At 36.5% G+C, this 71,250-nt stretch overlaps 6 protein-coding genes and 1 long non-coding RNA gene across 11 annotated transcripts in view; 5 read left to right on the forward strand and 2 right to left on the reverse strand.

Moving 5' to 3' along the window:
* The first annotated feature begins 10,661 nt into the window (after window positions 1-10,661).
* Window positions 10,662-13,328, forward strand: LOC109162659. The gene is made up of 3 exons (XM_019311344.1): window positions 10,662-10,698; window positions 10,867-12,260; window positions 12,355-13,328. Exons 1-3 carry the CDS (start codon window positions 10,662-10,664, stop codon window positions 13,309-13,311), a joined length of 2,388 nt encoding a protein of 795 aa, XP_019166889.1. The 3' UTR covers window positions 13,312-13,328.
* A 1,456-nt stretch (window positions 13,329-14,784) lies between these two features.
* LOC109162862 lies at window positions 14,785-15,669 on the reverse strand. Its single transcript, XM_019311574.1, has 3 exons — window positions 15,531-15,669; window positions 15,185-15,428; window positions 14,785-15,028 (listed from the first exon to the last, which is right to left on the reverse strand). The coding sequence occupies exons 2-3, from the start codon at window positions 15,323-15,325 to the stop codon at window positions 14,795-14,797; spliced, it is 375 nt and encodes a 124-aa protein (XP_019167119.1). The 5' UTR covers window positions 15,326-15,428; window positions 15,531-15,669; the 3' UTR covers window positions 14,785-14,794.
* A 39-nt stretch (window positions 15,670-15,708) lies between these two features.
* Window positions 15,709-22,113, reverse strand: LOC109162861 (tetratricopeptide repeat protein 33). The gene is made up of 5 exons (XM_019311573.1): window positions 21,693-22,113; window positions 20,417-20,555; window positions 18,437-18,468; window positions 16,614-16,700; window positions 15,709-16,165 (listed from the first exon to the last, which is right to left on the reverse strand). Exons 1-5 carry the CDS (start codon window positions 21,933-21,935, stop codon window positions 16,031-16,033), a joined length of 636 nt encoding a protein of 211 aa, XP_019167118.1. The 5' UTR covers window positions 21,936-22,113; the 3' UTR covers window positions 15,709-16,030.
* On the forward strand, window positions 17,279-17,637 carry LOC109162863. Its single transcript, XR_002051165.1, has 2 exons — window positions 17,279-17,360; window positions 17,451-17,637. It is a non-coding gene; the product is annotated as an uncharacterized LOC109162863 (long non-coding RNA).
* Window positions 22,114-42,113: 20,000 nt separating the features above from the next.
* LOC109162660 (TMV resistance protein N-like) lies at window positions 42,114-55,689 on the forward strand. Its single transcript, XM_019311345.1, has 4 exons — window positions 42,114-42,675; window positions 50,510-51,593; window positions 53,211-53,549; window positions 54,106-55,689. The coding sequence occupies exons 1-4, from the start codon at window positions 42,173-42,175 to the stop codon at window positions 55,687-55,689; spliced, it is 3,510 nt and encodes a 1,169-aa protein (XP_019166890.1). The 5' UTR covers window positions 42,114-42,172.
* A 2,442-nt stretch (window positions 55,690-58,131) lies between these two features.
* LOC109162848 (tRNA A64-2'-O-ribosylphosphate transferase) lies at window positions 58,132-62,261 on the forward strand. Of its 3 annotated transcripts, none has more exons than XM_019311549.1 (7): window positions 58,132-58,571; window positions 58,657-58,814; window positions 59,773-60,481; window positions 61,152-61,249; window positions 61,380-61,488; window positions 61,650-61,709; window positions 61,814-62,261. In XM_019311549.1, exons 1-7 carry the CDS (start codon window positions 58,265-58,267, stop codon window positions 62,008-62,010), a joined length of 1,638 nt encoding a protein of 545 aa, XP_019167094.1. In that variant the 5' UTR covers window positions 58,132-58,264; the 3' UTR covers window positions 62,011-62,261. The 3 variants fall into 3 exon arrangements, with proteins under 3 accessions (XP_019167094.1, XP_019167095.1, XP_019167096.1); XM_019311550.1 differs by having other exon boundaries at window positions 58,506-58,572; window positions 58,633-58,814; XM_019311551.1 differs by having other exon boundaries at window positions 58,533-58,572; window positions 58,615-58,814.
* A 3,073-nt stretch (window positions 62,262-65,334) lies between these two features.
* LOC109162849 (novel plant SNARE 11-like) overlaps window positions 65,335-71,250 on the forward strand; it is a 5,983-nt gene continuing 67 nt past the window's right edge. Inside the window, exons 1-11 of one of the 3 annotated variants that reach the window (XM_019311553.1) lie at window positions 65,335-65,423; window positions 65,558-65,690; window positions 65,877-65,969; window positions 67,717-67,810; window positions 67,910-67,947; window positions 68,609-68,697; window positions 69,154-69,233; window positions 69,323-69,379; window positions 69,621-69,713; window positions 69,792-69,866; window positions 71,073-71,250. The exon at window positions 71,073-71,250 is cut by the window's right edge and continues 67 nt beyond it. In XM_019311553.1, coding sequence (XP_019167098.1) covers window positions 65,617-65,690; window positions 65,877-65,969; window positions 67,717-67,810; window positions 67,910-67,947; window positions 68,609-68,697; window positions 69,154-69,233; window positions 69,323-69,379; window positions 69,621-69,713; window positions 69,792-69,866; window positions 71,073-71,162 — 783 coding nt within the window. In that variant the 5' untranslated portion in view covers window positions 65,335-65,423; window positions 65,558-65,616 and the 3' untranslated portion in view covers window positions 71,163-71,250. Of the gene's footprint in view, window positions 65,424-65,457; window positions 65,691-65,876; window positions 65,970-67,716; window positions 67,811-67,909; window positions 67,948-68,608; window positions 68,698-69,153; window positions 69,234-69,322; window positions 69,380-69,620; window positions 69,714-69,791; window positions 69,867-71,072 lie in introns of those variants that run through there. The other 2 variants (XM_019311554.1, XM_019311552.1) reach the window with 2 other exon arrangements.

The raw sequence follows: 71,250 nt of genomic DNA on the forward strand, positions 1-71,250 counted from the left end.
GGCCTTTAGCTCGACCTAACCTACTTTGTTTTGTTTGCAGAAATGGCCGGTTTCGGAGACGAGGACGTCCCTCTGCGCCCAGTGGCCAAGATCTCTCTTGGCAAGAAGAAGGGCCAAGCTAAGCCGGCCGGGGAGGAAGAGATCCCGGTTGCCCGACCCATCGGGGCGTCGACCGTCACTACGACCGAAGGCTTCGTGGTGGACGCCTCGGAGGTCCTGGTCGCCCGAGTGTCGGTCGGGAAAGGGAAAGAGAAGGCGGCGGAGAAGACCGCCGCAGAGACCGGGGCCTTGAAACGGCGCCGGGAACAGCACAGCCCGACACCCTCGGGCGGGGGCAACAAAGGCGGATCCTCGATCCTTGCTCGGATCGGGAATGCCGGGTCGGCCAAGGAGGACCTCTCCAAACTGACCCCGAGCCAGGTAGCCGAGAAAATCGGCCATGACTTGGCTGAGGTAAGCACCCTTCCATCTCCTAAATTTTCTTCTAAGTAACTCCGCCCGGCTAACATTTGATCGTGTTGTGTACTGCAGATCTCCCGAGCGGCCCAGTTCCTTCAACAGCGGGCCCTTCAGGCCAACGAAGCTGAGGCCTTGAAGAAAGTCGCCAACCGGCGACTACAGGAGATCCGAGAGCTGGAGGCTCAGCTGAAGAAGGTCAAGGCTAAACGGGACCTCTCCGAGCAAGTCGCCCAGCAGGCGATCGGGGAGGCAGCCGAGCTCAAGGCTCGTCAGAACGACCTGGATAAGCTCGCCCAGCACCTATTTCAAGATACCAAGTCGGGCGCTCGCTTTCTTCAGTCCGTTCGGGGCACTGAGGTCGGGGAGAAGCTGATATGGACGTTTGGCCGGTGGGCTTACAAAACCGGTCAGCGGAAAATGCGTGATCAGACCAAGAAGATCATGGAGCAAGCCCTTGAAGGGGATGATCTGCAGTTGGTCTTGACCACCCTCCCCGACGAAGTAGCCGACCCGGGGCCAGCACCTTTTGATCCAAAGGATCGGGCCGCGGCGAGTGGGGCTGAAGCCGGCCCGAGCGGGGAGGAAGCGCCGAGGAAGGGCGATGCCGAGGCGAAGAAGTAGAGTAGTTTTTAATTCTGCTTCTTTTGTAAGTGACATCAATCGGGAGCCCGGTCCCGAATTTGTACCGGGCACTCCTTTAAATCAATGAAATTCATCTTTTGTTAAACTTGCGTCGCTCGTCCCTCTTTCTGTATCTTTATTTTTGTTCATGCACAAGCCGACCCTTAATGCTCGACCTCATGGCCTTTTGGCCCGGTCCTGCATTACTCGACCCGCTCGACGCTCGAGATTTCGACGTCCAACTGGCCAACCTGATCGGGTTTACCCGATTTCCAAGCCTTGTCAGAAATCTTGAGATTATCCAAGCCTCTACGTCCGGGATATCTCCGAACAACGGACTTAAGTCAACGTCATATTGGCCAACCCGATCAGGTTTACCCGATCTTCAGGCCTTGACGAAATTTTGAAAATAGGTAAGCCCCCGATAGCCGAGTTTTCCCGAGCGATGGGCCTACAGACACTCCCTTATCCCAGCCCCCACACTATTGTGCTCTCATGGCACGAGTGAGTGCAATAGTGGACAAGAGGTGATCAGATCGGGGAATTATGCTGTGTGCTCCTGGCTTCCCCGATCAGTGGCGTGACTCGCATGTCCGCCGATGTGGAGCGCATTTGACCGGTCGAGAAATTCGCCCGATCGATATAACTAGGTAAGGAAAATAACCGACCGGGCCGCCGCATGCAAGCGGTCGAGCAATCACCGACCGTATATACATTAAAACCTTCCCGCTCGCAGGCGGTTAAACAAATATTTACAATCATTGAAATTTAATTACAAACGACGATCGGGACCTACACGCAGGTCAAGCCCCCACTTCGTCCAAAGGTTACAAAAAATAGGCTTAATGCCTAAACATAGCGAGGTGCTCGGAATTCCAAGTCCCCTCGATTACCCGACCGGTTGTTGTCTCCAGTCGGTATGTACCCGGCCGTATGATCGCGCTGATGATGTACGGCCCTTCCCAGTTTTGAGCTAGCTTTCCGCCCTCTAAAGGTTGACTGGCCTCCCTTCGTCGTAGAACATAGTCTCCAACCTGAAAATAACGAGGGTTGACCCGAACGTCTTTTGAACTCTTAACACGCTTCTGGTATTCGGCCATACGCCGAGCGGCTAGCTCTCTTTTTTCTTCGACCGCATCGAGGTCTACGGCCATCGCATGCTCATTCTCCTCCGCATTGTAAGTTCTCTCTCGATCGGTCGGGATCCAAGCCTCGATCAGGAGTCGAGCTTCGGCTCCATAAACCAGGGCGAAAGGGGTCTCCAAAGTAGCTTCTCTCGGGGTCGTCCGATAAGTCCACAGCACATATGGCAACTCATCGGCCCAACTACGACCAGCCGAATGTAGCTTCTTTTTCAGACCTTCCAAGATCGTCCGGTTAGCATTCTCCACTTGTCCGTTTCCCTGCGGGTAAGCCACCGACGATCGGATGTGAGTCGTCCCGATCGTGGCCAAAAAGTTCTGGAAGTACTGACTTACGAACTGGCGGCCATTGTCACCTGATGAGATGTACGGGCACGCCAAAGCGGGAAACCACATTTCGCCAAAGAAAACGAGCACATTGCTGAGAGGTGATCGTGGCTAGGGGCTCGGCTTCTATCCACTTGGAGAAATAATCAATGGCGACAATCACGAACCTTCTCCGACCAGAGAGCTGAGGGAAGGGGCCCAAGATATCCACCCCCCACCTAGCGAAAGGAATTGCGGTCGTGACTGGTTGATAGAAGGTTGCTGGTCGTCCAGGCATCCGGGTGTACAGTTGGCACGTCTCACATTCCCGAGCTAACTTTTCACAGTCTAGCTGGAGGGACGGCCAATAGTACCCGATCAGCATGATACGACGGGCAAGCGATTGGCCTCCTTGATGCGAAGAGCAAATTCCCGAGTGAAGTTCCTTCATGACTAAATCGGCCTCAAATGCGGTCAAGCAACGCATGAGAGGGCCTCCATACGATCGCCTGTAGAGACGGCCATGCAAGACTTGGAACCTCGGGGCTCTCAACTTGGCCTTTCGAGCACGCTGAGGGTCGTCTGGAAGTCGACCGTGCTCGAGGAACTCCTTCAGATCGGTGATCCAATTGTCTTCTGCCGGTTGGATTGGATTGACCGGTAGACGATGGATGCTGTGCCTCGGGATCACCAAAATCCGGGCTATCTTCGACATGTGTTCCGGGGCGTCTTGGGCCAATTTAGATAAGATATCTGCGTCGGCATTATCCAATCGGGGTATATGTCGGACGGTATACCCCCGGAACTGAGCAAGCTTCTCCATGGCAAGGTCTCAGTACAGTTGCAAACGCTCTCCATTGACTTCATAATCCCCGAGAACTTGCCCGACCACGAGCGCGGAATCCGTTTGCGCCCGGATGTATTCAGCCCCCAAGTCCCGAGCGCACTGTAAGCCATTAACAAAGGCTTCGTATTCGGCTTCATTATTGGTCGGGTGGAACTGATACATGAGAGCAAAATAAACCTTGAATCCTTCCGGGCTCGTGACCACCACTCCTCCTCCTGCTCCTTTCTTGCTACTCGACCCGTCAGTAGCCAACGACCACCACTCAGCCTCGGGATCCGCTACCTCGGGGGGTCGGGTATCCCGGGCGGTGCACTCGACCAAGAAATCAGCAAGGGCCTGACCTTTGATAGCTGGTCTTGGTCGGTATTCGATCGCGTATTGTGTCAGCATTAACGCCCACTTGACTAGGCGGCCGGATGATGAAGCGGTTCGGAGGACTGGCCCGATCGGCTGATCGGTCAACACGCGAATTGCTCGACCTTGGAAGTAGGGAGCCAACTTCTTCGCGGCAATGTATAAGGCGTAGACGACCTTCTCTAGCCGGGAGTACCGGAGCTCGGGACCATGTAGCGCGTGGCTTACATAGTACACCGGTCGCTGGACTCCTTCCGGATCGGTTCGGCACAACACTGCGCTTACTGCGCGATCGGACACGGCGAGGTACACGTCTAGCTCTTCTCCGAGCTCAGGCTTTGAGAGCACGATCGGTGACATAAGATATTCCTTCAGCTCATTAAAAGCCGCTCGGCACTCTTCGTCCCAGACGAATCCCTTAACCTTCCGCAATACCTTGAAGAAAGGTAAAGCGCGCTCGGCTAGCTTAGAGAGGAACCGGCTGAGGGCTGCCAACCGCCCGGTCAATTGCTGGACTTCCCGAACGGTGGAAGGTGGTTGCATATCCAGAATGGCTTTTACTTTGGCCGGGTTGGGCTCAATTCCTCTCTTGGTCATCATATAGCCGAGGAACTTGTCGGTCTGAACCGCGAATGTGCACTTGGTCGGGTTCAGGCGCAACTGGTACTTCCTCATGATCTGGAAGCACTCCCGGAGATCCCGAGTGTGGTCGGATCGGTCCCGACTCTTGACCAGCATATCATCGATGTAGGCTTCCATCGTTCGGCCCAATAGATCGGCAAAGAGCATGTTGACCATCCTCTGGTAGGTCGCTCCTGCGTTCCGGAGGCCGAACGGCATCACTCGGTAACAATACAGCCCGTCCGGGGTCACGAAGGCTGTCTTGCTCTCGTCTTCATGGTGCATCATGATCTGATGGTACCCCTTGAAGGCATCCATGAAGCTCATTAATTCGGCCCCGGCCGTCTCGTCGACCATCTGGTGAATGCTCGGTAGAGGATACGGGACGAGCGGATAGGCCTTGTTGAGGTCCGTAAAATCGATGCACATCCTCCATGCTGGGGGCTTAGGAACAAGAACAATATTTGCCACCCACTCGGGATAGACCACCGGACGGATGTGCTCGATCGCCGCCATCTTTTTGACTTCTTCTCTAACAAATTCGCGGCGATCGGAGGAAAGGTGTCGTGTTTTCTGCACGACCGGCTTGGCTGTGGGATCGACGGCCAATTTGTGACAGATGACCGATCGATCGATCCCGGGCATGTCTTGAGGCCCCCACGCAAAGATATCAGCATACTCCCGGAGTATGGCCAAAACTTCCGCTCGAAGCTCGGGGGTGAGGGCTCGGCCAATCTTGATTTTCCTATCCGGGCGGTCCTCGGACAGGGGAACCTCTTCTATTTCTTCGGAAGGCTCAGGTTGTTCCTTCCGACCCTTAGCCTCTTCCTTGGCTATGGTGTTCACCCGGGAAGATGGACCGGAGTCGCGTCTATTAACCGCTCGGGTGTAACATTTTCGGGCGGATTGGACGTCGCCACGGACCACACCGACCCCATTGGGGGTGGGGAATTTCATGCACAAGTGGGGCATAGAAATTATCCCACCGATCTTCATAATGGCGGGTCGGCCCAAGATAATGTTGTGGACGCAATGAAGGTTGACCACAACAAATTCCAGCTCCGTTTTGATCGACTTTGGAGGTGTGCCGATCTCGACCGGGAGCGTTATTTTTCCCTCGGGGTAAATAAGAGTCCCGGTAAATCCTGACAGTGGTACACCGACCGGAGTCAGCTCCTTCCTGTCGAGGCCAAGCTTTTCAAAGACGTCCAAGTATAGGACGTTCACACTGCTGCCCGTATCGACCATAACCCTCTGGACGTCTGTCCCCTTAACGTCAATCGTGACCACGAGCGCCTCCATGCCGTGGTCACTGCTGCTAGGTTGGTCTTCAAGGGTGAAGGTTATGGGCTCCATCTTCTGCCTCTTCCCGGTCTCCCGGGAATCCACTATTGCGACCGGGCAATTTGTCCTCGGTCGGGAAGCATCTTCCAGCCCGCCGAAAATGACGTGTATGGTTGGCTTTCCGGATGGGCGGCTGCCAGACGGAGCGTCAGGGTCCCGTCGGTCATCATGACGATCGTCCCTTCGATCATCTCTTCGGTCCTGACCTGACCGATCAGAGCGGTGATGAGAGCGTCTGTAATCCCTCCGATCGGTGTTCCTCTTGTTGTCCTCTCTCTTCCCCACACACTTGTCCAACTTGCCCAAGTTGAGCAAATCTTCCAACAATTGGCGCAAGTGCGTACATTCCTCGGTGTCATGCCCGGCGCATCGATGGTAAGCACAGTGCTTACTCTTGTCAGGGCCATCTCGATCGGGATGGGGGAGTTTGATGAGATTGCAAGACTGGGCGTACTGCATGGCCTCCGCTGCGGATCGATTCAAGGCCGTAAACTCGCCAGGCCTGGTGCGGGATCGGGGATTGTCATCTCCCGACCGATGTTCCGCCCGGCCGGCCGGTTTACGGGACGAAGAGCCGACCTCCTGCAAGCGCTTTACGGCGTTCGCCTCGCCGGCGTTGGCATAGTCTGTGACCCTTCGAAGGGCCACCTCATAACTGGTCGGGGGGTGTAGGATGAAGTCTTGATACAAATGTCCCGCCCGGAGAGATATGTGAAGCATATGGGTGGCGGTCGCATCGTCCATAGGCTCGACCTCCCCGACCGCTGCCTTCCACTTGACGAGGAAATCGGTCAAGCTTTCCCCTTCTAGCTGCTTGGCCTTCTCAAGGTACATATAGGACTTTCTCACCACTTTGGAAGTAATGAACTTCCTCACAAACTTGATCGCCAACGTGTCAAATCTGTCGATCGAGCCCGGTTGTAAGGTCCGAAACCATTCTGCTGCTCGACCGGTGAGCGTAGAGTAGAATGCCCTACACATTACGGCGTCTGAAACGCCCTTCATCATCATGTTGCTATAAAAATCATTCACATGGGCTTCAGGGTCTGCCCGTCCGTCATAACTCTTCTCTCCAGAGACCTTCAAGTCGAGCGGGTAAGGCTGGGCCATTACCGCTACTGTGAAAGGCGTCTGGTGCAGAGTCGATTGGTTGACCGGGGGTGTCGCAGGGTACGCATTCCTGAGCTGCACAACTTCCGCCTGGAGGTTATAGAGCAATCCTCGGGTTTCGTTGAGCTCGGCGGTTTGGACGGCTTGGGCTGTTTCCCGAGCGCGTCGCCGTCGGTGAGATCTCGACCCGCTATACCCAGATGAAGCCTCCTGGCTAGCCTCCTGCATCTGTACGTCTTCTTGCCCGCGGTTCGGGTCTTGGGGTCCCAAACGCTGGCGCATCTCCGGTCGAAGATGATCAAAAGCCGCCGCTCGGGCAATTTCTTCAGGGTCCTCCGCTTGGACGGCCTGAGCTGGTGCCTCCATCGCATCAGCACCCCCGACCCCAACCGCGAATGAGCCGAGCGTCGAGCCCGGGACGCGGTCTGACGCTGCGGCTCTACCTGTGCGGTCGGTTGTACTGGAGGGGCGGCGGCTGGAGCTGTATAAGCAGGCGTATATGGTGGGAAGCCAACCGGGGAAGTGTAGTACATCGGTTGGCCTGGCCAATACCCGTACGGCGGAGGTGGGACCGGGTATGGATACTGACCGGGATACATCATCGGTTGAGGGTATTGCTGACCGGGCGTCTGAAATCCCGGTTGTATGTAGTTCACCGGCTGTTGGGCGGCCGGGTATGCGTTTGATGGATGCGGTGGTGAGAGGTTGAGGTTGAGATCGACCGTCTGACCTTGTTGTTGGGTAGCGTGATGGTCAGATGAGCTCGCCGCATCTGCTTGGTCGTCGGCGAAATTGTTGTATGCCCACGGATACATTGTTGTAAAGAGGCCGAGTGCTCGTCAAGACGTAGCTTTGTTGCACAGGTCCCCACAGACGGCGCCAAAATGATACTACTAATTATACGCAAGCAATATAAAATACCCGAGACCGTTTAAAGCAAATAAAAGACTTTATTGATCACGGTAAAGGCCCTAAGTACAATCTACTTGGTTGCCCTGAGTACCGACTGAGTGCGGTCGGGATTCTCTAACAACAACCTATCGATCGTCCAAAAGTCCTCTACACTGTAGCTACTGTGGGTATTTATAGCCGCTATGCCGGGGACAGGATTCCAGCCGTTCGGCATGTCTTCCACGTAGCCACCACGTGTCATCCTCCCGGGTGCCCTGCCTGTCGTCGTGAAGAGCCGCCACGTGTCCTTTGTCAGCTCTCCCGCCGAAGGGCTACCGCTCGGTGGTCGACACCATCACTCGGGCAATTCCCGGTTCCTTCCCGACCGGGTTCTTCGTAAAAGCCCGACCTGTTACCTGCAAAGACAGAAAGACAAAGACAAAGGCAATCCGGTCGTGGTGGAGTTTATGTCGGTCGGGATATTCCCTACCAATAATAATTAAAGGGAGAATGGAAAAGTAATAATTAATTTGACTTACTCGATCTCAATTGCTATTTTGCGCGTGTTTCCATCTCTAGGTCTGACTCATACACCTGATATTGGCTAGGATAGGATGACTACCCAGATTAGAGCATTCATAGTAGTAGATTTTTTTTGCGGTTTTTTGAGAAATTTTTGTAAGTGTGACTAGGAAAGAGAATATGGAAAATGAGAGAAAAAAGAAAAAAAAAAACTAAATTTAAAAAAAAAAAATTAAAAAATAAAGAAACAATGCGTCAGGCGCGCTGACAGCGCGCCTGACGCACCACCGGCATTACACGCACCCGTGTGGCCACCTACTGTGCGCGTTGAGGTGATAATTTAAAAAAATATAAAAATACTGTTCCAATATTCATCATTTGCAGAGGAATCCAAATCATTTTCTCTCCTCTCTACATCCTTATTTACTGTTCTAAAAACTCAGTATGATGCGCTGGGGTGATGCTCTTAGGAGACATGAGCTTATACCTGAATTGATCTTTTCAATAATTAATAATTAATTTGGCTTCACATACATGCGTAAGGGGAATGGAATATTGCACCGGTTGAATTATGATGAGAGCTAATTAAGGAAACGATATGATGCACCACATGACTTGTTCAAGATCTCTCACACACACAGCTATTATGGCATATCCATTTTTAGTCCTCATTGAACAAAATTGTTGAAATGTGTTAAATACAAAGATATTTCAATCTTTCTTTTTTTTATTTTATTATTATTATTATTATTTTTTTTTTTTATATACAAAATAGGTTGAACCGCTATATTTTTATGTTTATTTTTTAAAAAATTTTCATAATTGAAGACCGAAATGTCTGTATTAACAATATTTAAACTGTTTTGTTGATAAATGACCAAAAATGGTTATGCCATAATAATACTAGGACCAAAGTGGATGTTCTAATATAAAAAAAAAAAAAAAAAACTTTGGATTGTCACCTATAAATCTAAGACCAAAAATGAAATTAACTCTTAAATTTTATATACACCACCGCATTTTTTATTTTTCCAAACCCCCTATTTTATAGTTGTTGATCGTTCTCATATCAACAAACAAGATAAATTTGCAGTTTTTTACTCGAGCAGTTGTTTGCATTTGATCCAATACACACACATATAGGTATCATAAAAATGTGCCCTCAAAAGCTAAAATTCTACACTCGAAGACATAAATATGTTCAATTGAAGCAATTTATAATAGTAAAAAAGAAAATTATTTAACTTAACTGTTATTGAAGCAATTTCTCATTCAACTGTTTAAATACAATTAATTTGCATAATTAGGTATAGTTGTTACAAAACAAAAATGTTTGAACTAACACAAAAGTTTAGATTTTAATTTCTCACTAAATTTTAAATGTTTACCACAATGCATATGAAGTTTAATTTTTTTTCTTTCCTGCTAAAAATCCAATAAAAATGTGTATAATAAAACAAATTAGATAAAGCTAATAACATAGAGGCGAAATTGAATTATGTTTGAAGGTCAAAGGGTGAAGTGTCAAATAGCACCCTGAACCAACAACGAAATGTCATCCCGCACCCTAATCTTATATAAGTGATTATTTGATTCATAAACCAAAAAAAATTGTTCGCCTAGCCTTTTTAACAGGTAACCTTCAAGTTAAAGGTTATAAGTTGGTGATGTGGCAATGACTTGGCTGCGACGTGTCATGTTTTGTAGATGTGGCATCCATTAACTATTTACTGTAATAACAACTTCGAAATCAACTCTAATTTCTGCGTATTTCAAATCAAATCCCTATCAAAGTTTGAAGAAACCTAAATCCCAAATCCCTATCGCGACTTGAAGAATTTCATTCCCAAATCCATAATCTCAAACCCATCCCTAATCTCTAGCTTAAGCCCTAAGCCCTAATCTGTAATTGTAGTTCGAAACCCTAAATCCCTAAACCGAAAAGACTGGAAAGAAGACTGGAAAGAAGGCTCAAACCTCAAACCGAGTAAGGTATGTAGAATAATATCTGAGTATCCTTGCGAATATATGCTTTTAATATGTAATTTTGTATCGATTGTGATGTAGTGGGGTCATGCTATATTGTCTATAAATTGAATATATGTTTAGCTTTTCGTAGTGGGGATTGAATATGTTTAAATCCTATATATGTTTAAATTGAATATACTGTCTTTAAATGTAGTGGGGACCTACTGCTTTAGCTTTTGTTTAATTTTGTATTGATTGTGATGCAGTGGGGTCCTGGGTTTAAGTTGTTTTTGTCTGTATATACTGTGGTCCTGCTCCAGTTAGGCTGTTTTTTTGGTCTTGCTGCTCTACTTTGTTAAGTGTAGAAATGTGCTTTATATATACTATATGATGTTGCTGCTCTAGTTTGCTGCTCTGTATAAACTGCATGATGTTGCTTTAATGTTAAAATGTGCATTGTATTTTTTTGTGTCAGGATGACTAATAGGGTGGATTTAATAATTCATCATGGTGGTAATTTTGTCAAATCCCCTGCGTTAAAATATTTGAATGGTGAAACAGAGGTACTGGATGTGGACCCTGACTTAATATGTTATCCCCACTTAATGAAATATATATCAGCCCAAAGATATGGGAAAATAGTTTCACTTACCTATAAGTTGACCTCTGAACCCTTTACAGCTTTAAAACTCTTACATAATGATGCTAGTAGTCTACATTTAGCTAAGATTGCTCGTGAAAATCAAAAGTGTGAGATATATGTTGAGCATGGGGTAGATGAGCCTGAGGTGGTTGGTTTATGTTTGCCTGGGCCTAAGGATGATGGGAATGAAGCTGGATTAGTGGGTGAGGAAGAGGTGGCAGAAGCTGATATATTGGGTGAGAGATTAGGGGTAGAAGATGAAGTATTGGGTGAGGAAGGGGGGACAGAAACTTCAGAAGATGAGCATGGTGGCAGTGAGGGTGAGGAAGAAGGGAGTGAAGTAGATGCTGATTATAGTGGCAGTGAGCATATAAGTAGTGACAGTGAAGGTGAGGAGACTACAAATAGGACTAAGAGGAAAAGGAAAATAGGAGTACAAGCTGAACCTATACCACAATCTGTGCCCACATCTGAAAATCCTTTAGTAGATGAGGCAGATTCTGTGTACTATGATTCACAAAATCCACCAACTGTTGAAGAAGACTTGGAGAATGAGGATGGGAATGAGGTTCAATCAAGGTACAATGATAAGTACCCTAAATATAACTCTAAATCTGATCCACCCTTTCTTGAATTAGGCATGTATTTTGATGATAATGTGCAGTTCAAACTTGCCATGATAAGTTATGCTATACACACCAAGAGGGATTTATTTTGGAAGAAGAATGGTTTAAAGTATGTTAGAGTGGAATGTCTTGGAAAGGGGTGTGGATTTCATGTGAGTGCAGGGTGGGAGGAAAGAACAAAGTGTTTTCAATTGAAAGCTATTCATTTAGATCATAAATGCAACAGTCAATTCACCTTAGGCATTGTTAGTAAAAAATGGTTAGAATGGAAATATGAAGACAAGGTTAGGCAGAATCCAACTATTGGGTATTCTGAGTTGAGCAAAGATATAAAGTCTGAGTTGAACCTCAATGTCACTGTTAGTATGTGCAGAAGGGCAATTACTGGGATTCTGAAGAAGCTTGACATAGGGTATGAGAGCCAGTTCAAAAGGATTAGGGATTATGCACAAGAATGCTTGAATTCTAACCCAGGCTCTACTGTGAAGATTCACACAACTAGCACTGTTCCTAATTCACCCTTGGTATTTCAGAGGATATATGTGTGTTTTAATGCAATGAAGAAGGGTTTTCTAGGGGGTTGTAGGAAGTTTATTGGTCTAGATGGCTGCTTTCTGAAAGGTAAATTGAAAGGTGAGATCCTCTCAGCTGTGGGCAGAGATGGGAACAATCAAATGTACCCAATTGCCTGGGCTGTGGTAGAGATTGAGAATAACTCGTCATGGAGCTGGTTTTTGAATCTTTTGAAGACTGACTTGGAGATTGAGGACAGCACTCAATGGACTTTAATGAGTGATCAACAGAAGGTAAATCTGTTTCTACATTCAATATGTTTCTGTTTCTGTTTTCTATAATCTGTTTGTGTTTCTGTTTACTATAATCTGTTTCTTGTTTCTACAGGGGTTATCTACTGTAATTCAGGAACTATTCCCTGGTGTTGAGCACAGAAATTGTGCTAGGCATGTCCATGCCAATTGGAGTAAGACTCACAGAGGGATGGTTCTAAAGGGACTGTTTTGGCAGATTGCAAAGACCCCTAATCAAGCACTACTTACAGATAAGGTAAAAGCTTTACAGAAGGTAGATGCTGCAGCTCTTCATGATCTCAATAAGTATCCTATGAAATTTTGGTGCAAAGCTTTTTTCAAAGAGGAAGTGCGATGTGACATGACAGACAATAATTTGAGTGAAGCATTCAATAAGACATTGTTGGATGCAAGGAGTAAGAATATCATTCCAATGCTAGAGGACATAAGAGTTGCAATGATGAAGAGGGTTGCAAAGAAGAAAGCACTTGGTGAAAGATGGAATGGGAATTATGGCACTATTATTATGAAGAAGTTGAATGAAAACATTATTGGGAGTAAAGATTGGGAGGTGGTTTTCAATGGAGTTGATGGATATGAGGTGAAAAAGGGAAGGTTTCAATTCAAGGTCAATTTAGATTTGAGGACTTGTTCTTGTAGAATGTGGCAATTAACTGGTTTGCCATGTCCTCATTCCATTTGTGCAATATTTCACAAGGGGGATCAGCCAGATCAGTACATACATATATGTTACAGTAAAGAGATGTACATGAAGACCTATGAGCATGTACTACAGCCCATAAATGGAGAACAATTTTGGCCAAGGGCTGAAGGTGGTGAGTTACATGCTCCAGTTCCAAGGAAGATGACCGGCAGACCCAAGAAAAAAAGAAAGCTTGAACATGATGAAAAGAACAAGGATAAAAACAAAATAAGTGAAGAGGTTAGAAAGTTGTCAAGGAAGGGAAGGGTAATGACCTGTCAGCTATGCAAGGGGAAGGGGCACAACAAAAGATATTGTCCTACCCAACAAGGACAAGCTGGTGATTGACTGTTTTGGCAGTGACTTTTGGCAACATAAACCTGAATGACTGTTATGACTGTTTTGGCTTATGTATTCTATGTAAATCTGACTTATTCACTTGTGTAATGTACAATGTAGTATGACTTATGTACATATGGCTTATTGCCTTAATGCTTAATGATTTTTGGCACTTGTTTGGCAGTAACTTTTGGCAACATAATGCTTATTCACTTGTTTATGGCTTACTGATGTTTTGTATTGGTTTACTGTATTAGCCAGAAAACTGAATTTTGTATTGGTTTACTGTATTTTTTTTTAAACATCAATCTCATCTGCATCAACCTGCAAGAAATGGCTTCATCTCTAAAGTTGTAGATCCACCAAACAAATATCTGCACAGCAGGTCAGCTCAATAGAGCCTCATCCCTGCTGCCAGTACCACAACAAGCTGTAGACCCTCAGAGATTGTCCAGCAAACAATCCATCATTGGGTATTCATTCATTTCTCAATTGGGCAGAACAAGTCTCAGCTAAATCGACTTCATGGACTAGTTCCCCCGAACTTATTTCATACTGGCAATAGGAACTCCTTTTATCACCCTCAGCATACTGGCCATATGCATCATGGGGTGATATAAGGTGTCTCTTAGCTTTAACCACCCTCAAGGTGCTTGCAGAGGACTAAGCAGACTGGGGTGATATAAGGTGTCTCTTAGCTTTAACCACCCTCAAGGTGCTTGCAGAGGACTAAGCAGACAATTTGAATTAGTCTGCAATAATCAATTATTGCAGACAGACTAGACTAAGTAGACTGCCAGGCAGATTGTGTATTGCTTAGAAGCTTACAGATTGTGTATTGCTTAGAAGCTTAAAACTAGCAAGAAGCTACTAAATGGATATATAACACCTTCACTGAGGCTCGAACTCATAACTTTCCAAATGGAAGTCCAACTCGAGTACCATTAGACTACATAATCTTGATGGTATTTCATATCCACTTAGTAGCTTAAAATCATCACATTATTCTGCAAAATTGGGCAGAACTGGTCTCAGCAACAGCTTCCTAGACCAGTACTCCCATGATTGCTTTTAGAGCTTAAGACAGCTTCATCAGCTTGGTTACATGTATTGGTTTACTGTATTGGTTCCCCAATTTAGGTGGTTTGAGTTGCTTTAAGATTACAATTGGTTTACATGTTATGCACTACTGATTGTGGTCTGGAAATCAACAAGTTTGCCCAAGAATAGAATGGACTGGAATTCAGCAATTATGGCAACTATTCAAAATTGCAGAAATTTAAAATGGATTGGAAAATATGACAACAATTCAATGCAAGCTGGACTGGAATTCTGCAATTATGGCAGAAATAAAAAATTGCTTCATTGAACAATTATGGCAACAATGACAGTGCAGACTGGAATTCAATGCAAGCTGGAAATTGAAAGTGCAAACTGGATATTAAATTGCAAACTATCAATTTTTCATTACAATGCCAAACCATTACAATTTCTAACTACAAAGTTTTGCTAGAAGCACCACAATTACAATTAGGAGAACAACACACTTGATCCTCAACACTTCCTTTTCTTTTTTCATACCACAATACTCATTTACAATTAATTCTTTAACAACTTCGATTTCATTCCTCAAAGATACCACCATCTTCTTTAGATCTTCATGCTCACCTTCAATCCTCCTTGCACTATGATCATTCCAAAGGAAGAAGCCACAACCATTGCCATCCTATACATACAACTCAATTAACAAAATTACCCATAAAAAAAGTAAAAAATTACCACAATAAAAAAACCAATTAAAATGCCCCAAAAACGAACCCTAGCTTTAACTTTAATACAATTGAAAAATCAAAATTCATACAAAATTTCAATAAATACATACCTTCCATCTTTGACACCCAAAGAATTTCTTTCCCGATTCTCTACTTGTGCACATTGGAGCTTTCAATCCACAATTACAATAAACACTAGGCTCATACTCCATGTTTACTTTAACCCGTGATGAAGTTGAGGAAGATGACATCTTGGAGAGTGTGGCTTCGACGGAGGGAATGGAAACTGAAACTGAAATTGGGTCGTCGCCGACGGAGGAAACGGAAAACCCAGGCAGTCGTCTTCGTCTTCGTCTACAATACGTTTTTGAGATATGCAGAAAATGAATATTTTTTAAATAACCCAAATTCGTAAGAAACTGTTACATTTTAACGTCAAATAAGAGAATTTCGTACCTTTTATTTCCACGTCAGATTTTAACCGGAGCCACGTCATCTAAGCAACAGGGAAACCTGTTAAAAAGGCTAGGCGAACAATTTTTTTTGGTTTATGAATCAAATAATCACTTATATAAGATTAGGGTGCGGGATGACATTTCGTTGTTGGTTCAGGGTGCTATTTGACACTTCACCCAAGGTCAAAAAGATAAGATTCTGTACTTTTCAAATCTGAATTCTATAGCATAATCTCGGATAACATACAACACAAATGCTTGATAACTGATACGTTCACCTAAGATTACAGGTATACTCTTTGTGATTGCCGGCCAGCTACTACATCTCATATCAAACTCGCCGGAGTTCCGGCCAAACCACAGAACAGATTGCCTTAATTCCTTCAGGTCTGACACTAGTAGTTTACACAGATCTTTGAAGCGAAATGACGACTCCATAAGAACTTCACACTAGTTGTTGACTGGAACAAAGCATGCATATATACACAAATTCCCGACTCCTCAGGAGCTTTCAGTCTTATCACCAACTGCAAAGCGGTGCTGGTCCATGCTGCGGCCTGATGAATGAACAAGTTTTCGCCTCTTCACAAGAGCTAATGCAGTCTTGCGATCACTGTGTGCCTCAACTGAATCTGGCTGCAAATTGAGAATGTAGTAAAAATGAGTGGCGGTGAACAAACTAAAGACTCTGTTTGGTAAATGGCTGTTAACTGATAACTATTAGAGGGTATGACTAGTTGATAACATTAGCTGATTGTAGAAAAGTGTTTGGTAAATTAGTTGTTAGCAGATAGCTGTTTGGTATAATTTCTTTTTTCAAAAAGCAAATTAAAAAAGTTGCTTTGAGTAGCATTTTGGAGTTACAAAAAGCTGATTAACCAAACACTAATATTGATTTTTTAACTAAGTGAAACAACTAATAGTGGTCAAATAAGCCAAAATTGGCTGATAAGCTAAATATTTTACCAAACAAGGCCAAAACCTGGAGAAATAAACCACAAGGTCTATTGTTGTTTGCTATGCCTCAATACGCTTCATATCCAGGAGAAAATTCTGCTAAGAGAATAGAAAATTAAGACTATACCTGAATAGCAAGCGCTTTATCAAAGCTTTCAATTGCATTATCAGGCTCTCCGAAATTTAGTTGTGATCTAGCAAGTGTGATCCATGCCTAGATGGAAAAATTAAATCAATGTTGTAAGAAACAATCAACCTGGCTTTCTGTTTTTGTTTTCTTAAGTTGAAGTTTATCTCTTCCAGAATTTATTTAAACTCCCTTGGGTTTTATTTAAGTTGGTATCATCAAGTGTAGAAATGGCAATGCATGAAAATAGTGTGTTCAACATGTTACATCAGCATTTAAATTTGAGTGTGTCTACGACACAGAGCTAGCTGTCCTAAGGTAACCAGTGGATTACATGCAAACTAATTAGAACACCATTGCAATAAGGCAAAACGGTTTTAGTCCATTAGTTATACCTAAATTGTAGACTCAGTCCATGAATTATTATCCAATACAAATTTTCCCCATTAATTATGTTGAAAGTGGCAGTTTCAATCCATTACTTGTAAAATTTGTTAATATTAACAATTTATTTTGAATTTCCAAATTATTGAAGTACGTATTGGTCATTTTGTAAAAAAAATTCAAATTCCCTCCATGAGTCTTCATTTATATGCTATTATTACCGCAAAACCCTTGTTAAATATAAAATACTTGTATATCTTGAGAAAAAATCTGACAGCAAAAATGACAAGCAGGAGATTACTTAAGATTTTTGCAGCTTGGCTCTCCATTTTATTTTGCTAACTGCAATTATATTAGAGAAAAGTTCTTCTAATTTCCTTTTATTTTTATCATAAAATGTAATCATTATTATTATTTCCTTACTAATAAGCTTGTACGTTATTGATGGATCAGAATTCTGAGATAGATTAAAGATGAAGATTCTAAAGGAAAAGACATTGAGTATTTACTACTACATTTTGGAGGTAAATATTTTAAAAAAATATTTTTCACTTACATTTTGAATTTTTAAAAATAGTTATTTTAATATGTTAACTAAATTGCATATATTAACTATTGAGGCATGAACTCGATGAGATATTAAAAAAAAAAACAAAAAAAAAGTAATTTACATACAACAAAAGAAAAATTTGTAATAAACTAATATATTAAACTTACAATTTAGTGTATCTTCAATACTAAGTAATCTCATGTTTGTCATTTTCACTTCTCAAATTCCTCCTCAATCAAGACAAACAAATATTTAGCAAGTGTTTTGCTGTAAGAGTAGCATATATATGAAGATTCATGGAAGGAATTTGAGAAAATTTTACAAAATGATCAATATGACATTAAATAATTTGAAAATTGAAAATAAATTGTTAACGTTAACAAAATGACACTGTCACTTCCAACATTATTAAAGGGGAAAATTGTATAGGATAATAATTCATGGACGGAGTCTACAATTTAGGTATAGCTAACGGACCAAAACCGCCATTTTACCTTGTAATAAACTAATAATGGTAAACTATCAGGAGATAAGTTAGACAATAATATGTTTACCCATGTCAATACTAAATGTCAAGGTGAATGACGTGAATCATGATTTCCAGAAAATATTTTGATACATCACATAGAAGGTTTAAAGCATCTGGTTAGGAAACCTTTTAACAAAAGAAGCATAACAGAATCGACCAATTGCAATTGCAGTTATGGTAGTAACTTTAAAACTCAAGTGGAATGTCATGACCAGCACAAAAGAATAAATATTTTCATAGACAAATGACTGGTGAAACATACAAAGTGGAAAGTGCAGTACGCCAGTACTTATATTATTTGTAGTGCTGTTATGTATTAAAAAAAATATTCTTGAAGACTATATTTTGTAACTTTGTTACCTCAGCCCATTTTGGTTCCAGTTCAGTAGCTCCTGCTCATAACATATATATTAGTTGGAAAAAGAGATTATACATATTTAACAAGAATGGGAAAAATATTTTCATTTCCCCTTACACGTTGTGCATATACACATACGTATTATGCGACATGGTAATGCCACTTTAGTATTTTACACAAAATGAAAGTTGAATGAGTGGCATAAGAATGCAGGGCTATGCCACGTTTGGAACAGAGTACAAGTAAATTATTATGTGTCTCATCTGCACACTGTTTCTTACCAATCTACCATCCATCTGGTCTATTACCATCTCTAATTTTTAATTTCTAACATCATAACCATGGTTACCGCCAACACCAATCTTTCTGCCTGGTCACGCTAACAAGCACTGCAATCAGGATATTCCTCCTTCAATCATCCCAAATTCAAATAAAAAATGGCTTCAACACCAATTTGATTCAATTCATTCAAATTTATTTTCTGTATTGGTGTTGGTTTGTCAATACTACCACTGGGAGATTTTGGAACAAGAAAAGACAATCACAGTGAGAATCTTTTTTTGGGGAAAAGGGGAATGCCTAGGGCTTCTGACCAAAACTTGGGGCTATGATACCACCATGTCAAATAGGAAAGGTTTGTGTGTATTTTTTTTTTTGTCAAGACATGTACAGAAAGTCCTACACACACACAAAACACAAGTTGGGCTGGGTCAACTACTTCTAGGGTTTACAATCAACAAGAATGGAACCATTTTCAACTCTACATTATCTTGATTGTTATTTGCTGTAATGAAAATATTATCCACACAACCAAAAACAGCCTTCCATTGGAAAAAATGACAGATGAAAACTTAGGGTGTGTTTGGTTCGCACAAGGGAATAGGAATCCGAATGGGAATCAAATACTTGGTAATGATAATGAGTTTTGGTGAAAGTATTTTGCATGTTTGGTAGTAGGGTAGAATTGGAATGATTACCAAGTTTGATGTTTGGTTATGTAAGACCCTATAATGGGAATAGAGGTTTTAAAAATATAAAAATAAAAAATTAAGACAATTGATCATAATATAATGACATCCAAAGCACCAATATGAACAAAAAAAAATTCAAAACAAAAATCTAAAAGCACTAATCCAAACTTTAAAATCAGATTACCAATAAGATGGAACGATACGCGTTTTTAATTAGGGAATGAGGTTTTTAATTAAAGAGGTAATCAAATCTCATAGTTGTGTTTTAAAAAGTTGTCAACTAAATACTAACGATGATTTTGATTCTCATTCCCGGTGTGTAAACCCATGAACCAAACAGACCCTTCACCCTTAGTAGTTTATGCCACACTACTGACCAAACTGCACCACAATGTCAACCACCCAACCAAGCTCAAGAAGAGTGTATTGAAGCATAGAAAGATTTAGTATGCACACTTGATCAGACTCACATTGAGGAAATCTTTATGTGAAAAGTCATTCTTGATGTCTAACTAATGTAATGAGTAATGACCAATCAAGTGGCCAAGGAAATCATCACGGAAGCTAATTGGCCGTCGGCAATATTTTTTTTGAGACATTCTCCCTTGTGAGCACTGGGCACAATCACATCAATTCAAGTATAGATTACCTTAGCTGAAAGTCTGAAACTATCCACCAGCCTCCACATAGTAGAACATCAAGAATGTTATACACTTATACCACATGGTGCCCTTGCTAAGAGGCATATTTGGAGCAACCCTAGGTCTGCTGCTTAAGGGGAGTCCAATCTAACCTTTGAAAGGCCTAAAGAAATAGCTGCAAGCTTGGTTTTGATGATTCCATGATGCAATTTTCCCTTCAGTAGCAAGTGGATCATTTGCTTTTCTATTGTCATTCTCGCTATTGATACAGTTAATTACCAGAGATGAAAAATAAGGAATTGCAAAATTGTAGTAGTTTCTTCAGGCTCATTTTCAATCAATATATTGTAGGAAAAGAAGGTGAACATACGTGTTGCGGCTTTCAAAGCATTCCATGCATCTCCAAGTTCAAGCAAAATCTGAGCCTTTTGTTCATGTATAACAGCTCGTTCTGGCATCAATACAAGAGCAGATTCCCACTTCCCTAGTGCCTCACGATATTTCCCATCCTTCCAAAAATGAATAAAGCCACAAGATTAGGAGTAGTCACTACAAGTAGATGCCATTTTAGAAGGTGTGAAAACAAAAAGATAAGAAATCTACTTTAAACATGACTTCCACCAGACCACCACAAATTATTTTGAACAGAAAGTAATTAATAAATTACTAAAATGAAATAGTACAAGATAATCAAACTATGCACAGAAAGATAGTAGTAAAAAACAAGCACCAGATTTGAAAATGACACTATAAGGAATAAAAAAAAAATAGAACACCGCATATCTTAAAAAATGTCTTACAGAACGCTATAAATCTGGCTATGATACATCCAATTCAAAGTCATATATAGGATAAAGTCATTAAAATTTCAGCTTGGAACAAGAAAACACCTGGAAAACAGTTTTATAACCCTCATTATTTTCCTTACCAATTCTTTCATTTAGTTTTCAAACTTTCAGTCCCATCAAATTGTTTAAGAAATAACTTTCATGGAGACACAGACTTGCAAGCTTTTGAATTATATTAAATTGACTAACAAGTCTGTGCTTTAACAAGAAGCATTTAATTTTCCATTCAAGTCAAATAGATATGAAAGGATAGTTTGATAAAAAAATTCCCAGTCTACTAAGTTTGTATCTGGAAGTTGTTGCATGGATTTGCCACACCCCCTATTTTGATCAAGTCCTATGCAAACCTAATTGGATAAATTAGGTGATTGAATTCATCATTGGTCATTCCTTGGATCTGTCATACATTTTCCAATTCGGATTTCTGCATTCTCAGGCAATTATTAACTACTAAGAGCACATTTAGTATCCCATCAGCAAGTGTTGGTGGCTTGGTGCTTGTTTCACAAATAGATGCTCAACATTAGAAACTCTTTACCCCTCACATCTACCTCTACATTTGATTTTGTCGTCATAGCACACTTTGAAGTAAGTCAACAATAAAGCTTAAACAGAAATAAAGAGCTGTCAAGTATAGAATTCAGCTACGGATCACTGCAAAGCTATTCAATGGGCCATAATCGTTAAGAAAATATACAAATCCACTCCACTGGCAATAATTTTAACCAAACGATAAAATAGTAAAACCATACAATTAAGTGAAAAACAACAATGATTAAATTATAATTTTTTGTTTACCTCAGCGAGTTTATTTCCTTGTTGTTGAAAGGAGTCGGCGAGTCTGAGGGTTTCCCCATCACCGTTGAGAATTGGGGCGGGCGTCTTCTCCTGAACGTCGTCGTTAGGAGGCGATTCCTCCTTCGGAAACGAAGAAACTTCGACGCTGAGATTTTCCGAGGCGTCGTCGCTGAAAGGGAGATTGGGGAAGTGAGATATGGGGCGCTTCTTGCTGCTTTCGCTCCTTTTCCATGTCAACTTCATATTTGGTGTCTGATTAGTATAGTGTTTAGTATGTAGTCTGTAGCAGTATTCTGAAGAACAGGGAAGAATAAAAGTGAAGGAGAGATCTCTTATACTCAGCCGCCTACCGACGTAACTGGAAAACTTCTTATCATCTGGAAATCATCTAGGCAACGGCACAACATATTCTTCAATTTCCCAACATATTTGTAGATAATTAAAATTTGAAAACATAAATAACTACATTAATTACACTTAAATTATAGACTCCATTCATGAATTAATATTCAATACAAATATTTTTTTAATTACGTTGAAAGTGGCCGTTTCAATTTATTATGTGTAGATTTTTATCACTAATAATTTATTTTAAATTTCTAAATTATTAAAGATATATTAGTTTAGTTTCCTCAAAAAAGATATATTAATCATTCCGTAAAAATTTCTTAAATTCCTCAATGAACTCTTCATATATAAACCATCATATCTTTTTAATGTTAAAAAATTTAAGTTAATTTCAGCAAATGTCATTTGTCTTTATAACAACTAGTATTTGCGCCCGTGCGATGCACGGAATAGATTTGTTGTAATATATTAAGAATATTTCGATCGATATATAATTATTTAAATTAGAATATCAAATATTATATAGTTCAATTGAATATACGGGTTGGATCATTTATGTGTTTTTATATTATCATTGTATGAATTTAAGTAAATAATTGCTCAAATTAATAGCTAATGTGTAGATGTATGCATGTAGTGTTATAACTTTGGAGATTTTTTTTTTTTTATCATTGTTTAATATTTTTTTTTATAAATTATACAAATATGTTCGTTCTCTAGCAACTCAGTTATATGAATGAATTGTTATCTTAATTCATTTGTATGGAGGATATTTTTTTTTGTCTATACATATAGCAATTGTGTCATTTAAAAAATATAATATCAACGATTTTATTTACACATTGTTGAAACCTCTTTGTAGACGACATTGGTAGTAACAACACAATCTTGTCCATCATCGTCTAGAGCTAACACCTTCAATTGATCAGGATGGGTGACTCGGTGAAAATATATAATGGTATAATATTAGTCAATTAGCGATCCTTTTATATTTTAAATAAATTAGTAATATCATATTCATTTTCAGTCAATTATTCTTTTGTATTTTTAGTCAATTAGAATATTACATGGAGTGATATTTTTACCTAATTTGTGTTCCATTTTTAATTGAGGATGTATAATATTATTATTGAAATATTTCTGTTCCATTTGTAATTTACTTTTACTATTGTTTAAAATATGCACTTACTATTTATGATGTAGAATATTATTATTGAAATATTGGCGTTCAATTTTAGTTTCCCTTCCATTTTAATTAAAATGCAATGATCTAACCATTTATTTTTTTCATATTAGTCAATTATGAATAATTTTGTATTTGCAGTCAATTATTAATATTCATTTCCTTTTAAATTTTCAATCCATTAGTAATATCATATTTATTTTCATCCAATTACTTCTCTTTTATTTTTAGTCAATTAATCAATTAGCGAACTAAAATATCAAATGCAATGATATTTTTACCAAATTTTCGTTTCATTTTTAATTGATGATTTAGAATATTATTATTGAAATATTTCCATTTCATTTTTAATTTTCGCTACATTTTTAATTTACCTTTACTATTGTTTAAAATATGTCTTTAGTATTGATGATGTAGAATATTATTATTGAAGTATTTCCTTTTCATTTTTAATTTACCTTTATTTGATAGTGTAGAATATTATTATTGAAATATTCCCATTCTATTGTTTAAAATTGTGTAAAATTTATGACATACTTGTGATTTGATGTATTATACTGTGTAATATTATTGTGAAAAATTAAAATGCAATGATCTGGCCATTTTTTTTTTTCTGTTTTAGTCAATTATGAATATTTTCTTATTTTCAAACAATTGTTAATATTTATTTCCTTTTTCAATTAACCTAATGTTTGTTGCCAAGTACCTTGTGCTCAGATGGCATGTAGTGACCTCTCTTATGTGGGAAGTCATGAGATTGAGCCTTAGTGAAGGTGTTGGTTGAGAAAATATGTTTGAATAGATACTTATTTATTTACCTAATTTTCATTCCATTTTTAATTGATAATATAGAATATTATTGTGAAATATTTTTGTTCTCTTTTTTTCATCTTTTTTTTTTTAAAATTTACCTTTACTATTTACTATTGTTTGGGCGATAAATCAAGTAAATAGAATTTTGTTTTTAATTATATTATAGATTTTTTTTTCTTTTTCTATTGTTTGGGTGTGAAAGTAAGGAAGAAGAATTATCTTTTTAATAATGGTATAGATTTGAGAATTTTTTTATATTTTCCTATTTAACTGAGTATTATTAGTATTAATCAGTGACTTTCGTTTCTTTTTCTATTTTTAGTGAATTAAGGATCCTTTTATATTTTTCTATTTTAATGCTAACTTTTAATTTTACTGATTATTATTAGTATTAATTATTCAGTGAATTCCATTTCATTTTCTATTTTTCGTAAATTATGAATCTTTTTTTTTTTCAATTTTTTTTGTAGGATTGTTTTTACTGTTATTTTTATTATGACCCCTTTTAAAAAAAAAATCTGTCATTTTCATTGAATTAAGAATCCTTTTCTATTTTCAATATTACTGATTATTATTAGTATTAATCAGTAAATTTTGTTTATTTTTCCATTTTTAGTGAAGTAATGATCTTTTTTTTCTTCATATTTTACTGCTAATTTTCTGACTGATTATTATTACTATTAATTAATCAGTGAATTCCATTTCCTTTTCTATTTCTCGTGAATTAAGAAACTTTTTTTATTATTCTAATTTTTAGTAGAATTTTCTTTTTTTTTTACTGTTATCCATGACCTTTTTTTTTCACACCCTTACGTTTCTTTTTTTCATTTTTATTAAATTAAGACTCATTTTTTATTTTCCTATTTTACCAATTATTATTAGTCATAATTAGTAAATTCCGTTTATATTTTCATTTTTAGTGAATTAAGGATCTTTTTTTACTGATTATTGTTAGTTTTAATTAATTAATGAATCCCGTTTCCTTTTCTATTTTTTGTGAATTAAGGATCTTTTTTTCTATTTTACTACTAACTTTTTTACTAATTATTAATTGGTAATTTTTTTTTTTATTGTTTGGGCGGGTAAGTAAGAAATGGGCGTTTTGTTTTTAAGAATAATATAGAATTTTAGTGAGTTAAGGATCCTTTTTATAGAATTCTCTTTCAATATTTAAATACATTAGCATAGTAATTACACGAAAAAAGGAAAGAAAAATTATTAGAATAATAGTATTTTCATCCGTTCGATGCACAGAATGGATTTGTTGTAATATATTAAGAATATTTGGATCAATATATAATTATTTAAATTATAGCAGCAAATATTATATAGTGCAATTGAACATATGGTTTGGATTATTTATGTGTTTTGATGTTATCATTGCTTAAATTTGAGCAAATGATTGCTCAAATTAATAGCTAATGTGTAGATGTACGCATGCGGTGCTGTAATTTTGGATATTTTATTTATCATTGTTTAGTATTTTTTTTTTATTTTATAAATTAGTCAAATGTGCTCATTCTCAAGCAACTCAGTTATAGGAATGAATTACTATCTTAATTCATTTGTATGGAAGATATATATTTTTTTGTCTAGATATATAGCAAATTTGTCATTTAAAAAAAATGTCAACGATTGTATGTACACATTATTGAAACATCTTTCGACATTGGTAGTAGCAACACAATCTTGTCCATCATCGTCTATAGCTAACACCTTCAGTCCATCATGATGGGTGACTCGAGTGAAAATATATAATGGTAGAATATTAGTCAATTAGGGATTTTTTAATATTTTAAGTCAGTTTGTAATATCATATTCATTTTCAGCCAATTATTTTTTTTATTTTTAATCAATTAGTCAATTAGAATGTCATATGCAATGAGATTTTTATCTAATTTTCGTTCGAGTTTTAATTGATTATGTATAATATTATTATTGAAATATTTCCGTTGCATTTTTAATTTTTTATTATTGTTTAAAATATGCCTTGACGGTAATAATGTTACCAGAAATATAATATAAGAGTAACGAATAAGAGAGTAACAATAGTTGCATTGCCTTTGTCTCAGTATAGAAAGTACAGTGTCCTGCTCAGCTGAGGGAAGTTCTATTTATGCTAGGTCCTAACGGTAACAACATGAAGAGACATCCTTGGGGAGCTGAGCTAACGGCAGGAATATGAAGAGTCATGAATGAGGCGTTGAGGCTTTAACTCTCTCTCATCAATGGTGGCATCAATGGTGGCTTCAATGACATTAGATGTGACACCTGTTGGAATTCTAACCGTTGGAGCATCCATGCGGTGTCGGGTCAACTATGGTGCCGGGTCAGATGCACACTTATGATCCGGGTCGGGTGCTAGCCCTATTATCCTGTCACCAGTCCCCCCTACTCCTGAGTCTACGAATGTGTTTGAGTTGACTTGGGAGTAAGGCTGAATCAATCGTGATACTGTGCCATCCTGATTGAGTTAGGATATGCGATTTTGTTTTCCAGATCCCTTCCTGCCTAAGCAATTTGAGCACCTTTCTATCAACTCTTGTCACCATCCGTCGGTTTCTGCGGTTTAACATTACCTTTTTTTTTTTTTTTTTTTGCGGCGTGGGCCGGCTTTGGGTTGGGGCGCCGCCTCAGCCAGGCTGAGGCGGGTGCCTCGCCTTGTGGCCGAGGCACTACGCTTCGGCCACGGCCGGGTGGCTGAGGCGTCGCCTCAGCCACTTGGCCGAGCCGGGCGCCCCGGCCATGTGGATGAGGCGTTGCCTCGAGCCGTGCACCTCGACCCCTTTTTTATTTTATTATTTTTTTTTTTTGAGTGGCCGAGGCGTGCGCCTCGGCCTTGGGCTGAGGCGCGGCCTCGGCCATCTGGCCGAGGCGTGCACCTCGGCCTTGGGCTGAGGCACGGCCTCGGCCATCTGGCCGAGGTGTGAGCCCCGGCCATGTGGCTGAGGCGTCGCCTCGGCCACTTGGCTGAGGCGTGCGCCTCAATCCTTCTTTCTTTTTTTTTTTTTTTTTTTTTTTTTTTTTGAGTGGCCGAGGCGTGCGCCTCGGCCTTGGGCTGAGGCGTGCACCTCGGCCTTGGGCTGAGGCGCGGCCTCGACCATCTGGCCGAGGTGTGAGCCCCGGCCATGTGGCTGTGGCGTCGCCTCGGCCACTTGGCTAAGGCGTGCGCCTCAATCCTTTTTTTTTTTTTGAGTGGCCGAGGCGCGGCCTCAGCCATCTAGCCGAGGCGTGTGCCCCGGCCATGTGGCTGAGGCGTCGCCTCGGCCAAGTGCCGAGGCGTGCGCCCCGGCCACTTGGCCGAGGCGTGCGACTCGAACCTTTTTTTTTTTTTTTTTTTTTTTCGAGTGGCCGAGGCGTGCACCTCGGCCTTGGCTGAGGCGCGACCTCAGCCATCTGGCCGTAGCGTGAGCCCCGGCCATGTGGCTCAGGCGTCGCGCCGCGGCGTGCGCCTCGACTCCTTTTTTTTTTTTTTTTTTTTTTTCGAGTGGCCGAGGCGTGCGCCTCGGCCTTGGGCTGAGGCGCGGCCTCAGTCGAGGCGTCGCCTCGACCAGGGTGCACCTCGGCCTTGGGCTGAGGCGCGGCCTCAGCCATCTGGCCGAGGCGTGTGCCCCGGCCATGTGGCTGAGGCGTCGCCTCGACCCTTTTTTTTTTTTTTCTTTTTTTCGAGTGGCCGAGGAGTCGCCTCAGCCACTTGGCCGAGGCGTGCGCCTCGACCCCTTTTTTTTTTTTTTTTTTTTTTTTTTTTTTTTTTTTTTTTTTTCGAGTGGTCGAGGCGTCGCCTCGACCAGGAGTGACTGAGACGCTGCCCAGCCCCCTTTTAATTTATCTATTTATTTATTTTTTATTTTTTATCGAGGCGCCGCGCCTCAGCCGATAGCCGATAGCCGAGGCACCGCGCCTCGGCCTTTTTTTTTTTAGAGTTTAGTGACGGTCGTGGTTGATTGAATGTGGTTTTGAAAACCTTTTTATTTGAGAGCGAAGTAACCTGGGCGGACCATGATTACTAAATATTGTTTACAGGTCTGGGCAGGCCACGACTACATCGTATTACTGATAATATCTAATTAAATTTTCTGAGTTCCGTACCCGATCGGTCATCCTTGCAAATGGTGTGGACTTGTGGATTTTTTTCGCCAATCTTTTTGCATGCTTTTACGTAACAACTGCGGGCTGCTCGCTGGTTTCCTCTGACGACTCCTATCCCATTCGGAGTAGGGAACTTCATACACAAGTGTTCCACCGACACTATGGCTTTGAGGTCCTCCAGTGCCGGCCTCCCCAAAATGATGTTGTGCGCACAAGTGAGTCTTACCACGATGAATTCCATGTCAAGTTTGCGAATGTTAGGGCTCGTGCCTATCTCCACTGGTAAGGCCACCGACCCCTCCGTCTCCACTGAATCACCCGTAAATCCAGAGAGTGGGGTACGTACTTCTTTGAGCTGGTTCCTAGGTATCCCCAACTTGGTGAAGGCATCGTAATACATCACATTGACTGAGCTTCCCGTGTCGACTAAGATGCGGCGGATAATGACATCGTTGACGTCCATCTCAATCACCAGGGCGTCACGATGGGGTAGCGGGCCCTCTGGGAGGTCATCATTAGAGAAGGTGATGGCCTTCTGTCTCTGTTTCTTTTCTCTAGGAAGACTCGCCACTTCTCCCACGTATATCTGTCGGCTCCACTTCTTTCTTTCTGCGGGCGTGTCGCCCCCTGCGGGTCCACCATAGATAAAGTGTATGGTGTGCTTCTTTTGTCGTCTGGGCGCCACCTCGGTTTCTTTCTCGCTATCACTCTGCTCAGATATTTGGTCGTGGTCTCTTTTTTTGGCGTTTGAGGTGGACGGCTCGGTGCCATCCTCATTCATCCAGACATTTTTTGGTGGATTGTGTTGCGGCTGTTGCTGCTGCTTGGATCGCTTGACGAAATGTCGGAAGTAGCCCTGCTGGATGAGGTCTTCTATTTGTCTCTTCAAAACGTGACACTCATCCGTATCATGTCCGGCATGCCTATGAAACCTGCAGTACTTTGTTTGGTCTGCCTTTGGGGAGACCTTGATGCACTCCTCGGGGAATTCTACCATTCCCATCTCCTCAGCTTGCTTTAGAATGACACTGACAGGATGAGTAAGAGGAGTTAAATTACGCAAGGGGACCAGGCGAGGTCGTTCGTAGTCTCGGCCCTTCCCTGCGGTCGGGTGGTTCGAGAGTGGTGCCTGGCTGGGCGGACCAGCTTTCCCAGGTTTCCCGTTTTTCCTGTTGTCCTCCTCATCTTTCTTTTTCCTGTCGACGTCCTCTGCCTCGGCATAGCGGCTAGCCGTCCTCATCAAATCTTCGTAAGAACGGGGGTGGTGGGCGTTCAGCTGCTTGTGGAAATACCCTGATCTTAAGGCATGGATAAATATTGGGATCGCTGCCTTGGAGTCGAAGTCGTAGACATTATTGACTTCCTTTTTCCATTTGATCAGGAAGTTTTTTAGGCTCTCGCCTCTATCTTGCTTCACTACACAGAGGCGAGAGAAGGGTTTCTTACGCTGTATGCTACCGGAGAAGTATGTTAGGAAGCTCTTGGACAACTCCCCAAAGTTTTGGATCGACCTATCTGGGATGGTGTTGAACCAGTCTTGGGCCGCTCCATCCAGGGTGGATAAGAACGCTCGGCACATGATGGCGTCCCCTGCCCCGATCATTACCATAGCAGCCTTGTACCTCGTCATGTGGACACGTGGGTCAGTGGCCCCCGTGTACTCCTTGATAGCGGGCAACCTAAAGTCCCTCGGCAAAGGTACGTCCATGATGCTTGGGGAGAATGGTGCTGTCATCCGTACCTCAGGTTCCGGCGACTGCTCCCGTGCCTCCACCCTTCTTGCTAACTCCTCGATTCTTCTCTGCAGCCTCTCGACCAGGGCCGACTCGTCAGGGTGCCGGCGCGGGGCCGGCTAGAGCCGTCGAAACGGTCTCGCGGGGCGGGACGGGCCAAAAAACACCAAAGCCCGTCCTCGTAGCGGGACGGGCTAAAAAGCCCGCCTCTTAGCGGGCTTGGAATGTGGCCGGCCCGCCCCCCCATACCAAAGCCCGCTGGCGGGGCGGGTTAGCCCGCCAATCAATTTTTTCACTGTGTTATTATTATTATTTTTTTAAATCAATGTACAATATCCTTAAAAAAAAAAAAAAAAAATCACTGTACACAGACATACAGTACACTAACACAGTAACACTGCCTAGTATTGTATTCCTATAAATCTATAATCCTATAAGTTATAACACACTAACACTATTACACAAACCAAAATAACATGTATTAAATACTAAATATATATGTATTAGCAGGTCGCGGGCTAAACCCGTGACCCGCCTAACCCGCCCCGTCTGGACTCGTGACCCAGGCGGGACGGGCTAAAAAGCCCGCCTCCTAGCGGATCAAAATTTGAAGAACCCGTCCCCTACCTACGGCGGTACGGGACGGGTCGACCTGACGGGTAAAACCCATTTTTGACGGCTCTAGGGCCGGCTGCCGCTCCTCCATGTGTCGTCGTGGAGCTAGTTCATCAACGCGTCGCTTTCCCGCCGAGTGCCGTCGCGGAGCCGGCTCTTCGACGCGTCGCTCCTCCAAGTGTCGACGTAAGGTCGACTCATCAACGTGTTGGCGTGGGGTCGGCTCCCGAGACTCGCCCACCTCCTCTGTGGGTGATCTCTCGGCTTCTCTGTTTTCGTGTTGGCGAGGACCTCTGGTAGAGGATCCCTCGGCCCGTGATCCTAATCTTTGCCGCACGGGCGCCCTTTGTCCTAGTCGTTCTGGTGCAGATTGGGAAGAGCCTGGTTGTCGTCTGGCCGGTGCACTTCTTTGGTCTCCACCCTTATTTCCTGGGGCCGCGGCGGGGGCACTTGACCTTGCAGTCCCACCGCCACCTGATTTGGCGCCGCCATCACTGCTTGCTGAATGACATCGACAGTCGCCTGGAGGTTCATGACTTGGTTCGCCCCTCCATTGTGGGGTTGGTCTCGGAGGTCTCCTCCATTGTTGAGTTGGTCTCGAAGGTCTCCTCCATTGTTGAGTTGATCTCGAAGGTCCCCGGGCCTCCCGTTGTTGAGATGTTCTCGGAGGTCCCCTCCGCGATTGTTGGTGAGTAGGTCACGGAGGTCACCTGAGGCGTTGCCATTGTTCACGTTGCGAGAACCGTGGGAGCTGCGGGACGCCATTCTTTCAAGCTTGCTGTTGAAAGAGAAAAAAAAAGTTGTGTTGTAGCCTGCTTGAGTATTGGACTCAGGCTCTCAATGAAAGCACCAATGACGGTAATAATGTTACCGGAAATATAATATAAGAGTAACGAATAAGAGAGTAACAATAGTTGCATTGCCTTTGTCTCAGTATAGAAAGTACAGTGTCCTGCTCAGCTGAGAGAAGTTCTATTTATGCTAGGTCCTAACGGTAACAACATGAAGAGACATCCTTGGGGAACTGAGCTAACGGCAGGAATATGAAGAGTCATGAATGAGGCGTTGAGGCTTTAACTCTCTCTCATCAATGGTGGCATCAATGGTGGCTTCAATGACATTAGATGTGACACCTGTTGGAATTCTAACCGTTGGAGCATCCATGCGGTGTCGGGTCAACTATGGTGCAGGGTCAGATGCACACTTATGATCCGGGTCGGGTGCTAGCCCTATTATCCTGTCATGCCTTTATTATCTATGATGTAGAATATTATTGTTGAAATATTTCTGTCAAATTTTAGTTTCCATCAATTTTTAATTAAAATGCAATGACCTAACCATTTATTTTTTTCATATTAGTTAATTATAGATCATTTTTTATTTGCAGTCAACTATTAATATTTCATTTCATTTTATATTTTCAGTTAATTAGTAATATCATATTCATTTTCAGCCAATTATTCTTTTTTATTTTCAGTCAATTGGTCAATTAGCCAATTAGAATATAAGATGTAGTGATATTTTATCCAATTTTCGTTCCATTTTTAATTGATGATGTAGAATATTATTATTAAAATATTTCCGTTTCATTTTTAATTTTCATTGCATTTTTAATTTAACTTTATTATTGATTAGAATATGCATTTATTATTGATGATGTAGAATATTGTTATTTAAATATTTTCTTTTCATTTTTAATTTACGTTTACTTGATGATGTAAAATATTATTATTGAAATATTTCTGTTACATTTTTAAAATTGTGAAAGATTTATGACATAATTATGATTTGATGTACTATATTGTGTAATATTATTGTAAAAATTAAAATGTAATAATTTGACCATTTTCCTTTTCCATTTTAGTCAATTATGGATCATTTTTTATTTTTAGTCAATTATAAATATTTATTTCATTTTTCAATTAACCTAATTTATGTTCCTTTTTTCATTTTTAATTTTCAGTCAATTATTAATATTCAGTTATTTTTTCAGTTTACCTAATTTCCATTCCATTTTTAACAGATGATGTAGAATATTATTGTGAAATATTTATGTTCTTTTTTTCCATTCTTTTTTTAAAATTTACCTTTACTATTTACTATTGTTTGGGTGGGAAATCAAGTAAATAGGATTTTGTTTTTAATTATAGTATAGATTGACTCATTTACGAATTGGTTCAATAAATTATAAATATTACCAATTGTTTGGTCACAAAATAAGCTTTATCTAATTATATCTATATTAAATTTTATATATATATATATATATATATATATATATATATATATATATATATATATATATATATTATTTAATAAATTAGAAATTATAAAAATAAAAAATGATTAAATTGTGTAAAGTATATCAGGGAATATTACGGGATTATTTGCTTAGAGGAATTACTTACTGAAAAAAATGTAGTGAATTATTTTATTAAAAGCAGCAAAAAATTGTGTATATAAATTAATAAATTAGTTGTATAAATTAAAAATGAAAAAACAGGAAATACATACTTAAAATTAGATTACTAACTTATTTAATTTTCAGAATTTTGGAATAAATTTGTAATTGTATATAGTAAGGTAAGAATAATTCTTATGCAATATACGATTTGACAACTCAATTAATATTAAGATTCCGTGCAATGAACATGTATATTATCTTGTGTACTCATTTGAACGGTAATTTATTTTTATACAATAATTATGCATAATAAATTAATATTATGCTAATTAATAACTAATAAAATTTATTATTAATTTGACCATTAAAATTAGTCTGGATGGAAAAAAACATATATGAATTGGTTCAATAAATCGTAAATATTACCAATTGTTTGGTTAAAAAATAATCATTATCAAATTAAAATTGATTAATTTGACGAATTATACTTTATACTTAAGATAAATATTACATATTATTTACTTATATAAAACTTTTATTGAATTATTATTTTATAATAAGGAGTGAAAAATTATATATATATATATATATATATATATATATATATATATATATATATATATATATATATATATATACCACATTGGTTATTGGTTATATACCATATTATGGATTTACGTCCATATGAGAATATGAAAAGAATAAATGTACAACCTAATTAATACTACGCATTACATAATAAATATCATACCTAATATTACTATACATAATACCATACGTAATTATTATTTTTAATACCATGCATACAATTACCATACATACTTGAATTGGTTATCAATATAGATTTCTTAAATTGGTTATAAATCATATTATGATATTACGTCCATATGAAATAATATTAACATACATAAAATTACCATACATACTTGTTAATATTTAGATTTATTAAATTGGTTACAATTCATATTATGGTAAAATAATTCTTATGCAATATACGATTTGGAAACTCAATGAATATTAAGATTCCGTGCAATGAACATATATTCCATCATGTGTACTCATTTGACCAAAAATATGAAGGTTGGTTCAATAAATCGTAAATATTACTAATTGTTTGGTTAGAGAATAATCTTTATCAAATAAAAATTAAAATAATTAAATCTCTATCATATTCATATGCTGTTGCTTTAGGCTTTTGTCAAGGAGCATTACTCATATCCTCAACACATTGCCATGGCTCCAAATCCTTGTGTTACTCCTATTGGTGCTGGAAGGACCGTCACATCAGGGAAAAAAATATTAATAGTCCAAACTCATTCAATGATGTCCCCTCTCATGCAAATGACCTGCAGATCTAGTTGCTCAAAGTCCACTAATAATCAGATGGTCAGTTTTTTTTTTCTATCACTATAAATAGTGCATTATTTAATCCTGCCTAGAGTCCAATAATAAACAACTTTTAATGGATTGAGATAAGGTATTAGAGAAATACCTTTAAATGGGTTGAGCAAACTCGTCCAGATTGATGATGGAGAAGATGAAATATATGATCAATATAATCATAGTTTATATAATATATGTAGATAGATTTTAAATTTCACCAATGGTATATATGATTTTCTATTCTTTATTTAAAAAAAAAAAAGTTGAAAAAGGATACAGAGATTTACCAAAATGTGTAGGTGTAGTGCAACAGCTCTTCTGGATACGCAGAGAATATGGGTCTTGTTCCTCCTCTTCTTGAAGGTCCCTGTTCTCTACACCATTGCTATGCAGTTGCAGAGAATATTCCCTTAGGTTCTTTGTAACTTGGTACTGTTTGTATTGAAGAGAATGTGATGTATATATAGGTGTTTAGATATGATTAAGGGTAACATTTATGGTTTTTATTATATTACCAATTACCAATTAAAATTAGAGTTACCATTTTACATTTGCTTACCAAAAAATTATATATAGATACTTAATTTATATTTGAAGAATATATTTACCTAATTTACTTTATATACAGTAATAAGTATGTCTACACATAAATGAATAATATATAATATATAATTTCAATATTTTGATAATTAATTAAATTAGAAAATTAGGATATTATATAAATGCCGCTAAGTTTTGGGGGAAAATTTATATGGTTTTTATATTATTATTATTATTATTATTATTATTATTATTATTTTTATTTTTATTTTATTATGCTTACATTATTTCATAAGATTTTTATTATACTTGAACAATAATATTTTCAATTATATTATAGAATATAATACCATACATAATATTATCAATTATGTAATATAACAATTAATAGATTTTATTTAATTTCCATTTGACATTTACTTACCAAATAAACTTTACTACAAAAGTTTTGGGGGGGAAATTTGTTAGGAGGATTTTACTTTTATATATATATATATATATATATATATATATATATATATATATATATATATATATATATATATAGATTTCCATTTGACATTTACTTACCAAATAAACTTTACTATAAAAGTTTTGGGGGGAAAATTTGTTAGGAGGATTTTACTTTTATATAGATATAGATATAGATTTCAAATTTAGTCACGAACTATTATTTTTGTCATTTAACACCTTAGACTATCATATTTTGGACATTTTTTGTCCTTCCGATGACTTATGCGGTTAAACTCAATTTTAGGTAACTGTATTTTCATCTTTTTAGTTTGTTCAGTGAGTTAATTTCAGGGAAGATCATTTGTATTTGGTGACAATTCGAAATTCAGTCATAGACAATCGATTTTGTCATTTAACAACCAAGATTATCATATTTTGAACATTTTTTGTCCTTCCAGTTTTTCATGTGAAACCATATTTAAAGCATAGGCATTTTTGTTTCTTCATTTTTATTTATTTTCCAATTTTTTTTCTGATTTCCGTCTCTTAAGTCATGAATTGCACAATCTCCTTCAACTTGACCCTAAATCGTCCTTCGTTAATAGCAATACCGAGTACGTAAAGACCTACGAGTACAGGAGAATCATTTTGCAATGCAGTTGGAAAGCTCAGGATGTCGCCACCCGATCGGTTTGAGTTTGACCACTATTATTTTAGTCAATGATCATGTGAATCATCTATTATAGAAATAGAACAAAAAAATAGGGGAAAAATGAAAGAAGCATCTTCTTTGTCATCAGAAAATACGTACACTTTCTTAAATTAGGATTTCACTAAAAAAAAAAAATCATTAGAAAAATGTCTAAAATATGTAGTGTGAGGTTTTAAATGGCAAAAACAACTGTCTAGGACTAAATTTGAAAATGTCACCAAATACAATGGACTTACGCTGAAATTAACTCATTGAAAAATGAGAAAAAAAATGAAGAGACGAAAATAGACTTGCCTAAAATAGGGTTTCACCGAAAAAATCATCGAAATCAAAAGTGTCCAACATATAATAATTTGGGTGTTAAATAACAAAAATGATAGTCCAAAACTAAATTTAAAATTGTCACCAAAGACATCTCCATTGAAATTAACTCTAAAAAAAAAAAAAAAAAAAGTAAACCACTAGTAATTAATAAATTTTTCATTTTGCACCATTTGTTCTCCCTGTATACTAATTCCAATGTTTCAGCTAGATAATTATACCCTATATGTTTTTTTTTTTCTTTTTTCCATTATTTGTTTCATCTAAACACTAATAAAGATAATTATTTCATCCACCCAACTTCTACTAAATCTAAAACCAACAACATGATATGGTGAAATAAGAAATGCATCTCCAACAAAATATATACAATAATACACACAAATACTGTTTAGATTAAAATAGTAAGTCACTACATTCACCTTTTGTATAAACTTCTACACACAATCAATTAACATATTAAAATCACTAAATTGCATGTATTACTCAACTCAATGAGATATCAAAAGGAGCAATTTACATACAACAAAGCAAAAATTGTAATAAACTAACATATTAAATTGACAATTCGATGTATCTTAAATCTTAATCTCATGCTTGTCATTTTTGCTTCACATATTCCTCTTCACTCAAGACAGTATTTAGCGAGGGTTTTACATAAGAGTAGCATATATATGAAGACTTAGGACGGAATTTGGAAAAAAATTACAAAACGATCAATTTATCCTTTAATAATTTGAAATTCACAATAAATGATTAACAAAATCTATAAATAATGAATTTAAATTGCCACTTTCAAAATAATTAAAGGGGAAATTTGTATAGAGTAATAAAGCAAATTATTTTGTGGACCCGAGTCCACCTTGCAAGATGGACCTGTGTCCAAAGATACACAATTTACATACTAAATATTCACAATTAAATTTTAAAATTTCACATTTTGTGATGATCCTGTATTGTATTCACAAATGCTCAAAACTTAGAAACACAATTTATATTATATTAATGGGCTGAATCTATAATTTAAGTACAATTAATGGACTAAAACTGTCATTTTTCCAAGTAAATATTTCAGAACCATTGAAATTTACTTTTAATCTTCGAGAATTATAGTATTAATACATTTTTTTTGTTACTTTTATCTGCTTACCACAATTAATTTTCTATTTAAAATTATTTCATTCAAGTGTTTAATTTATAAAATGACTAATATATAATTTCATCATTCAATTAAAAAGAGTTTAGAGAAGTGAAAAAGAAATTACATGTTAGGGAAAAATGCTTAAATGATAAAATTACATGTCAATCATATTTATTAAATGGTAGAATGACAAAATTTTAAATATGGACTAATTGTAACAAGTAAATAAAAGAGTTTCCAAATTGTTTTACATGTTTTTCTCTCTTAAAAAGAAAAAGAAGAAAAGAATATCATAGCAACATTTAGAAATTTGTTTTTCCTTTTCTATATGCTTCAAGTTTTCTATGAATTTTGTTGCTCATATTTTGAAGTGAAACATAAATTAGTGTAAATTAAAAATTTCCAGTATGCTAATCGGCTGGGGATTGATTAATATCTAGGCATATAATCAATTGTTGTGATTAGAATTATTGAATTAAATGATCTATGAGAATAGAAGATTATAAGTTTGAATTTTGATTAGTTTTTCTGCGTTGATTAGCATATGTACTGAAATGTTGCGTTGTAATATTTGAGTGATTGTTCAGAATTTGGGTTTTTTTAATTGGCATTTTGCTTCATGCAGATGAAGTAACAACCAAATTGAAATGCTAAATGATCTTAAGAACACAAAAATTGTTACTGGTTCTTTTGCAATAACAAATGATCCGAATGCTTGCATTGAAGATAACATCAAAAAGCGAAAACGTATGAAAGAAATGTAAGATGTTTGGAAACATTTTGCTAAGTTTATTGATAAGGATAGTAGTAAACAATGTGCTACTTGTAATTACTAAAAAAAAAAAAAGATTATGCTCTTGAAAAAAAAAAAAACATGGAACTAGTAACTTGTGGAATCATTTGGAGGATTGCAAATTATATAATATTGATTCTACTCAAACTCACTTTTTTCCTATAAAGCACATGTTGAATGGTGAAACTGAGAAGGGTGATATTAGGGATATGAAAACTTGGAAGTTTGATAATGAAGTAGCTAGGAAAGGATTGGCTCCTATTATTGTTATTGATGAACTCCCATTTTGCTTTGTTGAAAAAAGAGGGTTTTCGAACTTATATTGATCTTATAACACCTCCGGAATATCAACTTCTTTTACGGAGAACTATTACTAAAGATATTTTTTGAATTATATATTGACTTGAGGTGTAAGTTAAAAATGTGCTTAATAAGTCAAAACAACGAGTGTCTCTTACAACAGACACTTGGACTTCTATTCAAAGAGTGTCTTACATGTGTATCACAACTCATTGGATTGATGCAAATTGAAATTTAAATAAAAGGGTAATTAATTTGTGTTTAATCGAAAGTCACAAAGGATAATTGGTGATGTAATTTTGAGGTGTTTGGTTGATTGTGGTTTAGATAAGTTATTTTGTGTCACAGCTGATAATGCAACTTCTAATGATAATGTCATTAATAAGAGTTTGAAAAATATGCTGAAGAATTGGGGGACTAATATAATGAATGGTGACCTACTTCACATGAGATGTTTTGTCCATATTATTAACTTGGTTGTTTCAAAGGGACTGAAAGAGGTAAATGACTCTATAAATGTTGTTAGGGTTGCTGTAAATATGTTAGACAGTCTCCTGCAAGGTTGAAAAAATTTAAAGAATGTGCAGTTTTTGCTAAAGTTAATTGAATGCACAAAAGCTCTTTATTTAGATGCCAAAACAAGGTGGAATAGTGTGTATTTGATGTTAGATGTTGCATAAAAGTATGAGAGAGTGTTTGAAAGATATGAAATTGAAGATCCTTATTATGTTAACGAGTTAACATCTGGTGTTGGTTAGTATGAAGATGAAGCTTCATCAAGAACTCCCAATGAAAGGATTGGGGGTTGTTAGAAGAATGGTAATTTTTTTTAAATTTTTTTTGCCACTTTTATCGGCTTACTATAAAAGTTTCTTGAAGTAAATATGTGACTGAAACACATTCTTATGTGATATTGAGACACTTCATGCAAAGATAAATCAGTGGAGGGATTCCACAGATATTGATTTGACTATAATGAAAATTGGGATGTGATTTAAGTTCAATAAGTATTTGGGAGAAACTAAAAAATGAATATAAAATTATATTTCTTGCAGCTATAGTAAATCCAACTCAAAAACTGTCATATGTGAAGTATATATATGTTAAGTTGTACGGAGAGCAAAAAGGAAAGCAACTGTTAGCAAAAATTACAGAAGCTTTGTGTAATATTTTTAATGAATATGAGACAATAAATTCTATTCAAGTTCCTGCAACAAACAAATTTGCCCCTACTGTTGTGGATTTTCAGTTTTCAAGTGTTGAAGATGATCAAAATGACATGAGTGATTTTATTTAGTGGCATGCTAATGAAAGTGGTCTCCTTCAAATAAAATTGAGTTAGACAAGTATTTAGATGAAGCTCTTGAGCCTTTAAGTGATAAATTTGACATACTTGCTTGGTGGAAGGTGAATGAACCTAGGTTGAGAAAGACAATGCAATCCTTCAAGAGATAAAAAAAGACAAACATCTCATACTTTTTCAATTTTGTATATTTTTAATATTACTTATTGACTTGTTCTCTCCATGACTCTCTCTGCCCCTTCTTCTTTTTCTTTTTCTTTTTTTTTTTTTTTCCAATTATTAATATTTAATTTTACTATATTAGGTTTCAGAAGAACAAATATGGATTCAAATTCAACTCTTGAATGCTAAAAAGAAATGACTTTGACTAACAACTCCAATTCACAAGCAGACAAACACTAATTTTGTATGTATAACGTATTGAATTCTTAATTTTAATCCAAATAGAATTATAAGCTATTAACTAATGCTATTATATTTATTTTTTGCAAAAATTTATGAACAGGAAACTAGTTGATTTGGAATCTTGGAGATTGTTGGAAAAAGTCTAAAAGAGACATTAGATTTTGATTTTTTTTTTAAGTAGTATTTTGGTGCATTTTCATTAATTTATGCTTGTTATGGAATTTATTATCTTTGTTATTTTAGACTACTTTGACTTTTGATAATTTTTTTTGAGTTAATACCCAATTTGGTCCATCGATTATTAGGATTTCACCACTTTGGTCCTCGACTACTAAAATTGCTCAATTTAGTCCCTAACTATGTAATTTTTACCTAAAATAGTCCATCGACTATTAGGATTTCATCATTTTGGTACTCAACTACTAAAGTTGTTCAATTTAGTCCCAAACTATGTAATTTTTATCTAAAATGATCCCTCGACTATTAGGATTTCACCACTTTGGTCCTCGACTACCAAAGTTGTTCAATTTAGTCCCCAACTATGTAAATCTTAACCTAAAATGATTTGGGGACCTTTTTGGAGTGTCGAGGACCAAAGTGGTGAAATTCTAATAGTCGAAGGACCATTTTATGTAAGAATTATATAGTTACGGACTAAATTGAGCGACTTTGGTAGTCGAGGACCAAAGTGGTGAAATCCAAATAGTCGAGGGACCATTTTAAGTAAAAATTGCATAGTTAGGGACTAAATTGAGCAACTTTAGTAGTCGAGGACCAAATTGGTAAAATCCTAATAGTCGAGGGACCAAATTGGGTATTAACTCTTTTTTTTTTTTTTGAATACTAGTGACTTTTGGTAATTGATTCAATGGCATTACTGATTAGTATTTCACATTTTTTAATTGGATTAGAATTAATTTTTAAACATTTAAAATATTTTTACTTAGGTTTGAAACAGATGATATATGTGTTTCTTTTGATCTTTTGTTAGCTATTTTATTCCCCAAAGAAAGTATTATAACATTTTTTTTTGGATATATCCAATTAAACCCGAAAATTAATTTGATATAATTTCACCCGAATCAAACATATCCGAATTAAATTTGGTTTGAATATCGGGTGTAAAAAAAAATATCACTCAAAATTTTCGGATATCCGAAATAAAATTCGGGTATCACCTGAACCAAACCGACGCCCACCTCTAGCTAGAATGAAGCCCAACTGTTATGTGATGAAGCGTTATGATATGGACCCGTGTCCACCATGTGCATGGTGGACACGCTGTACATTCATAATTTCTATACTATATATTCATAATTTTTATACTATAGATTCATAATTTTTATATTGTAGATTCATAAAATTTATAATGTAAATTCATAATTTCTATACTGCACATTCATAATTTCTGTACTGTAGATTCATAATTTCTGTACTGCACATTCATAATTTCTGTACTGTAGATTCATAATTTCTATACTATAGATTCATAAAATTTATAATGTAGATTCATACAGTACATAAATTATGAATGTGCAGTATAGAAATTATGAATCTACAAGTATAGATTTTATAAATCTACAATATAGAAATTATGGATCTACAGTTTAGAAATTATGAATTTATAATATAGAAATTATGAATATACAGCGCATGGTGAACACGGGTCCATGGCATAATTTGCCTCATGTGATATGATAATCGAATCTGCCTGGAAATTTCGTGGGTTTGACTAATATGCCTTGTTTGTCATATTACACAAATTAAAGTCATGGGTAATATTAAAAAGTATTTAATTTTAATATGACTAGTCTGCCTAGTTTATAATATGCCTTGTTTATCACCCCATGCCAGTATTTAATTTATTATGTTGATTGTGTCCTTCAATTCATTTCTAAATTTCTAATCAGTTCCTGTTTCAGAGGCACCCAAATCCAACTTCAAATGGCTTCTACCTCTTCTTCTCCTTCACAATCAACCCAAAAGGTAACTTATGATGTTTTCTTGAGCTTTAGAAGCGAGGATATTAACAAGACTTTCCTGGATCACCTTCATGATCAGCTGCAACTAAAGGGAATATACACCTTCTTAGATGGCGATGTGCGGTTAGAGACAGGGAAGTGCATCTCTCCTAGTCTGCTAAGAACTATTCAAGAATCAAGATTTGCAATTGTCATCTTCTCAAAGAACTATGCATCATCAACGCGGTGTTTGGACAAAGTTGCAACGATCATGGAATGCAGAGAAAAACTCGACCAAATTGTGGTACCGGTTTTCTACGATGTGGATCGTTCACAAGTGCGGGAACAAACGGGGAGTTTTGGTGAATCATTTGCAGAACACGAAGTGAATTTTAAGGATGATAAAGGAAAGGTGGAAAGGTGGAGGAAAGCATTGACAGAGGCTAGCAATATTGCAGGACATGATTTGCAGAATATGCATAACAGGTTTGCTTTCAACTTCCTCTTCTCATTCATCTTTAATTTCTTTATGTACTTCATTTGCTTCTTTAGTTTGTGGCAAAAATTCATGGTCAATATGAAAGTGTAATACTAATACCGAATAAAGTAATACTTTTGAAAAAAATGATATACTTTTATACTTTGATTTAAAAGTATTATAATTTTACTTTATAAGTAACAAATACTTTATTTATGATTAGTATTACATTTTAAAGTATAAGTATTACATTTTCATTTTGATTCGACCCGTCTCCTGGATAAGGATTCATGAGACCACTATAAGAAAAATGCACATAGACAACATTAGAAAGACAACAGTTTTTAAGAAAAGTGTTGTCTTTTGTATAAAAGACAACAGTTTAGTCCAAAACTATTGTCTTTGATGCAACACTTTTGTCAAAGACAACGGTTTTTACTTAACCGTTGTTATAAGTGTGTTGTCTTTGTGTATTTTGTGAAAAGACAACACCACAACGACAACGGTTTTTTAAAACCGTTGTCTATGTGCGTTTTTTTTTAAATAAGACAACGGTTTTTTTAACTGTTGTCGTTGGTGTGTTGTCTTTAAGCGCAATGGAATACACAACACTAGATAGACAACGGTTGTAAACAACCGTTGTCTTTGTGTGCTCTTTTTTTAAAAAAAGACAACGGTTTTATTTAACCGTTGTCGTTGGTGTGTTGTCGTTAAGCGCACTCGAATACACAACACTATAACGACAACGGTTTTATATAACCGTTGTCGTTGCGTGTTCTTTATTTGTTTAAGACAACGGTTTTATTTAACCGTTGTCTTTGGTATGTTGTCTTTAAGCGTATTTAAATACACAACACTACAAAGACAACGATTTTAAAAATTCTGTTGTCTTTGCGCATTATTATTTAACAGGTATATAAAATAAAAACTAGGATGTTAACAACAAGAGTCGAACCTATGACCTCAAACTTAACAAGCAAGCAGTCTAACCAACTAAGCAACAACAACTCTTATTTCTAAAGGTGCAACATCTGGTATATAACTGGGTTCCTTCTGTTTTGTTTGTGAAAACCAAAACAACAATTTTAGAAAATAGTTGAAGAATTCCCCCCAAAAAGAATAAAACTTGAGACCTCTAACATAGTAAACTAAACTAAATCCACCAAGACACACCAACACTTGTGTACTTGAGTGCAACATCTAGTATATTACCAGTTTGTTTATGTGTTGTCTTTAAGAACCAAGACAATGATTGTATAAAATAGGTTAAGAATACCACCACGAAGGATAGAACCCAAGACCTTTAACATAACATAACAAACAAAACTAAATCCACCAAGCCACACCAACTCTTATGTATTAAAGTGTTACACCTTATCTTTTACCTATAATTTAACAAAGAAAGAATACAATTCAAAAGTTAATTTAATAGTTCTATTTTCGTTCATATTTAAATATATAAAATTATTCACCAAAATTTCAAAATAATTCATTATTAAAGTTTTATTTTTAATTATATTACAATTAAGACCAATCTAGGAATTAAAAAACAATAATAATTATCAAGTATAAAAAACAATAATGGTGCGGTATGATGTGTAGGGTTACGGGCGGTATGATAGGGGCCGAGGTTGGTAATCGACTCTTCTGGCTAGCGCATGACTAACAAGGTTAGCTATATGTTGGTAATCGACCCTTCCGGCTAGTGACTGTCAATGTTAGCTATATGTTGGTAATCGACCCTTCCGACTAGCGCATGACTAACATGGTTAGCTATGTTGGTAATCGACCCTTCCGGCTAGCGCATGACTAACAAGGTTAGCTATATGTTGGTAATCGACCCTTCCGGCATGCCTGGGACACATTGAGAATGAATATGAAAGAGTAGTTGATCGATGCTGTACAGTTAGCTATATCCCATTTCTTTTGCCGCGATCTTAATTAGCTTTATGTTCATAAATACCAAACTATATATTCATAATTTTTGAATTGAAATGCATATTTCCAATTGTTGATAACTATACAGTTTAGAAATTATCAATCAACAATACAGAAATTATGAATCTGCAGTATAGAAATTATGAATTTACTGTATAGAAATTATTAATCTATACAACTGTATTTAAATTAGAAATATACTATATAGAAATTATTATGAATCTAACTACATTATAGAAATCTATGAATCTCGTGTTTTGTACCTATATACCCGGAACTATTTTAATTAACCGGATGTAGCGACCCAAGTAATTAATTAAACTAAAATTTTGTTACAAAATTTCCCTCTAAGCTAAGATAAAATTTCCCTCTAAGACAAAATTTCCCTCTAAAACAAAATTGGGAATGAAATTTTTGTCTTTCCCTCTAAGACAAAAATTCGCACAACAACTCCGCCGACCGCCACTCTCCGATCAGACAACAACTCGCACAGACAAAATTTCCCTCTCATATCAGACAACAACTCGTTCAGATACAACTCCATCAAACTCCGCCGACCGCCACTCTCCGCAGTCGCCGTCGCTGAGCCTGGGTGGAAGTCGACAATAGAGAAGCTCTCCACAGTCGCCGTCGCTGAGCCTGGGTGGAAGTCGACAACAGAGAAGCTCTCCGCAGTCGCCGTCGCTGAGTCCACGTCGCCGTCGACAACACAGAAGCCCTCCGCGGTCAGCTGCGCCGCCGTCTCCCGTCAGCGTCGCTCTCAACCTACACCTCTTCCCTCCTCTACCGCCATCTCCTCCTCCCTACTCTTCCACCGTTGGATTCCCCATCACAAACCTACAGGTTAGTCCTAAACCCTAGATTAATTGTTGGATTATTAGGTTGTGAATTTTCTTACTCCCTAAATTAATTGTATTACCTTGAGCTTTGCGTGAGGTAGAAATATTAAAATGTCTTCTTTGAAAGTTTGAATTTGCAGTTTTGAGCTTTCTTTAGTTAAAAGCTTTTAATACAGTGTGTGTGTCTATATTATATATGAATCAGTGGATGGTTCTGTTTGGGTTTCTTTACCTGAAGAAACCTTGAAATATGTGGACTACTCCTGGAAATTTTATAGTGTTGAATTGCTTGAATAGGCTGTAGTTGTTTGGGGTGTTTTATCCATATGAAGGGAGTCAAAGGACACTGATGATGTGAACTTTGTCCTGAGTTTCCCTGTTGTTTCTTATGATACTATGTTGGAGGTCTGTCTATGTCTCTGTGATACACAGTTGTGCATATTTTTCATGTCATCTATCTTCAGAGTGTATCATCCACCATGAATATAAGATTTCAGCTCATCAAGGTTGATGTTCCAAGTTCTGATTCCCCCTGGCTTGGCATTTAGATACTACATGTTTTCTTTTTACCAAAAATCCTTGTCGGTATACAAGTCTATATTGCTAGTATTATGTTGTGTTTGAGTTGTTTACATATCCCAGATTGATAATCAAATTATTGCTTCCTTGTCTCTTCTGTTTTGTACTGACAATAGTTTTTGCAGTAATTTTTCCAACTCCCTCACAACCGAACTTGGCTATGGAGTATTAGATATTATGCAATTTTTAAACCAAAATCCTTGTCTTCTTTATACAACTCTGTATTACCAGGTGTATACAAGTATATATTACTAGGTGTGTTTTGTGTTTCAGTTGTTTGCATATCCTTGATTGATTATCAACTCCTTGCTTGCTTTTTCTATTGGCTATTGCATAATAATTTTTGCAATTACTCATTAACTCTTCACTAGAAACTCTGAGGATCCGTGCTTGATACAGTGACAGTGATGTTGCAATCTTTTGCTTGTTCTTGATCGTTGAATTTTCTTATTCCCTAAATTTTCTACAACACATGGCTTCATAGCCTTGCTGTCCTAGTTATGCTTCCTCAACTGGTTACTTTGTAATCTGCTATGCTCTTTTTAGTCAAACAAACATGTATATTTTGATAATGTGTAAACAAATGAATTAACTCCATGGTTTCTTTAGCAAATTTCCGTGCTGCTGCCCTCTCCATAGCAGCCTTCTGTTTTGCTGCTTCCCTCTCTTTGCGAAGCTCTTCTTTCTGTCTTTTCCTCTCAGCCTGGACTCAATATACAAGAAATATGGTAGCTATCAGCCACTGAATATAGCAGAAGTTTAAGGAGAGAAACTAAAATAAAACCGCCCTCAAACATACCCTCAAAAGCTCTCTCTGCAAAAATTTCTCTCGTGTTTCCATTTCACGCTTTTCCTCACGTTGAAACCTCTCTTCCTTCCTCTGTTGTTCACGCATTAGCCTTTGTTCTTCTTTCCTTCTCTCACGATCCAGTCTTTCCATTTCCTTTTTCACTTGTTCTTCCCTCTTAAGTGAGAAAAGAAAATTGTTTCAGATTTCAAAAGTAAAATTGCAGAAAGTAGTTGCAAAAAAATAATAATAATAATAATAAATAATAAAATAATAATAATAAAATCCAAAGGTTTGAAGGAACATAAAAATATACCTTTCTCCTTAAAAGATCCTGTTTCTCAAGTTCTTTTCGAATCCTTTTTTCATGAGCTAGTGCTTCCTTTCCTATTCTAGCTTCATCGTGTGTATATATACACTTTAAGTCTTTGAGAATGAGAGACAACTTTGTTCTTCATATCATCTGTTTAATGATTTTTACTATAACAAATAAATTTAAACTACAAAATAAAGAACCTTGTAATTTAAACTCTGCACCAAACTGTGATATTTGATTTTTTTCGCATTGTATTCGAGTTGTTTATTTGTCAAAGTGCAAAGTGCTGCATAAGAAACTTGTCATTGAGCTGCAAGTTGCAACTTTAGACCCTTTGGAACTTTGGAATACATTTAATTTCATTTGCATGGACCTAAAAAAAGAATTCACTAGAAAAAAATGACTTCACCTACAAGAAAAATACTATATAGACAATTGTGTCTGCTTTGCAAGTAATTACAATAGATCTTATTAAGTCATCACACATCATGAGCATCAGAAAATGATCCTGTGGGGTTTTCTTCTTCCCCTTCAATTTCTACCACCTAATTATTTTGGCCAATACCTGTTCAGAAGTGTCAAACAAGGAAAAACAGAAACAAAAAGCAAAAAGCAAAAAGCAAAAAAACAAAACTAAGTGAAACTAACCCGGAGAATGTCAGCTACACCTTCAGGATAAAACTCCCTATGCCTGGCAGTTCCAGGAAGGGGATCACCTTCATCATTTTCCTCAACCTTTTCAGATTCTGTGCCACTTCCCTTATCTGGCAAGAGCATATCAGTAAATGTTCCTATCTCATGGAGCTTCTTGCAAGCATCCAAACAAACCGCCTATACAGAACATAGTAAGTATTTAATGAATAATCTCAACTAATGTAGATAACACTTAACTAAGTTGAGGGCAGTAATAAGAAAACCTGTTGTTTATCAACTATCAGTGGGTAACTGGGAGCAGTAGAAGTGGATAAGTATCATCTACAAAGACACATCAAGAAGAAACTTTTCCTTAAGGGAAACCTACAATAGTATATCTGCAGGTTCAAAGTACACAAAATAGTATAGTCCAAGTATTTTACTGCAATATAGTTCTCTTTGTTGGTTTGATTTTGCACTTCAATGTAGTATCGTTCAAGAAGTCTTAATTTTATCTTAATGTATGGTGCTATGGCAGAAATATAATGTGAAGCTTTTATTTAATCATGTTTGTCTTATAAACTAAAGTGTGCTTAATCTTTGTGGTTTGGTGTTAAGTGTCAAAATCCGGCCGGCTTATAAACACTCAATTACAAAGATTTGATCTTTTTCATGGAAATATGGCAGAATATAGAAACAAGTCAACCAACTTTGGTATAGAGCCTATTTGACTTGATAGTATTTGCATACAGTTAAAGAGCAAATTAGGATTCTCATCAATCCAGATTGTCAAGTTCTTGGTTGCAGTGGCATTATATAGAGGATGTGTTTTGTTTTGCTTGGGCCTTGAGGAAGAGATTTGTATTGCCAATGCATTGATTTTACTCTACATGAATAGACTCTAGTATGCCATTTTAGTTTCCTGTCTAGCAAGTTGCCATTTTAGTGTTTCCTATCTAGCTTTTCTGTACTATAACCTTCCAGATTGGAGAGCTTTCCGAATTACTCCTAACTTATTTTGCATTTCATTGCAAATTATTTATATCTATACTAATTTATTTTCTTACTTTTTACATGTAGTTTCAACAAGTTGATTATGACAGAGCGGTTATTGATATGGTGCGTTCTGAATGGGCCGATATTCTATCAAGTCATATAGAGTAGGTATGATTTGGTCATTAGAACGTTGTGATTATTTGGACTTGAATTGGTTCGGGGAATTATTTTTTGTGTAGTAGTATTATGACTTGGATGATAATTAGAATTGGTCATGGAAGTCTTTTGACTTGTTATTTTGAACCTTATTAGCTTGTGCACAATTATGTAACTACACTTTGAAACATATGGTGAATGGATAAATTGTTTTTTTTTATATGATTATAATTTAAGCAGTTGAAAAACGGTTAAAAACCGTTGTCTATTTTACAATAGACAACAGTTAGAAACCGTTGACTTTTCTACAAAAGACAACAGTTTATGGGTGTGACAAAAGCGATTTCAACAACACACAATAGACAACAATTTATAACTGTTGTCTTTTAAAGAAAAGACAACAGTTAAAAACCGTTGTCTATGTATGTGACTTTTAACAACACTGGTTTCAACAACGCTTAAAAGACAACGGTTAAAAAACCGTTGTCGTTGGTAGAAAAGACAACAGTTAATAACCGTTGTCTATGTGCGTGACTTTTAACAACACCGATTTCAACAACACTTAATAGACAACGGTTAAAAAACCGTTGTTGTTGGTAAAAAAGACAACGGTTTATAACCGTTGTCTATGTGCGTGACTTTTAACAACACCGGTTTCAACAACACTTAATAGACAACGGTTAAAAAACCGTTGTCGTTGGTAGAAAAGACAACGGTTAATAACTGTTGTCTATGTGCGTGACTTTTAACAACACCGGCTTCAACAACACTTAATAGACAACGGTTAAAAAACCGTTGTTGTTTATAGAAAAGACAACGGTTAATAACCGTTGTCTATGTGCGTGACTTTTAACAATACCGGTTTCAACAACACTTAATAGACAACGGTTAAAAAACCATTGTCGTTTCTAGAAAAGACAACGGTTATTAACCGTTGTCTATGTGCGTGACTTACAACAACACCGGCTTCAACAACACTGAATAGACAACGGTTAAAAAACCGTTGTTGTTTCTAGAAAAGACAACGGTTAAAAAACCGTTGTCTATGCGCGGGACTTACAACAACACTGGCTTCAACAACAGAAATTATACCCCTACGACAACGGTTAATAACCGTTGTCTATGTGCATTTTTCTTGTAGTGGACGGTCTCACAAGAGAGTCACTCTTATTAGTTTATTACTACCAAAGTTAGAAGGCAAACTTGTGTGAGACCGTGAGACGGGTCCGGTTGTAGACAATTGTTGGGTGTGTAAGTATCACAATTTCAGTTATAAGTTTTTATTAGTATTATGATTTCTATCATAAGAAACAAACAATTATCTTAGATTCCACCCGTGTCACGGATTAAGATTTGTAAAACGGTTTCACGCAAGTGTGACTTAAGCTAAAATACACTTTCATGGATATTCACTAAGTAGAACAAGACATATTACTTGCACCCATACTAAAACTTTATTTATGATGTTTGAATATTTCATATTAATGCATGCCTTATGGCTTTGTGAACGGGATAATCTATCCCAAAATCTAAGTATTATTTCTTGAATGCTATTAAATTGGATTACTAAATTACTAAAACCTATTCATGTCCTATAGTCTCAGGAGCGAAGCAAACTGTATCCAAAGAGTTATTGATGACATACTTACTCAATTGTATCAAGCCTCCCCTATCCTTCAAGCAAATCTGGTGGGGTTGGAATCTAGAGTTGAAGAAATCGGTGCCATGTTGAGTCTCGAATCCTATGATGTTCGGTTCATTGGCATTTGGGGTAGAGGAGGGATTGGTAAGACAACAGTTGCAAGGGCGGTTTTTGCCAAATTTTCGAGGCTATTTGATGGAGCTTGTTTTGTTGATGATATTAAAGAAAGGCAAAGTAAAGTTGGAATGGAAGCATTGCAATCAATCCTTATATCAAAAACCCTGAAGGAAAGATCAATGGATATAAGCAATGTGGATGAAGGCATGGAGATGATAAAGAAGAGACTTGGATGGAAAAAAGTTTTGATTGTTCTTGATGATGTAGACCACCTAGAAGAATTAAGGAAGTTAGCCGGAGATCGCGTTTGGTTTGGTAGGGGAAGTAGAGTCATCATAACCACGAGAGATTCGGGATTATTGCAATCCCATGGAGTTGATGAAAAGTATGAAGTGCATAAATTGGTAGGGGAGGAAGCTATTCAACTATTCAGTTGGCATGCCTTTAACAAGGAAATTCCTGCAAAAAGTTTCGAAGAACTCTCTCGATTAGTTGTGAGTTACGCTTCTGGTTTTCCATTAGCTCTTAAAGTTTTGGGTTCTTTCCTGTATGGACTCGAGCCTGTTGAATGGAGAAGCACCCTGAAAAAACTCGAGGACATCCCTGACGACGATGTTGTTGCAAAGCTTAAGATAAGTTTTGATGGACTAAGTTGCAGGGACAAAAAATTATTTTTAGATATTGCATGTTTTTACAGAAAAAAGGAGGAGAGTTATGTAATAGATGTGTTCAAAAGCTGTAACTTGCAACCAGTCACCGGTATACGCAAGCTCATAGAAAGATCTCTTCTATTAGTCCTAAATGGAAAACTTGAGATGCATGATCTAATTCAAGATATGGGTTGGCATATTGCCAGTCAGGAGAGTCCTAGGAGCAGGGTATGGTTGGTTGAGGATGTTGATGCTGTGTTAAGTGGAAACATGGTAAGGCATATATATATATATCTCTATGTATGTTGAGCATATATATATATATATATATATATATATATATATATAGTTAATATCATATGAGAACACCTACTTAGGTGAGAATGTGAGAACAAATTGTGTGCATCTATCTAATATTTTTTAATGGTCTAGATTAGATTAAGTGTGTGCGAACGCGTATTAAATGTGTGCAAACGCGATTAAGTGTGTTTGCACACATTTAATGCGTGTTCGCACACACTTAATCTAATCTATACCATTAGAAAATAGGGATAAGGGTCAAATAGACCCTCTAACTATATAGCAAAGGGCAATTAGACCCTTAAACTAATCGCGTTTGCACACATTTAATTTAAATGGATGCACATGTGCACATGATGTGTTCTAGTGTTCTCACCTAAGCACATGTTCTCATTGGAACCCTACCCCATATATATATATATATATATATATATATATATATATATATATATATATATATATATATATATATATATATATATATATATATATATATATATATATATATATAGAGAGAGAGAGAGAGAGAGAGAGAGTGTGATGATCCTATGAGAGCCACCTCCCCCATGAGTATATGAGAACGAATATGGTGCATTAAAAATGAGATTTTTGGATGATATTAATTGAGAAATTCAACATTTGCGTGTGCATATATTTATGGATGATATTAATTGAGAAATTCAATATTCGCGTATGCATATAAGTTTGTATTGTGTGCAAACGTAGAAGGGGTTCAAGTGTACCACAACCGGATAGGAAATGATCAAGAACTCCTTCCAACCTTGTACTTTCCCCCTTTCTTATGCATACAACACATGCCTCAGATGCACACACGAATGTTGAATTCCACAAATTAATTTCATCAATAGATTTGTTTTTTTTTTTTTTAATGAACTATATTGAGTTTTCATGTACTCATGGGAAGGGGAGGGTGGTTCTCATGATCACTAATATATATATATATATACTCCCTTCGTCTTATTTTATGTGTCTGGTCGGTTAACGAGGCTTGATTGAAGTTATTTGTAATATAATTTTCATAATATTAAGTTTAATATTGGTATACAAAATCTATATATTTAGAAATTATACTAAAAGTACTATTAAACACAAAAAATTAAATTTAAAAATAGTAAAAAATACTAAAGAAAATAAACAAAGAAGAAAGAGTTAGTTTGACCAATAAATAGTGAGTAAGACAGATAAAATTGGACAGAGGGAGTAATATATATATATATATATATATATATATATATATATATATATATATATATATATATATATATATATATATATATATATATATGTCTCGTTCACGTGTGAATCAGTTTTTCCATGCGAACTGAAGAAATGTACACTAGATACTACATGAATGCATAATTACTTCACAGCTCCGTGACTACTACATGAATGTAGCAAAATTACTACGCACCGCATACATCGGCACTTATCCTCTAGGCATGTTTGTAGTTGTTATGCATTGATGTAGTACTTATGGTGCATTTCTTCAGGTAGGTTCTATGCAGTCTCACTATCGAGTTAAACTTTTAGCTAAAATATGGTTATGCATAGTGTGGTTTCATATTTCAGGAAGCAGATGGGCTTGAAGGTTTATTAATCCCTCCCAAATATCGACATAGCTGCAATGGGAATATTAGGTCCAGTGTTGAAGCTTTAAAGAGGATGAAACAGTTGAAAATACTCATAGTTGAAAGCTATAATTTCGATTCGTTTAGAAGGATGAGCAGATTAAAGTTACTTGAAAGTTTTGGCTCCACCATCATTGGGAATTATCTTCCTAACAGTAGTCTGCAGTGGCTTGATTTCTCATATTATCATTTGCATTCTTTACCACAAAGTTTTCAACCACTGAAGCTTGCTGCGCTGCTTTTGCCTCATAGTTCTATCCAACATTGCAGGATAACCAAGGTATGTGTTAGATCAAACGCTTACCACTCACGCCAAAAGCTATAGCTAGTAGCAAATGTATAACTTTATTTTTTTTATAGACTGTCACCACATTTTCGAGAGGCAGGGTGTTGGCCTTGACCTTTCACAGGTTTCTAGCCACATGATGTTGGACTTGGCTCTTACTGGTCACCATCTAACAATCATCCTCCTAGCACCAGCCAGTCGTAACCGTGACCGACTCTGATACCACTTGTTAGATCAAACACTTATTATCACTTACGCCAAAAGCTATAGCTAGTAGCGAAGGCGCACCTTTATTTTCTTATAAACCGCCATCACATTTTCGAAAGGCAGGGTGCTGGACTTGGCCCTTCACTAGCTTCCGTCCAGCAATCCCCTAGCCAGATGGTGCTAGGGTGCTGGACTTGGCCCTTCACTGACTTCTGTCCAGCAATTCCCTAGTCAGATAGTGCTGGACTCTTACTAGCCTCCGCCCAACATGTATGTTTCGTTCTATGTATTTTAACCGAAACGAGATAAACTTTCTCATCCAAAGTGGTTTTATTGTTGACAGAGCTTTTACAAGCTGAGGCATTTGGACCTCAGATGCTCCCAGTTTTTGTTGGAAACTCCCAATTTTGAATGGCTGCCAAATTTGGAGAGGCTAAACCTTTCAGACTGTGTGAGTTTAAAAGAGGTCCATCCATCCATTGGACATCTTGAGAAGCTTGTTTCATTGGATTTGGGGAGATGCAGCAACATTAACAACCTTCCCACCTTCATCCAAATGCAATCACTTCAACTTCTAGATCTTGAATCTTGTCAAAAACTGGAAACATTTCCTGAAATCCACTGCAATATGCCACATCTACACGTCCTCGAGCTCCAATCCGTTGGGATTAGAACGCTACCCTCCTCGATCCAAAATCTCATTAGCCTCACCAAGATACACATTGCTAGATGTCAAAATCTCGAATGCCTTCCAAGTGGCTTGTGTAGGCTGAAAAATCTAAAAGTTCTTGAACTCGAAAGATGCCCGAAACTGCAGTCCTTGCCAGAAAACATGGGCGATTTGCAGGTTTTGGAGAAACTTCATGTCAAGGATAATGCAATGATCCAACACCTCCCATCCTCAATCTCACTTTTGACTGAACTTGAATACTTATACTTTGGACACTCAGACAATCTGGATTTGTTCCCTACATCCCACAACTTTGTTTTGCCCAGTGTTTCGAGTTTATGTTCATTGAAAAGGCTAGACCTCAGCTTCCTCTATATGGTTGATGAAGGACTCCCTCAAGATCTTGGATGCTTAACCTCTTTGGAATGCTTAAATCTAAGGGGAAACCAATTCATCCGTTTGCCCGAGAGCATTAGTCAGCTCCCTCGCCTTCAATACCTCGACATTAAATATTGCACAAAGCTTGAAGAACTACCCGAGCTTCCGGGAACTATAAAGGAACTCTCTGTGGATACTCATTTGGCCTCCAAAATCAACACAGCAGAGCTAGCAGCCAAGTACACCGGCTTATATTCTGTTTCATTCACAGATGCCAATTTCTTTTTGTACTTCGGGGGCTTACAAACCCCTAAGCTCCCGGATGGGTTTATTCCTTTTTCTTGGCAACTTATACCCAGAAAGGATGCTTTTAGTGTTGTGTACCTTACTACCATGGAGAGTGGTTACCATATCTCATCTAAGTGGTTCGATTACGAGGAGAAAGACTCTGATACTATTTGTGTCAAGTTGAATCCCACTTGGTATAACAGCAACTTTCTGGGATTTGCTATTTATTGCATTGTTCCTTCGAAATGTGGCGTGTGGGAATCGCGTGAAGGCGATCTGTTCGAGCATTGTGCCATCACAGCCAAGTTGGTACGCAAAGAGGATGGTGAAAAACATGCTTTGCATACAAAATGTGTGATTGGTAAATCAGTTGAGAATGGTGGGGATGGTGAGCGTGCCCGGATGTGCTTTGCGTACATTCCGTTCTGTTCTTTGTGGCATCAATCTAAGACAATGCAGGGCCTTGGGCCAAATGATTATTCTGTATTTGAGGCAAGCTTGGATTCCAGAATGGCTACAGCTTGGCGATTTCGTTTGCTATATAAAGATGACGAATTGCTTAACGAGGAACATGTAAATCACGATATATAACTTAGTGGTTCAGCAGACAGAGTCAGATGTTAGTGTTAACAAGAGATCTCGTTGTCGAGTTTCAAACATTGGTCTCTTTCTTTAAATACTACTGATTGAATTAGTAAGCTCATGCGGACGTGAACATTCCAATTCTTCAGTGGATAATAAGACGCTTGAAGACTTGAAGTGGCCAGTTGATCAGTTTTATTGGCAATGCTACTTATATTTCTTTTTAAATACTCTTTAAAAGTGATTTGCGTGTGAATCCCAGTGTCATCATTTTTCTTTAATAATGTGCAAAGGGGTATGGAGTGTTATTGACTTAATTGTACATAAGTTTATTGAATACAAATATACAATATACAATGAACCTAATTCACATGGTTGAGTGTGTTTATATTTTATTAGAAAAAGTGTCAAATTGGATGGATAATGCAATTGAGTCCCCTAAACAAGGACGGAGCTAAAGAGGGGGCCAGGGGGGCAGCTGTCCCCTCGCCCCACTTTCACCCTATATATAATCTTTGTATGTATATATGTATATATAGTACATGATTTAGTATTAGTATAAAAAATTATTGATGTTAATAAGAAATGAACTAAATTAGTTGCCAAAACATATGTTTGGCAATTATAAAGGTTAAGGGTTCAAATCTTTGGCATTAACATAATTTTACAGTTTCACACACACACACAATAATGAAATGTGTAATTTATAATGTGTTTTCTATTCAAATTATTTTATCAAATTAAATTTATAATGTGTTTTCTATTCAAAGTATTTTATCAAATTAATTATGTTTCATATTATTTATTTTTCGCCCATATCCAACAATATTTACACCTATATTTCTGAGGTAATTTATTATTATTTTTTAAATTATCTGTTTTGTTTTAATTTTTCGTTTTTACTAGAAAAATTTTCTGAATCCGTCACTACTTCTTCGCCTCCCCCTCAATCGAATTTCTGACTCCATCCCTGCCCCTAAGTAAAAAAAGTTCCATTTAAAAAAATCTCCTAAACTTGAAAAAAAAGTTTAATTAGGTCCAAAATTACCTATTTAGCATATTAGTGTCTTCTAATACTGACATGTGTCTCTTTTTTATTATTTTTTTGTTTATATTATTATTATTATTATTGAGAAAATTTCAATTTTGGTCACATGACTATAGGGGCTTTGTTAATTTCAACACCTAACTTTCAAAAGTGTCAATTTAGTACCTTGAGTATTTAATTTTTGTCAATTTTAGTCACTCCGGTCAAATTGCCGACCAAATTTGGCCGGAAAAATTTAATCCGGCATTTAGTCTATAATCTGAGGGGCAAAATGGTCTTTTGAAACACTCTCCTAATTGTTGTTGACCCGGTTCCGTCATGCCGCTCTTCTTCTTCTCCGCTCTCCGTCGGTTCTACTCAAATTCCACTCCTTCCTCTTCAAAGAACGGTAAGCATTTCTACTTTTCTTCACTCCATTTTCTTTTACTGCCATGTGCCACTTGTTTAATGAAGATTAGATAGTTGAATCTTTCGTATTATGATTGCTAAATTCGGTGTTGACAAATTTTTGTTATATTTTGGTTGGCAGCCAATCAGAAATCAGTGAAATGCAGCTTGGATAAGGAAGGTAGTTCTTCGGATTTATCAGATCAGACCACAAATAGGCTTGTCTTCTTTCTTAGGAATCTATTCAGTTACTCATATTCAATACTCTCAAATTCTAGTTTTCAGTAACTTCAATGTGAGCTGCTAAGAGTTTAGATTTTTATTTCATTCTTCAAGACTGAAATAGGTTTTTCTGTGAACCGGGTCAACAACAATAATTAGGAGAAAGGATCAAAAGACCATTTTGCCCCGACTAAATGTTGGATTAAATTTTTCCGGTCAAATTTGACCGACAAATTGGCCGGAGTGATCAAAATTGACAAAAATTAAGTACTCAAGGTACTAAACTGACAGTTTTGAAAGTTAGGTGTTGAAATTAACAAAGCCCCTATAGTCATGTGACCAAAATTGAAAATTTCTCTATTATTATTATATATTTTTTAAAACTCTTCATACAACCCCCCGCTGTAGATAGCCGATGGTTGTACTCATTCAAGGACAACCATAGTTGTCCGACGACAACTACGACTATAATAAAAAAAAATGGTGGTCATGGCTATCTGGTAACCACGATTGTCCTAAAAGACGGCCATGGCCGTCTGAGACAGCCATAACTTTCTTCATCCATAGCAAGCAAATTTACAAAATTGAAAAGAAGTACCAAGTCTTGAAAATTGTTATAGGTAGATATGAGAGTACCATATTATAAGAATTTCTTGCTCAACATAGGCAAATACTCCGTAATAGATAAAGAAGTGCATAAAATATATTATCTTATTTTAAAATACTCATTATACAAACACGTACGCGAATAAATAATTTTTTTTAAACATCAAAACAACCTAGTTTTGACCATAATCCGCACAATAATTTGTCAACCTAGAGGCAGTGATGTCAGAGTGATGCCGCTAACTATATTTTCTCCTGACAATTTTGTACTTTAAACAAGTTCGTCGGCGCATCGAATCTCAAATCCCTGGATCTGTAAACATGGCTGCAATGGAGGACGAGAGAATGGAAAATCCAGCGAGCCTAAGCATATACAAAGCCACTCGAACCATAAAGCGAAAGCACAACAGCCTCTACAACGCCCTGCGCTCAATCTACGAGGACTCTATCTTCGTCGGAGAAATATCGGAGCTATGGCCGGAGCTCCCGCTTCTGGCGAACCTCCGGTGCGGCCTCTGGTACTCCCCAAAGTTTCATTCCACATGCTATTTCAAATCCACCGACGGCCACACCAATAACTGGTCGTTTAACACCTCTCGCCTCAACCTCCACGTTGCCCTACTTGCCGGTACGCTTCCTCCCATTTATTAGAACATTTAATGGATGGACGAGTCATATACTTTTACACTGATTTTTTTTTTTTTTATGTCTAGGACAGAGGGGAGGTTGTATGATTGTTGATTCAACTAGAAAGGGGAAAAGATTTCCAGACAGCATGTCGAAAACTATACCAATTTGGACTTGTGTATTGAATCGTGCCATTGCCAACTACAGGAGGAAATTGATTGGTGTTGATACTCCAAAAGACCAAGTGAGGGCAACTTTTCTATTTCTGCAGCCTCATTCTTTATAGATTGTTTCTTCCATTTTATGTATCAGCTATTTATGATGTAGAGTGCAGCAAGTAGAGTTAATTAATTAGCGCTCTCTTTTTCGTTTCATAATAATGATTTCTGTCAGATTGAATTACAATTTGGATTGCTTTCTGGAGCTCTGGAGTGTGGTGGTTGTTTTTCAGTGTTTTTGAAGCTCGGGCTAGGAATCCTAGGATTTGCTTTACCTTGTTTTAGATTAACATCTCATCTATATCAGCGTGCTCTCTGCAATTATTTAGAAATGATGGTACCGAAGAAGAATTGGAGACTTGATAGAAAAAAATATAATTTTTAGGTAAATAAATAAAAAGTTGAATAGTTTAAAAATTTTAGTCACAAGAAAATGATCATAATCAGGACAGAAGCTGGCTATCTAATCATTTTAGCTGCAAGAATTAGCTGAATTTACTGTAGTCTCTCTCAATTGCTTTCTTTTGGGTACAATCAGGACATATTGGAAAGGGGAAACTAATTAACTTGAGCTGAGCAGTTTTGAGCAAAAACTGTTTGGATAGAGCTTTATTTTGTTGCATTTGTAAGATAAATTGCCATTTAGAATCTATGAAGAAAAGCTAGACAGCAATTAGAGCTTAATGACTCCACTGGCTTACTGTATATGTTAATGTACAATATTCTCATTTTATGTGCTGAGCCCTTTTGGCTGGTAATTGAATTTTTAGGTGATAAGTGAATAGCTATATGGTCTATTATTTTGTTTACATCTTTTAACTTCCTTTGAAATTGGATGTCTTGGCGAATTGAAATGTTGATATTTTTCGACATGTGTTTGAAATATTTATTTTCAAGAACCTGTCCATTCTATAACTCTATGGTAGTGTGGGGGAAATGGAAAAAATAAATTTTGTTAATTCTTCTGTGAAATCATTGTGACAGGAGTCCAACATAAACGACCACGTGTCCAGTAACCATACTGAAGATGTTAAAGAGGATGCTTCATGTTGGGATTGTTCATTGCATCTTCCTATCTGGGTCTCAGATACAGAAAAAACACTTATTGAGGAACGATTGGACGGATGGACTAAGGATCTTGAGACTAGCGGAGCTGATATTGCATCAATTGCATTTTCCATAAAGAAGCCATTACGACCTTTATGGATTTCACAGAAAACTGTTATTTGGTTAAATGAAGTACCTGAATCTAGTTCTTGGGACTTTACACCGATCATACTTGTTTCTGCATCCTTCTCAACAAGTGTTTTCCAACCGCGAACTACTTCAGAGTTTAGTTGGAATTATATTGCTGGAGCTGGAGATGATGAAGAAAGTTGGGCAAGAGGACTAACGCCAACCCTTTTTTGGAAACATGTTTATGATCTCATAAACTCGGGGCCAAATTTATGCAATCAGAAGGTTGCTGATATTGTTGAAAAGAATAGAGTATACTGTGCACAAAGGGGAGAAGATGCTCCTCAGATTTCATTGAAATCTTCAAAAACTTTTGGTATCAGCAATCAATATGCTGTGCAAGAACCATTGAATGTAGAAAATCTGTGCATAGATGGAGATGAAAAGTCCAAAGGAGATGATTATTCCCTATCGTGGTTCGGTGATACGAATGTAGCTGTTGGCAAAATCCTACTTGGTAATATATTGTCTCATTTTTATGCTATTGGTTGGTATTATTCATAAATAATTCAAACATAGCTTTATTTGTGTATGGTGAGTGATGTGTTTTCCTCAAATAAATGTGACGGAAATGGCTTTTCAGTTTTTCTAACACCTAGAACCTATGCATGTCAGTCCAAATGCTTAGAAGTTAGAAAATTTATCTTGTTACAAATGAGTTCCTGTTTCTCTATGTATTTGTCGCATAGAACTGCTGTTTGGCCTAGTCTTTGTGAAAGTAGGGTGTGATACTGTGGCCAATTATTATGAGAATGATAATGCTTAATCTGTATTTGTTTAAATTTATAGAGGTTTATCCATTTGGTGGTAGCCTAACATTAATGTATGTAGCTGGTATTTATGGAAATCTGGTTTTCTGATGAGTGGAACTTCTTACTATTCGTATGCATGATTTCTTCTGAGTGTTTCTTTTTGTGCAAAATTGCTTTGGTATTTCTTATTGTCTCATCAATTATAAAATTTTCACTTAAAACTACATATCCCTTTCTGTAAATGTGCTTGAATGCCAGTACTGCAAGTATGTGAACTTTTTACCAAATCATGCATGTTTGAATAGGGTTTAGATTTTAGAACCACGTTCATTACTGATAGCCAATCTTTCACTTTAATGGGATTCTACCATGCAGCTAAGGATGCCTCTTCTATTGACAGCATACTAAACTGTGGCCCAGAAGAAATTCCCCACTTGATGGATGATACTGCTTATTTACACCTTCCAATTGTGGTATGTCACAAGAATTATAGAGTATCATTATAATATTGGCATATTGCTCAGTTACTTGTATAAATTGGCAATTCCTTGTCCTTGTCCTCACTCCTCATTATTAGCTTTCCCCTCTCTTTATGGGAAACAGGGCTGTAAATTTGACCGGTTTTCTTTGTCAAGAAGTCTTCCTTCAGCAATCAATTTTGCCAATATTAACTTAAGAAAAGGGAAGAGACTTCTTGTTTGCTGCACAAATGGTAAGCATGGTTTTATTCCTCATTGACTATATTATTTTAACTTATCCGTCCAGGTCAATCATGACGAACTAATCTTCACCGTCCTATAAATACCTTATGATATGTGGCTAGCTGCATAAAACAGTACAGAATTTTATGAGTGTGATTTTTTGTGCTTTTAGGGGAAGATATAAGCATATGTGTCTGTTTGGCAATCTTGTTGGCATTATTCGATGATAGAGGTATGCGTACTGCACTAGATTTTCGTGTCAATCATGACGGCCCGCTTCTGCTCCATCATTTGATTTCCAGTAGTCGGGATCTAATTTTCTTATGCTTAATGTAGGATGCTTTGACGAAGGAAGATCCTTTAACAAGAAAAACACAACCAAGTTAGAATTGCGACAGAGATTAGTCTTCATCTGCAAATACGCTGTGAATGCTCGCCCATCGAGAGGAAATCTGAAGCAAGTCTTCAATTATCTGAACAGCGGGAACACAGGTCCTGTTCTTGAAAAACCCTTATCTGTTTCGAATGCCTAACGAAATGGGGAGAAATGTAGCTCTGTGTCAAGCATCTAAGATCATGGAGCTTCTTTCTAAAATGTTATGAGAAAAAAAAATTGAATTTGCTAGCATCCTTATGAAAATGAAGTAAAATTTCTTATGTTGCAGCACAGGATAATTTCTTCGTTTTAATTACCGTATGCGTAGTAATAGCACAGAATGACAAACTATTACTTCATACATAGTAAACAATGCTCACTTTTGGAGATTATGGGGTGTTTGATAAATGATTGTTAGTTGTTAGTTGATTAGGTTAGTTGATAGTTAATAGCTCTTTGTGTTAGCTGATTAGGTTAGTTGATAGTTAATAGCTGTTTGTGTTAGCTGATAGTTATATATTGATAGTTATATATTGGTCCATTTAACATCAAATAGAGGAAAATTGCCACTTTTAAAATAATTGAGTGGCAAATGTGGATGCATAAATAACACAGGAAGAAAAAAATACTACAAACCTATAATACAGGGAAAAAATGTCATTTTCCTTTCATTGTATGGGTTTATTTTATTAAAATAATAACTGCTTAGATTTTCTTAACATAATTTATTATAACTAAGTATGGACATTTCCAAATAAGAAGATGCAAGTCATTAATAAATTATAGTAATGGTACATCGAATTGGTAGTTTTATTTTTACTTTTCTTTTTGTTGTAGATGTACCCAATAGAATAAAAAATAAAAAAATAAATAAAAAACAAAATGCATTATCTAATAATTATTATCAAGTTTTTTTTTTTTTTTTTTTTTTTTGTAAGTGTTAGTGACTCCCTACAATGCATATCTGTTCGTAACTACTTTCTCAACTTACTGAAGCACAAAAAGTGAAAAAGTCAATATCGCTTCCACTGAGGCTTGAACCCACGCACAAAAAGTGAAAAAGTCAATATCGCTTCCACTGAGGCTTGAACCCACAACCTCTCATATGGGAGTGCAACTTAGTGCCATTAGACCACTAGGTCTTGGCCAACAACACATTATGTGTACAAAACTCCAAGCCAACGACACACTGACTCGGTGGGTAGCCGGGTACTAACTTGGGGCAAATTTTATTGTGCATCATGGTCCAAAATGGTGTCACTTCTTTTAATAAAAAGAAACGGCAGCCGTTCAGTCCAACTAATTATTTTTTGTGGCGTATTCAACTTTATTTTATGCACACTATAATTTTATTACAACACAACTAAAGTATCATTTTGATTGAACTACAATTTCATCTGACATTGAATTTTAGTTTATATATAATATAGTTTTATTACAACACCACTAAAGTGTAATTTTAATTCAAAAATACATTCAAATATGTGAAACTTGTTATTCAGTTTCATTTTGTATACACTGTAGTTTCATTACAACATAATTAAAATATTATTTTGATATAATACAGTATCATTTGATAATATACACTCAATATGTGAGACCTGTTATTTAGTTTCATTTTATACATACTGTAGTTTCATTAAAACACAATTAAAGTATCATTTTAATTCAACTACAGTTTCATTTGACAATATACACTCAATATATGAGACCTGCTATTCAGTTTCATTTTACATACACAATAGTTTCATTATAACACCACTAAAGTATCATTTTTATATAATTACAGTTTCATTTGACAATATACACTCAATATGTAAGACATGTTATTCAGTTTCATTTTATACACATTGTAATTTCATTACAATACGACTAAAGTACAGAGTATTGTTTTCAAAAAAAAAAAAAAAGTACAGAGTATTATTTTATTTCAACTATAGTTTCATTTGACAATGTACACTCAATATATGAGACATGTTACTTAGTTTCATTTGACAATATACACTCAATATGTAAGACATGTTATTTAGTTTTATTTTAGATACACTGTAATTCCATTTTATTTTGAGCACATCATAAATACGATATTAGTAACAACTGTCCTTTCCGTTTCTTTTTACTTGAAAAACGAATAACATTTTTAGAACATGGTCTACACAATTTTGTGACCCGTAATAGGCCGACCGCCTTACCTAAACCAATCATCATATCGATCCCTAGGCCCATTACTGAAAAGGCTCGGCTTCAAAATCGTATGTGGAGCTTTCGATCCACCTCATATGGCTCCTCTAGCTATAGTTTAAGCCCAACCCAGGTTTGTGCGGTTAAAGTTGTTGTACAAAATCAATTTAATATCAATGACGGAACGAACAATGAAACTTTACGACAGCTTTTTCGGCAAGTCGTAGGATTCATTCGGAAAAAAGAAGTCCAAGGGCCGTATAACAATCATAACTTGCGACTTCAAGAAAATTTAAAGCCTATGTTGGATAGGAAATTTTTAAAATTATTTTGTGTTTGCAAACATTTTCCTTACAATTTTACAATAGCTTTATAAAATGTTTCAAAATCATTTTCATAAATTTAAAAAATTTTAAAAACACAATTTTTTTTTCAAAAAAAGCATAGTAAGTAATTAATATTTATACATATTCAAAACATAAATATTTATAAATATACATCTATATTTTTACATTTTATACTTTTTCAACGTGTTTATCTTTTGCATTCCCGGTTTCTATGCAATTAGGGACGGAGCCAGAAATTCGGGTGGGGGAGGGGGGGGGGGGGGAAAGAAGTAGGGACGGAGTCAGAAAATTTTTCCAACAAAGGCGAAACATTAAAACAAAAGAGATAATTTAAAAAAAATTAATTAATTAATTAATTTGATAAAATAATTTGAATAGAAAACACATTATAAATTACACATTATGTCATTATTAATATAAAAGAATATTATATATAATATGTGTGTGTATTAAATATTAAAAAACAATGAAAAACAATATGTTAATGTTAGGATTCAAACCCTTAGTTTTTATTTTATACTAATACTAAAACTTGTACTATATATACATATATACATACAAAAATTATATAGGGAGTGAGGGTGGGGTGAGGGGGGCAGCTGCCCCCTGCCCCTTTGGCTCTGTCCCTGCATGCAACCTAGTTCAGAACTTAAAATTGTGAAATAAATTTAATACTCGCATATGTTAAAATTGTGAAAATTTGCTCACGCATGTATTTTTCTATTTAATTTAGTGTTAGAATAAAAATTTTATATATTTAAAATTTAAATAAAAATACAGTTAAACATAAATAAATTTAAAATTATAAAAAAATATTAAATAAAAGAATTAGAAAAAGGAGGTGAATTCAGCTATAAATAAAGAGACATGCATGTAAAAAGAGAGTGATGGGTAAATAAATATATTAAAAGCAAAAAATAAAAAATGACAAAAAATTGCCTGCAAAATGACAAATTCACGAGACCATTAACTTGGTCGTCTCCGTTCTTAGCTCTCTGCAATATTCGATCATAACCACCGGCTCAACAAACGACATTTCTAGGTGGTTGATCGGAAAGTTTTTCCTTTTGCTTCAATCTCTTTTCCCAAATCCAATCAATACAATATATCTCTGTCTCATTAGAGGAATTCTTATTTTTATTTTTTTAAAAAAAAATCTCAGAGAATTTTGTACAGATTCATTGCTTTTGCATAGTTTGGAACATTCTGCAAAGGAAAAGCTTGAGCTTTGAGAAATGGCTTCCTCAGGGATGAGCGAAGAGCTTACAGAAATCGAGGGACAAATTTCGGATGTTTTTCGAGCTCTCGCGTAAATGTTTTTGATTTTTTAATATCTAACAATCTAACATGCATGCAATGTGATCATTGCTATTGATTTATTTTTTCAAAGAAGGCATATTTTGTTGTAATTAAGGCTATTCTTATTTCAAACAAGCTGGTATTAAAATAAATAAATATATTCTGAAAATTTTGCATGTTGTTCATCCTAATGCAGAAATGGGTTTCAGAAATTGGAGAAGATTAAGGATGCCAGTAGGCAGAGCAGACAGTTGGAGGATCTTACCGACAAGATGCGAGATTGTAAAAGGTATTTATTTCATTGCAAACATTATTTTGAAATGAAGGTAAATGTATCTAGCTTTCTGCTTTTCTTGATGGGGAACCGTTAACAGGATATGAAATGGGAAAGGAAATTAATGGGTTAGTGTTTATCTTTAATTTATCTCAGATTGTTAACAGGTTGACGCGTACATTATGTTTCGTGTATTAACAGATCAATTCGTTCAATCTATTAAGAACATGTTTAACCTATTTTTATTATTGTATTAATCCATTTATACACGAACTCATTTACACAAACATGTTTATAACCATTAAGAATCCATTGTTATGTAATATAAAATGAAATTATTTTTCTATTTAAAATAGCTAATGAATGGACAAGATTAAAGCAAATAAATAATATGAAACAATATATTAAAACATTCCATCTATTTTTTTATTAGAAGGGAAGGGGGACACCCAAACTACTACTCACCTCCATTAAGGCGAGAACCTATCACCTCCCACTTAGGAAAGCAACCGGATACCATTAGACCACAAGGTCCTTGGTACTATGATAAAATATTTGTTATTTGTATAAGTTTGCACAATTTACATAGTACTAAAATAAAATTACTTAATAGAAAATTAATTTATAATTTATCACATTATGTGTCTACCGTTAATATATTAGGCACATGTAGTTAATATATTATGTGTCTGCATGACTGCATGTAACAAATTTGTGTCTTCAATTTATTTACAGATACATAATATGTTAATTGAATGTTATGAACTGAATATTTTTTTAGTTTGTTTGATGGATTGAATTGCAGGTTTTATTTCTTTTTATATAATTTTAATTCAAAATTTAGTTATATTAATAGGTTTAGCGGGTTTAAATGGATTTCATGCACGATTCGAAACCTGTTAACAAAACGTGTCTATCGTGTCAACCTGTTTAACCCGTTTTGAAATTGTGTTCCTGTTAAGAACTTTAACCAATTAAGCTTAACGTGTCGTGTCCATGTTTAGTCTTATTGTGTTCGTATCGTTATCGTATCGACCCGCTAACAGATCCGTATACACGGATTTCCGGGTCTAAATTGCCAAGGCCTTGGTCCGATGCAAACGTAGCAGATGATGAAATAGCTTCTTGGTTTTGAGCTTTTTGGTGTTTGGATAGTTTGATTTATATTTGGTTGGAAGGAAGGAATTATGGAAACAATGAATTGTAATTTTGTGGAAAAAAAGTATAGCGTAAATGAAGTATGAATTCAAATTCTATTGTTTAATGGGCAGTGTTTGGCATAAACTATCTATCTAGTTGCAGCTGTAGAAGGCATAGATAATTGCTGGGGAAAAAAAAAAATTTGCTTCCTGTATATTAGTTATTCCTTATTCTATTTTATTATGGTCCTGTTTGGTAAATGGTTGTTAGTTGTTAGCTGATTGGGTTAATTAAAGGATATAACTAGTTGATAACATTAGTTGATTGTAGAAAGGTGTTTGAGCTATTAGCAATTTGATATAATTTCTTTTCTTAAAAAAATTAATTGAAAAAGTTGCTTTGATTAGCTTTTTGAATTTTAGCATTTTGGAGTATAAAAAACTAATTAACTAAACACTTATATTGATTTTTAAACAAAGTTAAACAACTAATAGTGGTCAAATAAGTCAAAATTGACCTATAGACTAACTATTTTATCAAACAGGGTCTATGTGTGGTGATGCACTGATAAACGCATTTTGACTTGCACGTACTAACCATATATGCTTTTTTCACTTGGCAGGCTTATTAAAGAGTTCGATACTGAAATAAAGGAGTTAAAGTTTCGAAATAATGCTGACACAAACAAGATGCTGAATGAGAAAAAGCAATCTATGGTGTGCGGTTGTTAATTTTAAAATGTTTATTTTGACTTAATTAGATGCCCCAAATTGCTTTCTCTTAGCTTGCACCTAAACTCATCCAATATAATGCAGATCAAAGAGTTGAACTCATATGTTGCTATGAAAAAGAAGTAAGTGCATGCTTTTATATATGCTTATTACAATATTCCTTTATTTATTTTCAAGTACCATATTGCATGTTGTTCTACGCTTCAAAAAACATGCATATTTATGTTGGAAAAATATGGGCCTTGGATGACTTACCCCGAATTCTACTTTGAGAGTGTTTGATAAATAGCTATTAGCTGATAGCGGTTAGCTGTTCAGGTTAGTGAGTTTGACTAGTTGATATCATTAACTGATTGTAGAATGTTTGGTAATGATATTTTTAAAAAGCTGATCGAAAAAGTTATTTTGAGCAGTTTTTTGAATTTTAGCATTTTCGAGCAATAAGTTGTTACAAAAAACTAATTAATCAAATTAAACATTCATATTGATTGTTTGGCCGGTAGTCAAATAAGTTAAAATTGACTGATAAGCTAACTATGTTACCAAATAGGATCATGAGGTTCATTATATTGATTTTATCAAAACATTTTGAGAGAAGATTGTGCTTAACATGCTCGATTCTCTACTTCTCTTAGAAAAACAAACATCAACAGGGAAATTGCACAAACTAAATACTCTTAATAAACAGGAATAATATGCGCAGAAATTGAAGTATATTTTCTAACTTTTTGCTCCTGTGTAATTGTTTATACTTGCTTTCCTTCTTCTTGGATGATTTTCCAGATATGCAACCAATCTTGAAAATAAGCGAGTAGATATGTTTGAAGACCCTTCAGAAACTTCTGCCGAAGACAATGTCTTGTTAGCTTCAAGTATGTGTATTCTCCAGTGTGATAGATTGTAGTTAGAATCTTAAAAACATAGGGAAACAGAAGTGCAAAGTACTTGTTAAGATCAAGCGCTTATCACTATGCCAAAAGCTATAGCTAGTAACGAAAGCCTAACTTTATTTCCTTATACCGCCACTACTGGAAATTATGAAATTTTCGACCACCTGAAAATGATCAAATCGAAAGCAAAAAGTGGTCGGAAATAGTAAAGGTTTTCCTGGATACCAAAAGTGGTCGGAACAACTTTCGACTTGATTTAAGATTACTTTCAAATGGTCGGAAATTTCATAATTTTCAGAAATGCACCATGCATTTTCGAGAGTCAGGGTACTGGACTTGACCCTTTAAACCTCCCTCAACAATCGTTTGAACTTATTAACCTTTATTTATTTTTTTGTAAAGATCTCTAATTGCAAGTTTTAATGTTTTATATTGCAGATATGACTAATCAACAGCTAATAGATCATGGGAATCGAATGATGGATGACACAGATCAGGCCATTGATAGGGCAAAAAAGGTGGTCATTCTAAGGACATGTTTGCCTGATACGAATCGATTTTTATCACTTCAAAGCATGATTTTTATATGCTACGTTTAATTTCACAGGTGGTCCAGGAGACTATTGATGTTGGAACAGAAACTGCAGCGACTCTCAAGGATCAGGTATTTCTTTTCTCATTTATGTTTATATATATATTATTATTATATACTCAACAGCCATACAATCTCTTTTTATCTGGTGATGTTGAAATTCGAACCATGACCCTTGACATGAAGTTGGTTATAATATCAAATTGAAGCATATGTTCCATCTTTACTAAAAATCTAAGTTTATAGTTTGATTGTTTATATGCTCAACAAATTCATCATTCTCTCCTTTCTCAATTCCTACCTTCTTTCCCAGACTGAACAAATGAGTAGGATTGTTAATGAGCTGGACTCAATCCACTTTTCTATGAAGAAGGCTAACAAGGTTGTGAGAGAACTTGGTAGACAGGTGGGTCGTGTTCAGATCCCTTGTGTTGTAAATTCATTATTGTTGGTTTCTCGTACTTAATTGAATTGTTTCCTTTAGATTGCGAGTGACAATTGTTTCAAGGCAATGCTCTTCATTATTGTGGTCGGCATCATCTCTATCGTCGTTATCAAGGTTCGTTGCTTCCTTGTCCTTTTTTTTTTTTTTTTTTTTTTTTTTTTTTTTTTTTTTTTTTTTTTTTTATAGATATAATTATATTTTTGGTCTTAGATTTATAGGTGCCTATTCATTTTTAGTTCTTTTTTTTAAATATCTATTTTCGGTCATAGTATTGATGTGGCATGATTATTTTTTGTCATTTATCAACAAAATAGGTTAAGTTTTGTTAAATTGAAGTGCATTTCAGGCTTCAATTATGGATTTTTTCAAAAAAAAAAAAAAACAGATAAAAAATATAGCGGGTCAACCCTCTTTGTATAAAAGAGGTTGAAATGTTCTTATATTTAAAAGCATTTCAATGATTTTGTTGAGGAAGATAAAAAATGGTCATGCCACAATAATACTAGAACTAAATGAGAATGTTATAATAAAAAAAAATAAAAAAATTAAAAGTAAACTGCTACCTATAAATGTTGGACAAAAAATGGAATTAACTCCTTTTTACATACTCCTACTTTTCCTTCCATTTGCTTGGGTACATGGTCTATTCAAGTTTATTACGTAGAGAATTGATTAGGAATTTATTGATAATGACTTTGCTATGTTCTAGTGAGGCTACTCTAATTTTTTATGGATCAACCCTCTCTCTAAAATAGTTAGAGTATACTCCATAGCATATTAGCATATCGAGGCAAATTATTGTGTGGACCATGAATATCAGTACATTTTAAATATATTAAAAGTATATTATTTTTGTATTGAAGGTACATTATTTTTGTTTTGAAGGTACATTATATAAAATAATGTACCCTTTAATATATTAAAAATGTACTTTCAAAAAATGTATCTTACGTACATAAATAATGTACTCTTAGTATATTAAAAATGTACTTTTTATTTATAGTCTACACAATTGTATGGACCATGGTCCATGTAATAATGAGCCCGGCTTTAGGGATCCCAATTTTACGGAGTATAATACTATAATTTATAGGTTGAAGTTTTAGGAAGCCATTTTTTGCTTTCTAAAAACACAACATAGTCTCACAGTTCCCTGTTGCCTTAAAAGATAGAGATCTGGGTACGGTAATCCCAGTCAAGATGATAAAGTTATGAGTTCGAATCTCAACTTTATTGATTTAAATTTACCAATTATGAATAAGATTTACTTCGGTTATTGGAGTTAAAAATAGATATCTAATTGGTTCTCGGTTTCTTCAGATTGTCAAACCCCAAAACAAAGAGATCAGTGACATCCCGGGATTAGCACCACCAGTTCCCAATCGACGATTACTCTGGAGCCCTAAATGATGCTCGCAGCAACTTGATTGTTACAAACACAGTTATTTTGAGTTATCGCTCATTTGGTAAGTTTTTACTTAGCTTGTGACATTGTTGG

The sequence above is a fragment of the Ipomoea nil genome, unplaced genomic scaffold (genome assembly GCF_001879475.1).
Source record: "Ipomoea nil cultivar Tokyo-kokei standard unplaced genomic scaffold, Asagao_1.1 scaffold2957, whole genome shotgun sequence".
NCBI lineage: Eukaryota > Viridiplantae > Streptophyta > Magnoliopsida > Solanales > Convolvulaceae > Ipomoea > Ipomoea nil.

Excerpts from the sequence above, each read along its gene's own strand:
- LOC109162659 (XM_019311344.1), top strand. The coding sequence starts at position 10,662 with ATGACTAATAGGGTGGATTTAATAATTCATCATGGTG. Across the intron at positions 10,699-10,866 it reads TTTAATAATTCATCATGGTG|CTTTAAAACTCTTACATAAT; the intron begins GTAATTTTGTCA and ends AACCCTTTACAG. Across the intron at positions 12,261-12,354 it reads TAATGAGTGATCAACAGAAG|GGGTTATCTACTGTAATTCA; the intron begins GTAAATCTGTTT and ends TTGTTTCTACAG.
- LOC109162862 (XM_019311574.1), bottom strand. The coding sequence starts at position 15,325 with ATGTCATCTTCCTCAACTTCATCACGGGTTAAAGTAAACATGGAGTAT. Across the intron at positions 15,029-15,184 it reads TTGGGTGTCAAAGATGGAAG|GATGGCAATGGTTGTGGCTT; the intron begins GTATGTATTTAT and ends TTGTATGTATAG.
- LOC109162861 (XM_019311573.1), bottom strand. The coding sequence starts at position 21,935 with ATGAAGTTGACATGGAAAAGGAGCGAAAGCAGCAAGAAGCGCCCCATA. Across the intron at positions 20,556-21,692 it reads AAGGAAATAAACTCGCTGAG|GATGGGAAATATCGTGAGGC; the intron begins GTAAACAAAAAA and ends CATTTTTGGAAG. Across the intron at positions 16,701-18,436 it reads TGGAACCAAAATGGGCTGAG|GCATGGATCACACTTGCTAG; the intron begins GTAACAAAGTTA and ends TTTTCCATCTAG.
- LOC109162660 (XM_019311345.1), top strand. The coding sequence starts at position 42,173 with ATGGCTTCTACCTCTTCTTCTCCTTCACAATCAACCCAAAAGGTAACT. Across the intron at positions 42,676-50,509 it reads TTGCAGAATATGCATAACAG|TCTCAGGAGCGAAGCAAACT; the intron begins GTTTGCTTTCAA and ends CATGTCCTATAG. Across the intron at positions 53,550-54,105 it reads AACATTGCAGGATAACCAAG|AGCTTTTACAAGCTGAGGCA; the intron begins GTATGTGTTAGA and ends TATTGTTGACAG.
- LOC109162848 (XM_019311549.1), top strand. The coding sequence starts at position 58,265 with ATGGCTGCAATGGAGGACGAGAGAATGGAAAATCCAGCGAGCCTAAGC. Across the intron at positions 58,815-59,772 it reads TTGATACTCCAAAAGACCAA|GAGTCCAACATAAACGACCA; the intron begins GTGAGGGCAACT and ends TCATTGTGACAG. Across the intron at positions 60,482-61,151 it reads TGTTGGCAAAATCCTACTTG|CTAAGGATGCCTCTTCTATT; the intron begins GTAATATATTGT and ends TCTACCATGCAG.